Below are 72,089 nucleotides of genomic sequence, written 5' to 3'. Positions count from 1 at the left end.
TCCATCGTAGGCTTACTGAACGGTGATGGGTTGGATGACATTTATCATATAATCGAGTTAGTTTTGTTAGGGTTTGATCCCTAGTATCCATTATGTTCTAAGATTGATGTTGCTATGACTTTGCTATGCTTAATGCTTGTCACTAGGGCCCGAGTGCCATGATTTTAGATCTGAACCTATTATGTTTTCATGAATATATGTGAGTTCTTGATCCTATCTTGCAAGTCAATAGTCACCTACTATGTGTTATGATCTGGTAACCCCGAAGTGACAATAATCGGGACCACTCCCGGTGATGACCGTAGTTTGAGGAGTTCATGTATTCACTAAATGTTAATGCTTTGGTCCGGTACTCTATTAAAAGGAGGCCTTAATATCCCTTAGTTTCCAATAGGACCCCGCTACCACGGGAGGGTAGGACAAAGATGTCATGCAAGTTCTTTTTCATAAGCACGTATGACTATATTCGGAGTACATGCCTACATTACATTGATGAACTGGAGCTAGTTCTGTGTCATCCTATGTTATAACTGTTGCATGAGGAATCGCATCCTACATAATTATCCATCACTGATCCATTGATTACGAGCTTTTCACATATTGATCTTTGCTTAGTTACTTTTCAGTTGTCATTGTTACCATTACTACAAAAACCACTACTGTTACTTTTGCCACTGTTATCGTCACTTTCATACTACTTTGCTACTAAATACTTTGCTGTAGATATTAAGTTTTTCAGGTGTGGTTGAATTGACAACTCAACTGCTAATACTTGAGAATATTCTTTGACTCTCCTTGTGTTGAATCAAGAAAATTTGGATTGAATACTCCACCCTCGAAAACTGTTGCGATCCCCTATACTTGTGGGTTATCAGTCGCGACCTGGGTAGCCAATACTCACGTGCTCAGTACTGTTGTCGGGCAGACTCTCCCCTAGAAAAGGAAAGCACGAAGATCTTGTACCATCCATCCCCACATAGTTTTGAAATTTGAAATCATGATAGATGACTTAGATCCCATAAAAACCTTTTAACATCGTAGGCAACTTAGGTCCCTTATGGATAACTTCCAAAGTATTGTAGGAAATTGAGGACCACTCGTAGCGACGTAGGCAACTTGGCTGAAGTCATGCTAGAGAAGTTTATGAACCATGATAACCACCTCTTACACACGGTGCAATTCCTGTAACATCAAAGTTGCTGATATTTAGCACTAAAGTTGCCTCATATAGCATCAAAGTTGCTTTTGAAAAAGTTTACCAAAACATATTCATATGGGATCTAGTTTTGAGAAGCTCATCGCGAGGAACCGAACGATGAAAACGGTTCTTCATTCTGACACCCACTTCAAAAGTTGTAGCTTTTTGAAAAAAATTGTAAAGGAATAAATAGGTGACGTTAGCACATGCATGTGCATCTGCGGTAGCTATCCACATGCACGCTGACACAGTCCTCATACACTGGCCCCAATTGTCGTGTTAAATAGTCAAAGCGTCAGCACATGCATGCATCGAACCACTGATGTGCGTGCGCTCGCGACGTCCATATGGCGCAGTTGCATGATTTATTATTTAGGTATAATCATATCTGTGATTTTCTCTAAGAAATATTTCCAGTAGGCACCACTGCACAACATCGACATGCCACATATTACTCCGGGACCAGCCTCACGTGAGCCTCATGTCCTTGCATGACAACACCTCGGCACCATGGACAGAATGGGCAATCAAGACGTTGTATATCCCTTTTTACCTTTTTTTAGAATCTCACAAAGCTTTATTGCGTCACAATGTTTGTAGGGACGAATACAAGTTCTCCGGGCTGACCTAGCCAAACATTGCGGCCAAACCCTAAGGATAAAGCGTACTTTGCGAGATTATGGGCCTCCCCATTCGAGGTCCTATACTCATGACAAAAAATGCAGGAAGAAAAATTACTAGAGGTATCTTTAACTTCTATAATTATTGCACGAAAATTTGCAGAACTCCCCTCCTTTATCGCATCGATGGCCACCTTGTAGTCGGATGCTATAGACATCTTGTTGATATAGATATCTTGAGAAAGGGCAAGAGCTTCTCGTATTGCTATGGTTTCGAGAATCTGGGGATCACAGATGTTGCTGAGAACAAGTGTCGATGCCCCCCAAAAGCCTCCTGCTTCGTCCCTGCAAATAGCACTAGCAGCGCCAAACCTCCCTGTCATGGATACGGCTGTATCCACATTGATCTTCATGTGCTCAGGTGGTGGCGATATCCATGACTTTGGCCTTGCTTTTGGCATCGTATGTGGCATGTCCTTCTTTTGTTGAAACTCAATATTCGCGAGATAAGACTTGATGAATCTGTCAGTCGCGAATGGAGTTTGATAAATATCCTCATGTATCACCTTACGGCGAGCACTTCATATGGACCATAATGTTACCGTCATCAATAGAAACTACTCTGACAGGAGGGACTCGCTCATTGAAAAGAGCCAGAGCTTTGCATCTGTCATCGTAGTCATGGTCAAATGCTCAACCATTTCCTCGTTTGACTGTGCCCATACACAACGGGACGCGGTACACTCCAGCAAGGCATGGCGCCAATTGTCGGGCACTCCATAAAGAGGGCATAAGCAAGTTGTTGCCACGTTGCGGTGAAGAAGTACATCCCCCGTGGGGAGTGAATGTTGAGCTGAACGCCATGCAAAAACCCTCAACTTTGGTGGTACTATGATCTTCCAAAGTGATAGCCAACCCTTGGATTCAGCCTCTGAATTAGATGGGTCCTCTCTTTCTTCCAACCACGCCTCACGATTGATCTTTGTTTTGAGAACCATACGATACATAGATCAGATAGAGAAACGACCTTTAAGATCCTCTTGCCAAGCCCAAAAATCATCAACTTGCCGTGAGCAAAGTGGGATTTGTAAGATTGCCTCCACGTCAATAGGAAGGAACATCTGAAGAATTAAGTCCTCCCGCCATGAAGTCATGGAGTGGTCAATCAACTCTGAAACCACGCGTGGAGGTTTTGGTACAAGGGATGAGATTGGTTTCATCACCCCGGTCCTCGGTATCCAGTTTTGTGACCAGATGCTAGTAGAAGTTCCCTCCAATCCTTCTGATTGCTCCCTGCTTGACAATATCTCTCCCGTCTAGAATAGCACGCCAAACCTGGGAGGGTGAGCCCCCAACTCTTTTTCTAGAATAGAGCAGTTTGGAAAATATACAGCTTTTAGAATTCTGGCACTTAAAGCTGATGGTGCATTCATGATTCTCCATACATGTCTTGACAATAAGGCCAGATTAAACATCTCTATATCCCGAAATCCAAGGCCTCCCAAACTCTTTGGTCTTGTCATCAAATCCCATGCTACCCAAGCAGGTTTGCGTTTACCTCTTTTACTCCCCCACCAAAATTGTCGTATGAGTGAAGTCACACTTTCACATAGCCCTCTAGGCAACCGGAAGCAAGACATAGAGAACACTGGAATAGCTTGGGCCACTGATTTAATCAGTACCTCCTTGCCAGCTGCTGACAAAAGTTTCTCCATCCATCCTTTTATTTTCTCCCACACTCTGTCTCTCAGGTATTTGAAAGCCCCGTTCCTTGACTGCCCCACATCTATAGGCATGCCCAGGTACTTATCACTTAGAGATTCATTTTGAACATTAAGAATGTTTTTCATCTCAACTCTAAGGCTCTCAGGACATCCTCTGCTGAAAAAGATTGATGATTTTTCATGGTTGACTCTTTGCCATGAGGATGAACAATAAGTATCTAGTAGGTTTGAAACCTCATTTGCCCACTGAGTACTTGTCTTGAAAAGCAGCAGGCTGTCATCTGCAAACAAAAGGTGATTTACTGCTGGAGAAGTGGTAGCCACCTTTATCCCACCAAGCGATGATGACTGAGTACTGTGTTTTAAAAGGCACAAAAGGCCTTCCGCTGCAATCAAGAAAAGATAAGGGGAAATAGGATCTCCTTCTCGAATACCTCTTGTCGGCGTGAAACTTTCCAACTTCTTGTTGGGGAACGTAGTAATTTCAAAATTTTCCTACACACACGCAAGATCATGGTGATGCATAGCAACGAGAGGGGCGAGTGTTGTCCACGTACCCTCGTAGACCGAAAGCGGAAGCATTAGCACAACGCGGTTGATGTAGTCGTACGTCTTCACGATCCGACCGATCAAGTACCGAACGTACGGCACCTTCAAGTTTAGCACACGTTCAGCCCGATGACGTCCCTCGAACTCCAATCCAGCCGAGTGTTGAGGGGGAGTTTTGTCAGCATGACAGCGTGGTGACGATGTTGATGTTCTACCGATGCAGGGCTTCGCCTAAGCACCTCTATAGTATTATCGAGGTGGACTATGGTGGCCGGGGGCACCGCACACGGCTAAGAGACGATCAACTTGATCAACTTGTGTGTCTAGAGGTGCCCCCTGCCCCTGTATATAAAGGAGCAAGGGGGGTGCGGCCGGCCAAGGGGAGAGGCGCGCCGGAGGAGTCCTACTCCCACCAGAAGTAGGACTCCCCCCTTTTTCTAGTTGGGTTAGGACTTGGGAGGGGGGAGAAGGAAAGAGGGGGCCGACCCCCTTTGCCCTAAACCAATTCGGTTTGGGCCTTGGGGGGGGGGCGTGCCCCATACTTCCCTTGCTTCCCTCCTTTTCCACTAAGGCCCATGTAGGCCCATTAAGCCACCGGGGGGTTCCGGTAACCTCCCAGTACTCCGGTAAAATCCCGATTTCACCCGGAACACTTCCGATATCCAAACATAGGCTTCCATTATATCAATATTCATGTCTCGACCATTTCGAGACTCCTCGTCATGTCCGTGAACACATCCAGGACTCTGAACAACCTTGGGTACATCAAAACATATAAACTCATAATAAAACTGTCATCGTAACGTTAAGCGTGTGGACCCTACGGGTTCGAGAACAATGTAGACATGACCGAGACACGTCTCCGGTCAATAACCAATAGCGGAACCTGGATGATCATATTGGCTCCTACATATTCTACGAAGATCTTTATCGGTCAGACTGCATAACAACATACGTTGTTCCCTTTGTCATCGGTATGTTACTTGCCCGAGATTCGATCGTCGATATCTCAATACCTAGTTAAATCTCGTTACCGGCAAGTCTCTTTACTCGTTTTATAATACATCATCCCGCAACTAACTCATTAGTTGCAATGCTTGCAAGGCTTAAGTGATGTGTGTTGGGGAACGTAGCAGAATTTTAAAATTTTCATGGAGTCATCTAGCAACGAGGGAGAAAGGAGTGCATCTACATACCCTTGTAGATCGCGCGCGGAAGCGTTCAAGAGAACGGGGTTGATGGAGTCGTACTCGTCGTGATCCAAATCACCGATGACCTAGCGCCGAACGGACGGCACCTCCGTGTTCAACACACGTACGGTTGGGAAGACGTCTCCTCCAACTTGATCCAGCAAGGGGGAAGGAGAGCTTGATGAAGATCCAGCAGCACGATGGCGTGGTGGTGGAAGCAACGGTGATCTCGGCAGGGCTTCGCCAAGCACAGGGAGATGGAGGAGTGTCACGGGAGGGAGAGGGAGAGGCCAGGGGCTAGGGTGCGGCTGCCCTCCCTCCCCCCACTATTTATAGGACCCCTAGGGGGCGCCGGCCCTAGGAGATGCCATCTCCAAGGGGGGGGCGGCGGCCAAGGGGGTGGAGTGCCCCCCAAGCCAAGTGGGGCGCCCCCACCCCTAGGGTTTCCAACCCTAGGCGCAGGGGAGGCCCATGGGGGGCGCACCAGCCCACTAGGGGCTGGTTCCCCTCCCACTTCAGCCCATGGGGCCCTCCGGGATAGGTGGCCCCACCCGGTGGACCCTCGGGACCCTTCCGGTGGTCCTGGTACAATATCGATTACCCCCGAAACTTTCCCGATGGCCGAAACTTGACTTCCTATATATAAATCTTCACCTCCAGACCATTCCGGAACTCCTCGTGACATCCGGGATCTCATCCGGGACTCCGAACAACTTTCGGATTACTGTATACTAATACCTCAACAACCCTAGCGTCACTGAACCTTAAGTGTGTAGACCCTACGAGTTCGGGAGACACGCAGACATGACTGTGACGACTCTCCGGTCAATAACCAACAGCGGGATATGGAATCCCATGTTGGCTCCCACATGCTCCTCGATGATCTCATCAGATGAACCACGATGTCGAGGATTCAATCAATCCGTATACAATTCCCTTTGTCAATCGGTACGTTACTTGCCCGAGACTCGATCGTCGGTATCCCAATACCTCGTTCAATCTCGTTATCGGCAAGTTACTTTACTCGTACCGTAATGCATGATCCTGTGATCAAGCACTTGGTCAGATTGAGCTCATTATGATGATGCATTACCGAGTGGGCCCAGAGATACCTCTTTGTCATACGGAGTGACAAATCCCAGTCTTGATTCGTGCCAACGCAACAGACACTTTCGGAGATACCTGTAGTGTACCTTTATAGTCACCCAGTTACGTTGTGACGTTTGGCACACCCAAAGCACTCGTACGGTATCCGGGAGTTGCACAATCTCATGGTCTAAGGAAATGATACTTGACATTCGGAAAAGCCACAGCAAACGAACTACACGATCTTTGAGCTATGCTTAGGATTGGGTCTTGTCCATCACATCATTCTCCTAATGATGTGATCCCGTTATCAATGACATCCAATGTCCATAGTCAGGAAACCATGACTATATTTTGATCAACGAGCTAGTCAACTAGAGGCTCACTAGGGACGTGTTGTGGTCTATGTATTCACACATGTATTACGATTTCCGGATAACACAATTATAGCATGAACAATAGACAATTATCATGAACAAAGAAATATAATAATAACCATTTTATTATTGCCTCTAGGTCATATTTCCAACAATGTGCATTACCGAGATGGCCCAGAGATACCTCTCCGACAATCGGTAGTGACAAATCCTAATCTCGAAATACGCCAACCCAACAAGTACCTTTGGAGACACCTGTTAGAGCACCTTTATAATCACTCAGTTACATTGTGACATTCGGTAGCACACAAAGTGTTCCTCTGGTAAACGGGAGTTGCATAATCTCATAGTCATAGGAACATGTATAAGTCATGAAGAAAGCAATAGCAACAAACTAAACGATCAAGTGCTAAGCTAACGGAATGGGTCAAGTCAATCACATCATTCTCCTAATGATGTGATCCCGTTAATCAAATGACAACTCATGTCTATGGTTAGGAAACATAACCATCTTTGATCAACGAGCTAGTCAAGTAGAGGCATACTAGTGACATTCTATTTGTCTATGTATTCACACATGTATTATGTTTCCGGTTAATACAATTCTAGCATGAATAATAAACATTTATCATGATATAAGGAAATAAATAATAACTTTATTATTGCCTCTAGGGCATATTTCCTTCAGTCTCCCACTTGCACTAGAGTCAATAATCTAGTTCACATCGCCATGTGATTTAACATCAATAGTTCACATCACCATGTGATTAACACCCATAGTTCACATCATCATGTGACCAACAGCCAAAGGGTTTACTAGAGTCAATAATCTAGTTCACATTGCTATGTGCTTAATACCCAAAGAGTACTAAGGTGTGATCATGTTTTGCTTGTGAGGGAAGTTTAGTCAATGGGTCTGCCACATTCAGATCCGTATGTATTTTGCAAATTTCTATGTCAACAATGCTCTGCACGGAGCTACTCTAGCTAATTGCTCGCACTTTCAATATGTATCCAGATTGAGACTTTGAGTCATCTGGATCAGTGTCAAAACTTGCATCAACGTAACCCTTTATGACGAACCTTTTGTCATCTCCATAATCGAGAAACATATCCTTATTCCACTAAGGATAATTTTGACCAATGTCCAGTGATCTACTCCTAGATCATTATTGTACTCCCTTGCCAAACTCAGGGCAGGGTATACAATAGGTCTGGTACACAGCATGGCATACTTTATAGAACCTATGGCTGAGGCATAGGGAATGACTTTCATTCTCTCTCTATCTTCTGCCGTGGTCGGGTTTTGAGTCTTACTCAACTTCACACCTTGTAACATAGGCAAGAACTCCTTCTTTGACTATTCCATTTTGAAATACTTCAAAATCTTGTCAAGGTATGTACTCATTGAAAAACTTATCTAGCGTCTTGATCTATCTCTATAGATCTTGATGCTCAATATGTAAGCAGCTTCACCGAGGTCTTTCTTTGAAAAACTCCTTTCAAACTTTCCTTTATGCTTTGCAGAATAATTCTACATTATCTCCGATCAACAATATGTCATACATATACTTATCAGAAATGTTGTAGTGCTCCCACTCACTTTCTTGTAAATACAGGCTTCACCGCAAGTCTGTATAAAACTATATGCTTTGATCAACTTATCAAAGCATATATTCCAACTCCGAGATGTTTGCACCAGTCCATAGATGGATCGCTGGAGCTTGCATATTTTGTTAGTACCTTTAGGATTGACAAAACCTTCTGGTTGCATCATATACAACTCTTCTTTAATAAATCCATTAAGGAATGCAATTTTGTTTATCCATTTGCCAGATTTCATAAAATGCGGCAATTGCTAACATGATTCAGACAGACTTAAGCATAGATACGAGTGAGAAACTCTCATCGTAGTCAACACCTTGAACTTGTCGAAAACCTTTTTGCGACAATTCTAACTTTGTAGATAGTAACACTACTATCAACGTCCGTATTCCTCTTGAAGATCCATTTAATCTCAATGGCTCACCGATCAGTGGGCAAGTCAATCAAAGTCCATACTTTGTTCTCATACATGGATCTCATCTCAGATTTCATGACCTCAAGCCATTTCGCGGAATCTGGGCTCATCATTGCTTCCTCATAGTTCGTAGGCTCGTCATGGTCAAGTAACCTGACCTCCAGAACAGGATTACTGTACCACTCTTCTGTGGATCTTACTCTTGTTTACCTACGAGATTCAGTAGTAACTTGATCTGAAGTTACATGATCATCATCATTAGGGATGGGCGTTTGGGATAAACCGAAAATTCAGTTTCTACCATTCGTTTTTTTTTGAAAATTCGGTTAGACAAACTAGAAACCGAAAATGCTAGCTGAGATTAGCTAACCGAAAATTCAGTTAACCGAAATTTCGGTGCAGTTTTCGGTTTTATGCCGAATGACCACGCCTCAAGTATCCATGCTTCGATTGCACTAGCTGCACCCTCTTATATAGGCAAAAAATCTGGCTAATCTCCTCGGTTGGGCGAGGTGGGACTAAAGGAGCGAATGGCCTGGTCAACTATTCGCATACTCGTACGCGCATGCACACCGTTCACCAAAAAAAGCCCACGTGAGCTGGGCCTTATCCTTGTTGGCACTTTGGTCAGGCAGGCCCACTTTATGTGAGATGCGCGCACGTCAGGTGGGCGATCGTGGGAGGCTGGTCGCGTGACTCCCAGGAGACGACGCTGCGCGCGTACAATCAGCCACGTCTGTTCAGTTTTTGTTCGGTTAACCGAGATGAAAACCGAACCTACCGAATTCTATTCGGTTAGTGGACATAAAAACCGAATTTTTCTGTGACAGTAAAAAACCGAAAATTCGGTTTATTCGATTTCGGCATCGGTTCGGTTTTCGGTTTGTTGGTTTTTATGCCCACCCCTAATCATCATTAGCTTCCTCACTAATTGGTGTAGTAGTCACAAGAACAAATTTCTGTGATGAGCTACTTTCTAATAAGGGAGCAGGTACAGTTACCTCATCAAGTTCTTTTTTCCTCCCACTCACTTCTTTCAAGAGAAACTCCTTCTCTAGAAAGGATCCATTCTCAGCAATGAATATCTTGCCTTCGGATCTGTGATAGAAGGTGTACCCAACAGTTTCTTTTGGGTATCCTATGAAGATTTACTTCTCCTATTTGGGTTCGAGTTTATCATGTTGAAACTTTTTCACATAAGCATTGTAGTCCCAAACTTTAAGAAACGACAGCTTAGGTTTCTCGCCAAACCACAGTTCATACGGTGTCATCTCCACGGATTTAAATGGTGCCCTATTTAACGTGAATGTAGCTGTCTCTAATGCATAATCCCAAAACGATAGCGGTAAATCAGTACGAGACGTCATAGATTGCACCATATCTAATAAAGTACGGTTACGACGTTCGGACACACCATTACGCTGTGGTGTTCCAGGTGGCATGAGTAGTGAAACTATTTCACATTGTTTTAACTGAAGGCCAAACTCGTAACTCAAATATTTTACTTCTACGATCATATCATAGAAACTTTTATTTTTGTTACGATGATTCTCCACTTCACTCTGAAATTCTTTGAACTTTTCAAATGTTTCAGACTTGTGTTTCATCAAGTAGATATACTCATATCTGCTCAAATCATCTGTGAATATCAGAAAATAATGATACCTGCCGCGAGCCTCAATATTCATCGGACCGCATACATCAGTATGTATGATTTCCAACAAATCTTTTGCTCGCTCCATTGTTTCGGAGAATGGAGTCTTAGTCATCTTGCCCATGAGGCATGGTTCGCAAGCATCAACTGATTCATAATCAATTGATTCCAAAAGGCCATCAGCATGGATTTTCTTCATGCGCTTTACACCAATATGACCTAAACGGCAGTGCCACAAATAAGTTGCACTATCATTATTAACTTTGCATCTTTTGGCTTCAATATTATGAATATGTGTATCACTATGATCAAGATCCAATGAACCATTTTCATTCGGTGTGTAACCATATAAGGTTTTATTCATGTAAACAGAACAACAATTATTCTCTAACTTAAATGAATAACCGTATTGCAATAAACGTGATCATATCATATTCATGCTCAACGCAAACACCAAATAACATTTATTTAGGTTCAACACTAATCCCGAAAGTATAGGGAGTGTGCGATGATGATCATATCAATCTTGGAACTACTTCCAACACACATCGTCACTTCACCCTTAACTAGTTTCTGTCCATTCTGCAACTCCCGTTTTGAGTTACTACTCTTAGCAACTGAACCAGTATCAAATACCGAGGGGTTGCTATGAGCACTAGTAATATACACATCAATAATCTGTGTATCAAATATACCTTTGTTCACTTTGCCATCCTTCTTATCCTCCAAATACTTGGGGTAGTTCTGCTTTCAGTGACCAGTTCCTTTGCAGTGGAAGCACTTAGTCTCAGGCTTAGGTCCAGACTTGGGTTTCTTCACTTGAGCAGCAATTTGCTTGCCGTTCTTCTTGAAGTTCCCCTTCTTCCCTTTTCCTTTTCTTGAAACTAGTGGTCTTGTTAACCATCAACACTTGATGCTTTTCTTGATTTCTACCTTCGTCGATTTCAGCATCACGAAGAGCTTGGGAATCGTTTCCGTTATCCCTGGCATATTATAGTTCATCATGAAATTCTAGAAACTTGGTGATAGTGAATAGAGAACTCTGTCAATCACTATCTTATCTGGAAGATTAACTCCCACTTGATTCAAGTGATTGTAGTACTCAGACATTCTGAGCACATGCTCACTAGCTGAGCAATTCTCCTCAATCTTGTAGGCAAAGTACTGTCAGAGGTCTCATACCTCTCGACACGGGCATGAGTATGAAATACCAATTTCAACTCTTAGAACATCTTATATGCTCTATGGCGTTCAAAACATTTTTGAAGTCCCGGTTCTATGCCGTAAAGCATGGTGCACTAAACTATCAAGTAGTCATCATACCGGGCTTTTGTCAAATGTTCATAACATCTGCATCTGCTCCTGCAATAGGTTTGTCACCTAGCGGTGCATCAAGAACATAATACTTCTGTGCAGCAATAAGGTTAATCCTCATATCACAGATCCAATCATTGCTACTAACATTTTCAACATAGTTTTCTCTAGGAATATATAAAAAATTAAACGGGGAGCAACATCGCGAGCTATTGATCTACAACATAGATATGCTTATACTACCAGGACTAAATTCATGATAAATTAAAGTTCAATTAATCATATTACTTAAGAACTCTCACTTAGATAGACATCCCTCTAATCCTCTAAGTGATCACGTGATCCATATCAACTAAACCATGTCTGATCATCACGTGAGATGGAGTAGTTTCAATGGTGAACATCACTATGTTGATCATATCTACTATATGATTCATGTTCGACCTTTCGGTCTCCGTGTTCCGAGGCCATATCTGTTATATGCTAGGCTCGTCAAGTTTAACCCGAGTATTCCGCGTGTGCAACTGTTTTGCACCCGTTGTATTTGAACGTAGAGCCTATCACACCCGATCATCACGTGGTGTCTCAGCACGAAGAACTTTTGCAATGGTGCATACTCAGGGAGAACACTTATACTTTGATAATTTAGTGAGGGATCATCTTATAATGCTACCGTCAATCAAAGCAAGATAAGATGCATAAAAGATAAACATCACATGCAATCACTATAAGTGATATGATATGGCCATCATCATCTTGTGCTTGTGATCTCCATCTCCGAAGCACCGTCATGATCACCATCGTCACCGGCGCGACACCTTGATCTCGATCGTAGCATCGTTGTCGTCTCGCCAATCTTATGCTTCCACGACTATCTCTACCGCTTAGTGATAAAGTAAAGCATTACAGGGCGATTGCATTGCATACAATAAAGCGACAACCATATGGCTCCTGCCAGCTGCCGATAACTCGGTTACAAAATATGATCATCTCATACAATAAAATATAGCATCACGTCTTGACCATATCACATCACAACATGCCCTGCAAAAACAAGTTAGACGTTCTCTACCTTGTTGTTGCAAGTTTTACGTGGCTGCTACGGGCTTAGCAAGAATCGTTCTTACCTACGCATCAAAACCACAACGATAGTTTGTCAAGTTGGTGTTGTTTTAACCTTCGCAAGGACCGGGCGTAGCCACACTCGGTTCAACTAAAGTTGGAGAAACTGACACCCGCCAGCCACCTATGTGCAAAGCACGTCGGTAGAACCAGCCTCGCGTAAGCGTACACGTAATGTCGGTCCGGGCCGCTTCATCCAACAATACCGCCGAACCAAAGTATGACATGCTGGTAAGCAGTATGACTTATATCGCCCATAACTCACTTGTGTTCCACTCGTGCATATACCATCAACGCATAAAACCTGGCTCGGATACCACTATTGGGGAACGTAGTAATTTCAAAAATTTCCTACGCACACGAAAGATCATGGTGATGCATAGCAACGAGAGGGGAGAGTGTTGTCCACGTAACCTCGTAGAACGAAAGCGGAAGTGTTAGCACAACGCGGTTGATGTAGTCGTACGTCTTCACGATCCGACCGATCAAGTACCGAACGTACGGCACCTCCGAGCTCAGCACACGCTCAGCCCGATGACGTCCCTCGAACTCCGATCCAGCCGAGTGTTGAGGGAGAGTTTTGTCAGCACGACGGCGTGGTGACGATGTTGATGTTCTACCGATGCAGGGCTTCGCCTAAGCACCGCTATAGTGTTATCGAGGTGGACTATGGTGGAGGGGGGCACCACACACGGCTAAGAGACGATCAACTTGATCAACTTGTGTGTCTAGAGGTGCCCCCCTGCCCCTGTATATAAAGGAGCAAGGGGGGTGCGGCCGACCAAGGGGAGAGGCGCGCCGGAGGAGTCCTACTCCCACCGGGAGTAGGACTCCCCCCTTTTTCTAGTTGGATTAGGACTTGGGAGGGGGAGAAGGAAAGAGGGGGGCCGGCCCCCTTTGCCCTAAACCAATTCAGTTTGGGCCTTCGGGGGGCGCCCCATACTTCCTTGCTTCCCTCCTTTTCCACTAAGGCCCATGTAGGCCCATTAAGCCCCCAGGGGGTTCCGGTAACCTCCCGGTACTCCGGTAAAATCCCGATTTCACCCGAAACACTTCCGATATCCAAAAATAGGCTTCCAATATATCAATCTTCATGTCTCGACCATTTCGAGACTCCTCGTCATGTCCGTGATCACATCCGAGACTCTGAACAACCTTCGGTACATCAAAACATATAAACTCATAATAAAACTTCATCGTAGCGTTAAGCGTGCGGACCCTACGGGTTCGAGAACTATGTAGACATGACCGAGACACGTCTCCGGTTAACTAATAGCGGAACCTGGATGCTCATATTGGCTCCTACATATTCTACGAAGATCTTTATCGGTCAGACCGCATAACAACATACGTTGTTCCCTTTGTCATCGGTATGTTACTTGCCCGAGATTCGATCGTCGGTATCTCAATACCTAGTTCAATCTCGTTACCGACAAGTCTCTTTACTCGTTCTGTAATACATCATCCCGCAACTAACTCATTAGTTGCAATGCTTGCAAGGCTTAAGTGATGTGCATTACCGAGAGGGCCCAGAGATACCTCTCCGACAATCGGTAGTGACAGATCCTAATCTCGAAATACGCCAACCCAACAGGTACCTTTGAAGACACCTGTAGAGCACCTTTATAATCACCCAGTTACGTTGTGACGTTTGGTAGCACACAAAGTGTTCCTCCGGTAAACAGGAGTTGCATAATCTCATAGTCATAGGAACATGTATAAGTCATGAAGAAAGCAATAGCAACAAACTAAACGATTAAGTGCTAAGCTAACGGAATGGGTCAAGTCAATCACATCATTTTCCTAATGATGTGATCCCGTTAATCAAATGACAACTCATGTCTATGGTTAGGAAACATAACCATCTTTGATCAATGAGCTACTCAAGTAGAGGCATAGTAGTGACATTCTGTTTGTCTATGTATTCACACATGTATTATGTTTCCGGTTAATACAATTCTAGCATGAATAATAAACATTTATCATGATATAAGGAAATAAATAATAACTTTATTATTGCCTCTAGGGCATATTTCCTTCACTTCTCACCATTAAACAGGACTGAGAAAGAAACAGAAGTGATCAAGCTCATTACCATATCAATCCACTGTGTTGCAAAACCAAGTTTTCCCATAATTGCCTTTAGGTAAGGCCATTCTAGCCTATCATAGGCCTTCATCATATCCAGCTTCAGTGCACAAAAACTATTAGACTTGGATTTATTCCTCTTTATGAAATGTAAACATTCATAAGCATAGATGATATTATCAGTAATTAACCTTCCGGGGACAAAAGCCGACTGTTCATCCGGAATGATATCCGGTAGTATCAACTTTAACCTGTTGGTTACCACCTTCGACGCTATCTTATAAAGCACATTACAAAGACTGATAGGCCGAAACTGTGTTAAGAGAGTGGGATCTGGTACCTTTTTGGTATTAAGACCAAAATGGTGTCATTTATGCAGGTCGCACTCTCTTCACCTCTTATTATCCTAAGCACCGCATTGGTCACCTCAGCCCCACATATATCCCAGTGATGATGGTAAAAATGTGTTGGAAAGCCATCTGGCCCCGGGGCCTTCATGGGAAACATCCGAAATAGTGCATTCTTTACCTCTTCAGCAGTGTATGGAGCACATAGAGCAGAATTCATCTCGTGGGTAACTTTCTGTGGTACATGTTGTAGGACCTCGTCCACACCATGCACCCCTTCTGAGGAATATAGACGGCGGTAAAAATTGGTCACCATATGTTTCATCTCTACCGGATTATTGGTGCGTATTCCCAGCGCATTCGAGAGCGCCCTGATCATATTCTTCTTCCTCCTCATATTTGCTCTCATGTGAAAAAACTTAGTGTTCCTGTCACCCGCAGCTAAGCATGTTGTCCTTGATCTCTATCTCCACATAATCTCCTCTCTATGGTAAAGCTCAATGAGACGTTCGTTCAGCTTCAACTCCATATGATTATGAGAGGTCCGAGAAGGAGTGTTACGTAGCCTTTCCAATTCTGATTTTTGCTTTCTTGATTTCCTTCCTGCGAGTGGTAATATGGCTACCCCATTTGGCCCATCACAACGGTGGGGTAAGCCTCACTGATCAAATATGTACTCCCTCCGTCCGGAAATACTTATTTTAGAAATGGTTGAAAATGGATGTATCTATAACTAAAATAAATCTAGATACAACCATTTATAAGACAAGTATTTCCAGACGAAGGGAGTAGGTATTTTGATTTCCTGCAATTTATCTAGATTTTATTGTGTCTATTTTATGATCATGGTATTATATGAAAAATGTTCTTTAGAGGCTTCATTATTTTCTATATTATAGAATTTTTACTAATAAAATTTTATTGAAGTCAATATAATCTAAATTTGAACTGCAAGTACATTTATTTATGTTCAAATTTGTATTTAAAGATTGCAAGTAAATTTGAACTAAGATGTACCGAGGTAATTTTTTGCAGGGTTCAAAACGAGATAATTAACCAGGCACGCTCCATAAAAATGCTTGGAGAGGTGCTTAGGAAAATAACACAATATTTAAATTATGACTTATTTTCACGTTAGCGTGACTGCTCAAGATATAAGTAATGCAAATTTACATATATGAAACAGTCTAAGCATATCACGAATTATTAAAACACCAAAAGCGCGACTTGCGCACGTACGTGTAAGCATGTCATATCGTTCCCTACATGGTTACACGTGGCTCAATCAAGATTTAAAAGGAACCGTTTGGCAGTATCTTGTTGGCAAGATTGCCGGATTTGTGAACAGAACTTGTGAAACAAGCATCATAGACACGGACATGGACAGGTCTCTTCAAGGGTGGCTGCTGTGCCGCTGCGTCTCTGCCTGTCCGTCTCCGTCACCGAGGCCAAGCAGGCGCCGCGCGGCGGTGAGCCCAGCAGCGGCCTCCTTCAATGCACGCCCTGTGAGCCGGCGGCCGTGCTCCGCCGCCGTGGCGATACCCACGGACACCAACGCCGACGCCGTGGACTTGAGGTCCATCGTCGTGCTCCTGGCCTGCTCGATGATGTCGTCGTCCTCGGCGGCAGCATCGTAGAACTCGTCGTTGCAGAACTCGTCTTCTTCCACACCAGCGCCGTCGCCTTCGCCACCGGGAGGAGCGTCCACGACGACGTCCCCGCCATCCTTTGCCGTCGGCGTAGCCACCATAGGCGCCTCGTTTTGCTGCTCGTGCCCGCCATCCCTTGCCATCGGCGTAGCCACCACAGGCGCATCGTTTTGCTGCTCGTCCCCGCCATCCTTTGCCGTCGGCGTAGCCACCACAGGGGCCTCGTTTTGCTGCTCGGGGGCCATGGCGGCCGCAATAGTGTCGAACAGGTCGGGCGGCGCGTCCTCGTCCTCACCCGTTGTCAGCATCGGCACGATCGTGTAGCCATGGCCGGTGGACTCGATCACGGTCTCCGGGCCTGGCCGAGGGAACTTCTTGTAGTCCTCGCCGTAGTCGTCATAGACTTTCAGATCGTGCCTCGCAGTGGAGCCGCTCACCGCCGGAGGGGGTGGGTAGTCCTTACCGCTGTCGTGCCAATCGTACATGCACTGATCACGCCTCGTTGCCAGGCCGCTCACCGCCGGAGCGGGCGCGTATTCCTTGCCGTCGTCCAAACCGTACGCCACCGGGCGGTCGTACCAGGGCACAGGCGGAGGGGGCGCGTATTCCTTGCCGTCCTCGTAGCTGTACTCCTCCGGGCGGCCGTCCCTGTCAACCAGCGGAGGGGGTTCGTAGTCCTTGCCGTCGTCATACTCATCGCTGTACCCGTACGCCACCGTGCCGCCGTAGCAGCGCACTGCCTGCGGGCGGGCGGCAGCCGTCGGGGCCATCATGTCATAGACGTTCAGATTGGGCCTCGCTGCCACGCCGCTCACCGGCGGAGGGGGTGCGTTATCCTTGCCGTACTCGTACCCATCGTACTCGTACGGATCACGCCTCGACACCATGCCGCTCACCGGCGGAGAGGGCGCGTATTCCTTGTCATTGCCGTCGTCGTCATCGTACGCCACCGGGCGGTCGTACCAGTCAACCAGCGGAGAGGGTTCGTAATCCTTGCCGTCGTCATACTCATCGTCATACCCGTACGCCACCGTGCCGCCGTAGCAGCGCACCGCCTGCGGGCGGGCGGCACCATTGCCTGCCCCCGTCGGGGCCATCATGTCACTGGCCGATCTGCTTCGAAGATGGACGCTGCCAACAAAGCGCAGGGCGGAGCTACCTAGCTGATCTGGTCCTTGCTCCTGACGTACGGTCGTGGGCGAGAAGTCAATGCCTGAGCGGCGGCGGCTTACGATCGACGGCCTTTATATCCAGAGTCCCACGCGATGCTGCAAGCAGAGTCCCGAATCCTGATTCATACACGCCTACGTACGGCCGAGGTGGTTAAAAAAAGGACACCGGGTATAATTCGTTTATGAGATTATAAACGTAACTTAACTTAAAACGATTCCGTTTGAGCTTTGCTCGTTTAAAAAAAAGTTTTGAGTTTTGCTGGGTGATGTGGCATCTTTTGGTTGGTTCTTTGCGGTGCTGACAGCGAAAATCAGGGGATTAGTTAGCGATTAGGAGGAGTTTTCTCCGTAACCTGGAACCCGTACGTGGGGGGCTGCACGTATAGATCCTGAAACGTTTTTTATTTTGACGGACGGATTTTAGCGCGCGCGTCCACCTGGTTGATTGTCCCATCTCGCATCGCCGTGTGTCCACCTGGTCTACTCTCTGCCTGCCACTCTGACGACCGGTGGTCGGAAGGAGAATCTTGGTGTCTCCATGCAGGTGCGATACTTCTTCTTCGTGTTTGTCCTGCGGGGTTTGATCCTTTTTGAATTCGTTTATTGGACGTAGTCGAAGGAGCTCCGACGTAGATTTCTACTATCTCATTGGGACAGTGAGGTTATGTATTCTCGTCATGTGGCGAGATTTGGTATCTGGTGCTTCACATCTGTGGAAGGGTTCAACGGTGATGATAGCTGCTCAGGGGTGCTGGTTCAACAGTGATGCGCGTAGGGGTGGCGTAGGAGCCTGACTGGTACACACATACGTACAATAGAGGTGATTTGAAAAAGGAAGCCGGGTATACTACGTTCTCCAAATTAACCGTACAATAGAGGTGACGTGCAAGCTGTTTGAGAACCTGCATGTAGACAGAAAGTGAAGCCACGACTAGTTCGGCGCGTGTGTGTATCCAGATGAGTTTGTTAACATGGTAAACCAGTAACATCGAGAATAACTGTTGATCAGGCAGTATACTGTACTGCTGAAAGGGCCAACTGGATTATAGATCTGGTGATAAGATAAACAAGTGAGCATGTAGAAATAACAATAAAATCTCAACGGTGTACTACAATTGAGCATCAAAATAATAACCTGAATGATGCCGAACGTAGTATATACCATCACACTGCTGATTGCGACGGGGATGAAGAATTTCATTGGATATGACGACCTCAGCTGCGCCAAAAATGTAAAGAAGACCAGACTAACCGAAGCAGCAGTCGAGGCCGTCGAGCTGCAGAAATCCTGCTAAATCTCAAACACATGATTACCATCCACGCCACTAAGAAATTCCCACTTGGCCATCCGAACAAAATTTCTTCACAAGTTGGCTCAGAGCTTGGGGGTTAGAGGAGGGGGGCGTGCGCCCCCCACCCCCCTTCTTGAAACTATATATTATGCTATGATTACACATCTCTCCCTAATAATAAAGCATGGATTGACTCCGTGGGTTCACCGTCACAATACGCTTTTACGATTTATATAGACAAAATTGTAATATAAACGAGGTGGTACTAATTCTGAAAATTACCCACCGGCGAGCGCGTGGGCTTCCACATTGAGCGCTTGGTCAGCGCCGAGGTCGTCTGGCGTGATGCAGGGACCGACGGTGGTCGGCATCGAAGCGGGCGGTGCTGGAGATGGTGCTCGAACTCTCTTGAAGCTTCCATCCCTCTTTAATTTCTTCGAGGAGTCCAGGTAAAGGTGATCCTGTATGTCCTCCCCGACGTGGAATCAAACCCGGGATCAAATTCGTTTCTCAAATAGAGAGATCGGATTGAGAAAGAGGGTAAAATCGAGGTCAAACCGAGAGAGGCCACGAAGGAGCGCTGGCGGAGAGCCAAGATCATCGCCTTAGGCGGGCGAGCAGTCGGGAGCCAGGGCACGGGGATCCGCATCGAAGATGCCACGACCTGACGATGCGGCGGCGCCGAGCAAGGACTCGGCGGCAAATTCCTCCTCGACGGCTCGATCTTCTACCAGCTGCGCCCCAACTAGGCCCACGGCATCCGACACCAAGTTCAAGATCAAGGTCTCATCCTTTCCTCTGCTTTCCCTGCTTCTATTCTTCTCTTTTCTCGGCCTTTCTCTGTAATCTCCCTCCATGGATCTTCCCTCTCACCTACCAAGAGCAGCCAGCAACTCAACTCAATTTCAGATTGACAAAAACAATGGACTCAGAGCAGGTAGGGCAGCGGAGAGCCGTCGAGAGGAGACTCCATGCGCCGGCTAGGAGTGATCCCGATAGCCACCAAGTTCGCGCCGCTCGCCTTACGAATTTTTTTCCTGAGCTTCAGCGCACAGGCGCGCGAAGACATGGCTGACGAGGCGACAAGCCTTGCGGTCAGGCTCCTGATGGAGGATGGAAGGAGAAGACGGCAAGGTAGGGGTGCTCGCCGGGGACTAGGAGGAGCAGTGCTATCGGCGCAGCGGAGGTGGCATCTGGCGGGCGACAGCCAGTGCATGACGCGGCCGGCCAGAGGAGGCGTCAAGCAGCTGGGTGCATGCGCGATGGTGGGAGCCAACGCTTGCGACAGCAACAACCAGGTTACGTAGCAGCAGGGCAGCCAACGCGTGCGGTGGTCGTGATTTAGGCGGGCCGGCGGATTAGGTGTCGTGGTGATGTTGCCTGCATGTTATGCATAGGCTGGAACGGCCAGCCGGCACGCTCTATGTGTGTGATGCTGTCGACGGCTTCTAGCCAGCCAATCTTTGGTGGGTTTTGCTCATGAGCATGACCGTGATGATGCCAGTGCTTTTCTCCTACATTGGTTTCTGTTTCTGATGCATTTTTTTGCAGCTTTGATGATTGGTTTTCATACACTTACATAACTTGTAGTTGGTGCCTTCGTAATTCAAAGGGAAGCTAATGTAGTGTTTGGTTCATGCACATGCCAGAAGGCTTCACTATGGCTATAGATTTTTTTTTGAAAGACTGAATTTAGTGTTCAAGGCAAACGCAATACTATATATGGCTACGATACGTATCTCTCGAAATAGGCTTTTATCCTACTTTATAAATAAAGTAACCAGCTATTATATGTATACGTACGAAACATCAAGTAAACAAACTTCACTTATACATGTCACTAATTTTTCAGATACTAATTACTGAATTTCCCCTCTGATGTTATTGCACCCAATTTTTTTGTAGTATGTAAAATTTGTCACAACTTGCCGCTTAAGCACTTCTACCCATGGAGAATTGAGGATAAACAACATGTATGTGAACTCAAATTTATGTGTAAGCTTCAAGTCCGCGAAGACAAGGAGGCAAACATCCACACTTGAGATCTTTTATCGCTACCACATCTGCACAACGAGATTCAATCTTGTGTTCTACACATTGGGTTCATTTTGTAAAAGGGTTCAAGGATTTTTTTTTTCTCCCGTTGCAACGCACGGGCATTTGTGCTAGTAAAGATTATATATTGTATGTATATGATATATGTGCAGACACTGAAGATCGGTGGTGGGTAGCAAGGAGAACATTATGGGGATCACGGTGTTGTACCGGAGCCGAGACATCAAGAAGTGGGTTAAGGCGCACCACTCGTTGCACGCGGGCCGGGCTCACAGGGATATGTGAGTGCCCTGATTTCTACCCCTGGCGGTGGCCGAAGGCAGCCGTTGCCCCAGAGCGGCGTGGACATCTTGCATGACCGTGTTGTGGCCGAGGAGGTCAAGTACGTGGGTCGGTGGTGTATTCACAACAAGCTTGTGTAGGCTAAATAGAAGATCAATAAGTGACCGCGTAATCGCTGTAGGCTGGCATAGTGGTCAAGATGCGTCTAATAGCCTTGACAAGCTTGTGGTTGATTTGTCGATTTAAGTACACAGAGAGAAAGACCCATACTCTCATGCCATGTGAATGTAGGCACTGGTCACTGAACATCGCTAAGAAATATTGTCTCTGCATGTACTTCCCATAATAATCACGCAATTTCTAATAATAATACATGATTTGTTAGTGAATGCACATATACTGTAACCACTAGAACAACTCGATCAATTGTTCAATAGGGACTATGTTCAAAAAAAATTGTTCAATAGGGACCAAGGGTGTAAGAGAAATATAGAATTAATAGTACTAGGTTGAGCTTTCGCGAGCATTTTTCTTACTGTAAGTACGGTGGGCCTGAGACCAGGCTGAAGTGCTGAACATTAATGACAAACGGTTACAAGGCACAAAATATATAAGTGATAAGATGAGAGAAAAAGAGGTGAAAAAGAGTTCAAGTTTAATCAAAGGTATCGCACCAGGCTGCTACCAAGGTAGCCTTAATTATAGCAGATGAGCAACGAAAAGCACCATTAGTCGTTTGAGAACAACATCAATTTTTTCCACTTGTTCTTCGGGCGTCCTTGGCGCAGCTTTGAGAACAACATCGAGTTTCTCATTCGTGGAGTTGAAGACGAGGGAGTTTATTGTTTTTCAGATGTTACAGCATAATATTTAACTCACCAGTATTAGAAACTCATATATACTTCTGTGTGAAAAATAAAGGATAATTCAGTCTTCATTTTTTTTGGCGAACAAGGATGGATAATTCAGACTTCAACAAAAGTATGACACGTTGATTGGAACTAGCCTTTTTTTTACACAAGTACACTGCTGACGAACACTACAATAAACGTGGTTGCATCCATACTCTTCTTTTGAGAACACAAACCATCCATATTTATTTTTTTCAATTTTACTGTTCGCAAGGATCTAGAAAACGAAACGCCAAGTCCAATCTACCCCATTGGCAAAGTTAAAATGACTGTCGAAGGGGTCAGCAATTGGTAAGTCACTTGTATCCACGTAGGTCCCCAAGTGAGAATAACCAGTGCTGAATTTCAACTGAACGTCTTGAGAAGCTCTATTTTCGACCTCTAGCAGCGTGACTTGATTACTCATCCATTTCCTATCGTTGCCAATCTCATTAGACACTCCAAATTTGATTTCTTTTACGACTTTCGCATTTGAAACAAAGAACTTGGCAAAGCCAATATCTTCCTCGTCGTCTATGTAATTATTCAACACCAGTACTTTGAGGTGGCTCTCAAGGCATTTGATTGGATTCAGGGGTTCATACTGATGCATGTCGATCATCTCTACCTTTAAGGTGTCGTCCCACTGCGAAAGGGTACAACAGATATGCTAAAGTAGTTGCTAATTAGTTGACTTAGAATACAATGAGAATTAAGTATTCATTTATATCATTTAAAGCGAGCAAAATGGTCACTTACAATGACATGGAGCTTTTCCAAGCAGGGGAAGCACTGGAGGATATTGAGAACTGCATTCAAATCTGGGCCAGCAAACTTGAGAGCCAAAATATTCACAGTGCATATCGAATGGCTCAAGCTGGGTGGGATCGTTCCCTACAGAAAACAATGCATGGACATTAGAAACAATTCTGTATCGTCTAGGATTTGTTAAATGCAAGAGACAATAAGGGTGGTGCCGCTACCTGCAAGATTAGGTTTGCAATCTCGATTTTGGAAACGTGGGGTGACAAAGGCCCCAATATCTTCAGTTTAGGCGCCTTATGTACTCGAATAGTCTCACCATCTAAGGCTGGACAAAGTAGCCTTTCAAGGTGAGGGACGTCCTCGATAACCAATCCTTGTCTCCCCAAATGAGTAGGGATGAACCAGATGATCCTCAGAGTTGGAGAGCTAACAGGAAGGCAGTCGACGTCACGAATATCCTGCAGAAATAGGGTCTCCAAAACATGGCAGGCAGAGAGCAGCACATGCAAGGCTTCCTCCGACATGCTAAGACTCCACAGAGTGAGGTCCCGGAGGAGGGGAAAATTCAGAAAAGGTGCAATCTCACTTGGGAATCTGCACATGCCGATTCCGGCCACAACGAGAGTTGGTGCCAAGCGGAGCACCGACGATGGCAGCGGGTACCGGTTCCTGGACACATCTGCTTTACCCAACAGCGGGAAACTGATATCAAGCTCCTCGATGTTGTCGAGGCACCGGGAGTGGAACCAGCTCTCGATCCGGGCGTCGTCCTTGGCGTGCCCTTTTCTTGATTTGCGGAGGCAGATGTTTTCGAACGTGAATCGGCGGGCCGGGCCAAGGTGGTCGCGGAGGATGCCGGAGACGACGGATATGCGCTTATATTTGTTGGAGCAGATGTCGGTGCCGTCGAGGTCGAGAGGCATGGAGCGCCAGAGCGGACGCCATCCCCGGGCGACGGCCTGCGTGCGAACGCCGTCCTTGATGGGGAAGAGGGAGATGATGGCCTCAAGGATGTCATCGGGAAGGCTGCTGATGAGATCGCCCTGGGTGGGCTTCGGGATATCGCGTGCCCTTTTCTGTGCCCTGCGTCCGGCGGTCCCATCAGACCTACACCTCTTGGCTGCCCTCATCTTCTTGGCCGTGGGAGCTGCCTCGGCTTCCTTCTTATTGGTTGCCTAATTCTTCACGTCCGGCGGCTGGACAGATGAAGAATACGGGAGGGCCGGGGTGTCAAATTTGTGATGATTTTATAAAGCTATATATTTCACTTCCAACGCTACCATGGCTAACGTGAGTGTACGCCTCCCAAACGTACTCTGTCGCCGAATCCTACTAGTAACTAGTATTCGATCATAGCATATGGTCACGGATCGTGGATTTACGGATTCACTATTTTGTTTTAATTATACAGTATACTATTTAGTACCAGATCAGCCAAGCTTTTTTGAGGGTTAGGATCAGCCTACCTAGGATCATGGATTCACGGTACACATGTGCTATACGTGACGTAAAAGTCCAATGTCTACAAGATATGATTTCCTATCTCCTACTCACTACTGAAATTTCCATTTTTGCCAAGCGCCAAAGACATTCGAGAAAGCGCACTCGTCAGACACCGACTCGGCTTGATGTCTCCTGGCAAAATTAATTTGCCGAGGTTCTTTTCCACAGGCACTCGGCAAACATATATAAACAGCTTTGTCGAGTGCCGTGTAGAGTGAACTCGGCAAACACGACACGTTAATGGCGGTGCCAAGCGAAGAAACATCTGCTGAGTTGCTCGGCGCCTGAACAGGGCAACACCACGATGAATGAGGACATGCCATGTGGAAAAACATTTGTCGCGCGCCCTCAAAGCAAGCACTTGGCAAACACGACATGTTAATGGCGGTGGCAAGCGCATCAACATTTGTTGAGTTCCTCGGCGCTGGAACAGGGCAACACCATGATGGATGGGGATATGCCATGTGGCAAAACATTTGTCGCGCGCCCCCGAAGCAAGTAATCGGCAATGCCACGACGAATGGAACGCAACGGGTATCATGGCGTTTGCCAACATCATCGTGGCATGCTAGTAAACCTTTTTCGATTATGGGGGGCAGGGCGCGCCCAGGGGGTAGGGCACGCCCCCTACCTTGTGGTCCCACTGTTGATCTTCTTTGGTACTTTTTCCTTTTAGTATTTTTTATATATTGCAAAATAATTCTCCGTAAAATTTCAGGTCATTTGGAGCTCCGGAGAATAGCTATCTCTGTTATGGCTCTTTTATGTCCAGAATTCTAGCTGCTAGCAATTTCCCTCTTCATGTATATCTTGTATATTAAGAGAGAAAATGCATTAGAATTGCACCATAAAGTAAAATATTGATCCAAAACATGATGCAAAATTGACGTATCAGAAGGTACCTGGTCTGTCTGGTGCAGCCCTCCCGGCAACGGCGCCAGAAATTTTTCTGATACTTGAAATAGTATTGGGACTCCCCGATAAAACTCCCCTTGTTCTTACCTGTTGCAAGTATCAAATCTAGTAGCGATAGCTATAATAAAAAAACATATAAGTAAAAGAAAACGCCGAGGAATTATAAGATCTGTTATTTCTCATATTTGTAACTTATTATTTCAGTGAGATGTGTATTGAAATATATGAAATTACTTCCCTGAAATATTTTTCAATGTGGTGTTGCAAGTTGTTAAACTAATTTATGTGAAATTTATATTTCAATGTGGTGAAACTAGATTATTTTAGCCTATGGAAGTGTTATATAATTCTCAAAATAATTGCAATGTTTTTTGAAATTGCTTATGCCACTCTTTTGTAATACCAATTTTGACTTTTTAGTGAAATATGTTTTTGAAAGGATTAAAATATGTTTTTTAAGGAAACAAATCAGTTCTATGAAAGTTAATAAATAAATAAATAAAATAATTCAAATATGTGTTTTAAAAGATTTTAAATCCATTTAAAGTGAGAGAGGGTGATCGTTTAAAAAATGATGGCATTGCTATGTATATACTGTTTGTGTGTGAAATGAGACATGCCTCAGACGTACGTGTAAAGTGAGGGGTATGGTTGAAATCACGTGGATAGGCCCTGCTAGTCAAATCATGTGGGTTTACCCAATATGATGAAATACACTCACTTAAATAGAGAAAACAGTAAAATACATAAATACAACTTATGACAACTTTTGAGGTCGCAAGATTCCATTGGTTGGGGAACCACCGGTACCTACCGGATCCAACACCCTACGATGCTGCAAATTATGAAACACATGGGCTTTCCAACTCAATGGCTAAACTGGATGGAAAATACCTTCTCATCGGGAAAATCCTCGGTGCTTCTCAACGGGGTGCTAGGTCGACAATTTCTCTGTAAATGTGGAGTACGTCAGGGTGATCCAGTATCACCTCTGTTATTTGTGTTAGCTGCAGACCTGCTCCAAACCGCTCTAAATGAGGCACTCCAAAACCAGACCATCCAACACCCAATCCCGCCAAAAGTAAATGACCAGTATCCGGTGATTCAATACGCTGACGACACGATAATTGTCCTCCCTGCCTGCATCAATCAGGCCACCAAGATCAAACAGATTCTTGAGGATTATGCCACCTCTGTGAGACTCAAAATCAATTTTCATAAGTCAACTTTGGTGCCCATCAACACCCCTCGGGACAAATGTGATGAGCTGGCAGCGATCTTTGGCTGTGTTCAAGCAACCATGCCTTTCACTTACCTTGGGCTGCCCTTAGGCACCACTCGACCTTCGGTTTTGGACCTGACACCGTTTGTCTGCAAGGCAGAAAGAAAAGTTACTGTGACTATGTCGCTCATGTCCTATGCAGGTAGATTGGCACTCCTAAACTCCCTCGTCACATCGCTGGCTATCTACCCCATGGGCACATTAAGACTCCCTCCAAAAATCATTGAACAATTGGACAAAATCAGAAGATACTGCCTCTGGAATAAAAAAACGGACAATGGAGAAAAATGTAACTCACTGGCTACCTGGTCCATGGTTTGCCGCCCAAAAAAGTGCGGTGGACTAGGGGTCCTGGACCTTCATATTCAAAATGACGCTCTGCTACTCAAACTCCTACACAAGTTCTACAATCAGCAAGACACACCTTGGGTTAGCCTCATCTGTAATACATATTATACAGATTCTGTACCCCATGCAACAGAACCCTGCAGATCCTTTTGGTGGCGAGACCTCATCCGATTAATGCCAATTTATCGAGGAGTAACCCAAGTCAATGTGCACAATGGCAGCTCAACCCTGTTCTGGAAAGATGACTGGAATCATTCTATTTATGAGGAAAAATACCTAAGAGCATTTTCTTACTGCAAGAACGGTGACATTCCGGTTCAAGCCTTCCTCAACACAACTGATCTGGCCACAACCTTTCATCTCCCACTTTCTGTACAAGCCCACGATGAGTTGCGGCAGATTCAAAGGGAAGTTGCAAATGTGGAACTAACAAACAAGAATGATACATGGATCTGCTGTTGGGGCGCACACAGTTTCAAAACAACTTCATATTACAGCTACTACTTCAGAGACATAAAGGCGCATGTGGCTTTCAACTGGCTATGGAAAACTAAGTGCACGGCAAAAATAAAGGTTTTTGGGTGGCTACTCCTATCTGACCGTCTCAATACAAGGAACATGCTAAAGCGGAGGCATTATAACATAGGGACCAATCTGGATTGTTTGCTTTGTGGCCAACACATTGAAGAAACAGTGGAACACCTCTTCTTCCACTGCTCTTTTAGCCAGTCCTGCTGGAGGACACTGAACATCACATGGAGCAACCACCGACATCGCCTCCAGCTACTGGAAAGATTGAAAGGAAGACACCATCACAAAATGATCATGGAGATATTCCTCATGGCAGCTTGGAGCTTATGGAAAGAACGCAATAACAACCATTTCAGAAAAATACGGCCATGCATTGACTCATGGAAAGGGCGGTTCATCAATGACTTTCGAGATCTCCTGCACAGACTACCTGACCACAAAAAACAACTTGTGCACGACACTTTGACTACTATACAATGATCCTATACATAGGGAGACCTATAGAGGAATCCTTGCTAAGGATATTGCCTCCATATTGTAACTTAGCTATATAGTTGTTTCTCTAACTCCTTCCCCTTCCCCACCTTGTGCATATGTAACAAACTTTTACTTTGGTGGTAATACATAAGCAGTAGGAGCCTTTCCTACTGTCCTAACCTTCAAAAAAAAAACCTACCGGCTCCGGTAAAAAGGACTTTGCGCAGTAAGCATGCAGGTTTCCATGCGGCCCACCAACCGCCAACCTTATCTCCATTCCCTTCCCCGTGATCGTGAAGCTCCTTTCTTCCCAAACGACGTTTCCCTTTCTTCATCTCTAACCTATCGCTGAGCTCCCTCCGACATGAGCGCTACAGCCAAACACTGCTGCTCGTGTGCAGCACTCATTGACCTTCTGGGTGATGCGATGCAGCAGCCGCTGGTGCTGCAACGGCCGCCGGTTGCATCCGCTGTCGCTGCGAGAAGTGAGGCGCCCTCATCGGCGTTGGATGATGCAAAGAAACAGGGCACGTGCGAGCCGCTGCAAGGTGGCCGGTGCTGCGAGGGACCGGCGACCGCCCGTGTTGTGGACCGGTGCTCGATGCGCCATCAACTACTACAAGATATATTGCGACGGCGGTCCGGTGATGGCCTGAGGGCGGTGCTGTAATGGAGCATCGCCGGGGAGCCGTCGGCTGCGTGCGAGCTTTGTCGCGTCACATGGTCTGCCACTAAGTTGCAATGGAGCATAGTCGGGATTTGTCAGTGCTACATTGGAGCTTTTGCGGTGTCCCGTGGTGCTGCCATGGCGCTCCGATGGAGCTCGCCGGGAGTCGTCATGCTACATGCGGTGGCTGGCGTGGTGCTTCCTGCAAACATGAACGTTGCTGCATATTGTGACCGGTATCGCCCTCCATCTTTTGCAGCAGACGTTTGTTGTGTGGGAGAGGGATGCAACAGATAGTGGCCGGCGGTTTGCTCGTCAGGGGCTTGCAGCATGGCCGCTGTTGTTTGGTCGCTGACACGGGTGCCACGGCTGGTACTCCGGTGCTGCAGTCGCCGGTTTTCACATCACTGTCGTTGGTAGTACAGAGGAGGTAGGCGTCACATTGATTGCCTGTGGTGGATGCGAGACAAAGAAGCAAGAAGACGACTGCGTTTTGCTGTGATGGACGTGCCCCTAATCAGAGGTCAGCCGGTTTAGTTTTGGCTAGTATCAGCCGGTTGACGGGTAGCAGCCGCCTAAGACTAGCCACAATGGATAGTAACATACACTAGTAACATACACATATCCCTAGAGTATGTTACTACCTTCATAGTGGGTAGTAACTTAAAGATGGTAACATGCAAAGATTCATTTATTAGGTTATAGACTCATATTGCATTGGGACATGTGATGTTACAGTAACTAGCTAAATTACTACTACTACCTCTCTTCTCATTAACTCATTGCCACTGTGGCTAGTCTAAATCACGTCTACTATAGCAACTTCAGTTTCTCACACTTGCATCAAAGTGTGACGTCCTTTGTCCAGAAAAAATAATGACAAAAGGAGCCGAACATTTTTACCAAAACTGACAAAGTGACTACAAATTATGGATCTCATGACAAGCTATAGAAAGTACAGTACTAGTTTTGATGATCCATCGACCACTCAAAGTAATACCCTGTACGTACAAAAATGTTAACATAACACGAAATAAATTGCATCACTACATCTTTTCATGTAGCTCTAATTAAGTAGCTTTAGAGATTCTAGACATGACGGCCGCGAGCCTTGCAATACACTTGAACAGATCATCGTAGACCGGCGGCACCGCACCATTGCCGTCGCAGGTAGTCTCCATTGGCACGATCGTGTAGCCATGGCCGGTGGACTCGATCACAGCGCCCGGACCGGGCGCAGGAAACACCTTGTAGTCCTCGTCGTACTCACTGTAGACGTACTGATTGGGCCTCACGTACTGATCATCGGCACGATCATCGTAGACCGGCGGCACCACACTATTGCCGTCACACGTAGTCTCCATTGGCACGATCATGTAGCCATGGCAGGTGGACTCGATCACAGTGCCCGGACCAGGCGCAGGAAACACCTTGTAGTCCTCGTCGTACTCACCGTACAGGTACTGATCGGGCCTTGCCGCCACGCTCGCCGGCGGCGGGGGTGCGTAATCCGTGCCGTGGTCGTACTCGTCGTCGTACCCGTACGCCACCACGCCACTGTAGCAGCGCACCACCTGCGGGCGGGCGGCAGCATTGCCTGCCTCCATTGCTGACATGCTACTGACAGGGCGCAGCTAGCTCTGGTTCTTCTTCTTGTTCACGGATCGACGTCGGCGAGCAGTGAAACTGAGCAGCGGCGACCTTGACTTTTTGTGGATCCCAGCAGCCTTCCCGATTCACACATATATATCCAGTCGTGAGCATGTTGCATGCAGGGTCGGTGTAGGAGTCCGATTGGGAGTTGGGGCACGTATGCGAGGTGGCTTGAAAAAGGAAGCCGGGTATACTTCGTTCTCGAGATCAACCGGAACTCAAAACGACGATTAGCACACGGACATGAAGGCTATGCAGACGAAACCCTCGGCGCCGAGAGAGACGTCATGCACCTGACCCTGACCATCCATCTGGTCGTAGGTACGTAGGTCGGTCGACCCGATCGATCCCAAATTAGTTCAACTTGGCCTCTCCATTTCTTTTTTCATCCGGGTGTACGTGGCTCGATCACAGTAAAAAAACTATCAATGTGTTTGGTTGTTTGCATTAGGCCCAGCCAAACCGGCTCAGAAAGAAAAACTATTGTTTGGTTGTCTGGGCTACATCTCATCTTGGGCTGCACGGAACAGCCATGCTCGGCCATGCATCGGAGAGCACAGGAGACAGACGGGATGTCTCAATAACTTCCCTCTTTCTTATGTCACCGCCCATGCTACCGTGTATGTTGTAACTATCGTGCATGTGTGATACGCCTCTTCAGGAGGTATATCTATATATGTGTACAATATCATTGTCAATAAAAAGCGATTATTACTGTTCATCACGTTGTTTCTTTACATGTTATCACACGCGTATCTCCCACGAGAGTGACTACGCCACACAGGCACTCGCCGGAGAAGGATTTGGATCGGTGAGGATGCCATCCCTCGCCTCCCTTCTCCTTGGTCTTCTCTGGAAAGAAGGTCGCCATCACTTTGTTGCCCAACAACACCGTCAGTTCGTTCACTATCGATGGGGGGCACCACCACGACTTTCTGGCCTCGGCATTAACCGCCACCAGAACTTCGCTAGTAAACATGCCATCACGCGGTCGCTGGACTACGCCGTCATGCCATGCCGGTGAACCGGCGCCTGGCCACGCCGTTGGACAACCGCCAGGGTTTGGACGTCGCCGGACCGAGTGCATCGCCGCCACTGAACGCCGAGATGGGCTTGCCAGAGCCTGCACCCGTCGCTCCATCCGCACCACGGAGGTGCCGTGTGCGCGGATATGGCCCATGCCCCGCTCGCACCACTGGCACACACCTGTCGTCACCCACGCCGGCAGAGGAAGAATGAGAGATCTTCGTAGACGTACCTGCACGTGGCTACAGCCTGGCTCCAACGCATGTCACCAGCACCGGGGGCGACGACCTCATCTTCATCCCGACTCTAGGACACGCCATGACCACCGCGGGCACGGTCACCACTACCGGAGCAAGTGGCAGCGTCGGGCCGGGACTTGGAGTGGACGCTGCGGGGACAAGCAGCGTCCCTTGGGTGTTCGGCCGCTCCCCTGCTCCTCCAGGCGAACAGAGACTCTTCCTCTTCGGGACAGGAGGACTCCCATGGGGCAGGGGAGCGGATATCCGGATGAAAAAACAATATAGTCATTTACACAAATTACTAAATAACTACACACAACTTAATTCATTTTTTCATCAAAATGTAAGTGACTCCATCACAGAAAAAAATGTTAGGATTAATTAATTAGTTTAATTAAATGTGATCTTTGCCTCTGGAACCGACATGCGGTTTCTCTCCCGAACGATCACATCCTAATGCAACGGACGCGTTGTTCTCATCGTGCCTATTGTAACCATCCCGCATGCATGATGCGCCTGTTCAGGAGAGTGGAGAGATATATATGTACAATATCATAGTCAATAAACAGCGAGCATTACTGTTCATCACACTGTTTCTTTACAAAAAAAGGCTAAGTAGCTGTGCTAGTGCACGTACACATCTAGCAGCTTGAACAACACAAAACCTGGATTCACATAGCAAACAAAAAACCAATAATAATCATAAAAAAAACGATGGAGGGAGGGGGCACATAAATTCACGCGAGCGCCCGTGCTATACATGCAATGCTCTCTATGTCATTGTGTGTTCCTATTATTTTAAAATAATGCAAATCTCCCGTTTTATGTTGATCTCTTCTTCTATCACAACAGCGTCGGACTAAACGTTTCATCATTTCTAAACCAGCTTCCTTGTTCCGTGCAAGCCCAAAACAACTCATAGTTAGTGGGCTGCATGCAAGAGAGGATATGTGGTGCGGGGGCACGAGTCCCTCACGCCTGTTTTTCTTTGGGCATTACAAACGTTCATATCTTTTGAATTAGAAAAAAGAATCAAATTAAGTGATGTCATCATATTCGTGTTTCTCGTAATGAGGGCTTTCAAATAACATACATTTTAAATATGTTTGGAAGATCTTTTTTTTAAGTTAAGTTTCAACTCCTGAAACTTAGTACGAAATGGTAAGTTTCGATGGTTAAAACTTAAATCTTGCCCTGACCTCGAGGGGGATCCAACTACTTCGTGAATCACAAGGCAATCGAGCAGCCGGGCACGGCTGAGTAGATGTGTGCCCGTGAGTTTTGGGGTTGCATGCCACATATATAGACAACACAAAGGGCTGGTTGAGCAAGCGCCCGCCTCCTACTAGATAGGCCTGCAATTAGGGTGCCTTGCAAGTTGGTTCTTTGTTGTACTACTACTTAAATGAAGGTCGGTCAGACACTCATATTTGTAATCATCATAAATATAAACCAATCCACCAAATGTAAGTGACCGGACTTGTAATCGTCAAACATATAAATCAATTGCATAAGTGTGACTGGTCGGACTTGTACTCGTCAACAATATAAATCAATTGCGCAAATGCGAGAGTGCACGGCTCACGCCACCTGATGGGCTGTCATCCATCATGCCTCATTGTGCCCCTGGCGCCACTTCTTGTTGCTATCACACCCTTCACCTTGCCATTCCAAACATTTCATTTGGTCGACTTGCCCGTCTAGTGATGCTTCTCGTCGCCATCTCACCCTCCGCCTTGCCATTCCAAACATTTCATAACAGAGAGTTGGAAGAAGTTTATGTGAACCAATCACCGATATTCATCAAAGAGGAAGAAGAACACAAGATATTGAAGCTACACAAAGTCTTGTACGAGCTACGGCAATGCCCTCCGGCGTGGAGCATAACTTGACCGGACATTGATTTCTCTTGGATTTGAGAAAGACCCACTAGGACATGCAATGTACAAGAGATGTAAAGGAAGCCATCGTCTACTAGTCGGCATTTACATCGACATCCTATTGATTACTGGAGCAGATGAAGATGTGATTGCAAAGTTCAAGCCGCAAATGAAGGAGTTTCTCAAGATGGATGATCTATGGCTATTGAGTTACTACCTCAGGATCAAGGTACAACAAAAGCCGGAGAGAGTCACGCTATGTCATAATACATATTCAAGGAAGGTACTTGAAAGTTGTGGCATGGAAGGTTACAATCGAATTGATGTTTCAATGTACTCTCATGTTGAGCAATAAGAGCAAAGCACCTGTGGTTGATGCCGCGGAATATAGAAGTGTCGTCAGAAGTTTGAGGTGTCTCATGAACACAAGATCGGACTTAGCCTATTATGTTGGTATTGTGAGTCGCTTCATAGAAACATCCATTATGGAACATTGCACAAATATTGAGAATATACTTAGATGTGTCAAAGGGACGACGACTTCGGTTGTGTCTATGTGACAGATGAGAAGAAGGAGATGGTGAAGCTGCTCGGCTACAATGATAGCAACACGACATGAGTTGTTGACGACCATAAAAGTACCTAGGGCGTGAAATACTTTCTCGATGGAAGCATAGTAAGTTGGCCATCACAAAAACAGAAAGTTATGAAATGAATTGAGATCCCGAACAAGTGGTGCTCAACATTGAGAACGAGTTTACAACTTTTCTACGCGAGGATCCAGTGCGGCGCAAAAGGATCAAGCACATTGATACGATGTATCACTATACAAAGGACTGCGTGGAAGATGGTAAGATGAATGTCAACCACGTTTATACCGATGATCAGCTAGCAGACATCCTAACCAAAGCTTTGGATCGAGAAAAGTTTTTGGAGATGCGAAAAAGGATTTGCGTCCAAGTTGCGACATGATGATGTCATGTTTATGAGAGTAATTGTTGGAATTAAACATGACTTGATTCCCCTATTGGCTGATGTGTACTACATTGCAAAAAAAATGTCAGAGTAGAAAAAGAATTGTGTACCAAATAGGTTTGGTGCTTGCCTTGTACACGTGTATATAAGTGCAGCCCTATCCCTCCCTCGTAATCAACCAACGGCGAAGCAATAAAGTACTCCCTCTGATTTCTTTACGGAGGGAGTATTCAACAGGAGCTTCACGTTCCTGTGGCAATCAGCAAGTTTCGTGTGCGTGCGTGCGTGCGTTGTGTTCCTTTGGTTGCAATATCCAAGGGTAGATTGATAGGAGCAGACTAGCTAGAGGAAGCTAGCCTTGCACTGCGTGGGTGGATCGATCAGAGTCAGCCTCGCTCGTTCGACGTCGTGTCGTCGCCGTCGGAAGTACTCGATCGACATTGGGACTGGGTCAACAATCATTTTATCTATCGATACATATTGTCTGCTGGACAAACCGTGTGATTGAGGCCCACAAGGACCTCAGATAAACCACATGTGCAATGAGGGCCAAATGAGTTAACGATCCTCAGATCAAAATGTACTCAAGCAAACCCAAACCGGTTCCGATTTGCACTTTGCAGACCTAACACGGCGTGCTGGTTCCTTAAAATAAGAAGTACGACCCACTGGTGTTCGTGGATATGAATGCATGTTTATAGAGTTTGGAATCATGTTCTTGTTCCTTTGCTTGCCACAAGTACTGTCATATTTTGAGAACAAAAAATTAAAATACCTGGAGCAAGTTGCAAATCTCACAATCAAATTTCATATGTACAATTCGTGGGTAGACGTACGGGTAACAACAACTAGCATTTGATTGAGAACAGAATTGGGACATCAATCCTCCGGTCGATCATCTGAAAGATCTTTTAGTTGAAACTTCTGGCCCCCTATTTGTGCATCATTCTGCTGGCAGTCAAAGACTGTTGCATGCATTGAACAGGAGAGGTTGCTCTCTATGTTAGCTTCTGTGTTTACTTTGTCTTAGAAAGTTAATATGCAAAGACAAATTAAAGAACATAAATTTCACCATACCACAATGTTGGTGATTCTGGTTCCTCATACCTTTCTGCATGATGAGGTTGGCTGAGTTCCAAATGAACTAGATTTGCACCATCTCGAGCAGCAATGCTGCGCCGACTAGAAGAACTTGTAATCACCTCATTTGCTTCTGGCTTCCCATTTAGCTGAAAAATTGAATTGAACATGCATGACAGCTAACAGACATGCAAGATATGTTCGTGGAGTACTCTTATATACTCCCTTTATTTATTTTATTTTTGCGTGGGTGGTACTCTTATACCTACGCACCTTATTTTGCAAATATATATTCTCTTGATGAATGATATTTAGTTTCTTGTGCAGCTCCACATTTTCTTGGTGTACGAGGTGTCCCTGCATTAAAAAAAGGTTATGCTAAATAGAAATAAAACGGGCCACCCTCTGTGATATGGTGGTAGTAGTGTTGCAATGGTTGAATCAAAAATTAACCTTCTTATTGAACTCTTCAATTTCATCAATCATAAGTTGATCCAGGAAAGAACAATAGGGTCAGTGGCACTACAAAGATGCACGATCATTTTCATCATCATAAGTTTATCCTGGAAAGAACAATATGGTTAGTGGCCACCACAAAGATGCACGATCATGGGAACGTTAAGCATTACCTTTGCTAGTCGAATGTTATGCAGGCTCGTTTCCAGTTGCTTCTCTAAACCACTCAAGTCTTCCAAACCTAAGCCACATAGATGTTGTCCCAACAACTGCCTGAAGTGGTTTAGCAATTTAGTGCAAATGTGTTAAAATTGTTTTCTGAGTATGAATATTACATCTATTAATGATTTCAGTTTATGCTATTTCAAAGTATTGCACATGCCAAATCAGTAGCCATTTCGTTCTTAATTAATTTTAGTACATCACTCACATAAATTTACTTGGCATACCTATGATTTTCTTGCAAGTTATGTAGTTGCTGCCTCAGACGTTCTCCCTCTGCTTGCCAAAACTATAAATGGACAGTCACATACATATAGCAATACTTAATGTCCTAGAATAATGTATTTATGCTCTAGAACTTAAAATAAAACAACCGAACGGAGACAAACTATATTGTTGTGGTTTTGTACAATTATAGGTGAAATAATGAAATAGCTACTCAGTAGAATTACAAGAGCAACATGAACCAATCTTTAAAATATGCATATATGTATCACTAACCGATCAAGTGGGTGCGTTAGATATCATTACCATATTATTTTCCTTTGTGAAAGATGTTGGTAATGTGATCTCCTTAAATTTTGGGATAGAGAATATTTATCCATTTTCTATGTCATCCAAGCTTCCGTTCACTACAATGAAAATCTAAGGCACCGAGAATTAAACACCACTAAGCTAACATATATAACAGTTAGTACGTATACAAAGAACATTGGTTTCTAGAGCAACACATGAGATGTTATTTGCTTTATTTATAATTGGTTTTACATCCCACTTTCATCACAAAGCCTATAGCGTTGCTTTGTTCAATATTTGGCCAATATAGATAACTTCCTACACCACCCCCGCCCCACCCGTGCATGGCTTATAAGACAATCTTTTAACAACAAGAGTGTTGCCTCCCTTAACTCTGATGTGCCCTAACATCATAATGTTCTAGTAATCAAATCAAAATTTGTTTTTTCCCTGTTAATTCATATTTGCAATCCATGAAGTTTGATTTCTACCGGTATTGTAAATTCATTAGCTAATAGTGCACTTTGAGGTAAAAAATAATACTACACATTATATGGGTGCATCAAAACAATACAAAAATCTTAATTATTGGTTATTGTGGAACAAAGTTATAACATAGTAGATTGAAATTAGTCTAGCAACCTTGGGCAGCAGCGCGTTACTGCGGTGCCCAGGACAATGTGTTGGCAATGGATAATCAAATTAAGGCAAGACATCAAGGATAAGGTGGTTGACGGCCCATTCCGTCATGATTCTTGGTATTAATTTCCATCTTTGTTGCCATATGAGAAGGTACATTTCTAAAGTTATGATGGCATAATTGGATAGCTATGCCATGCATGGTATCCGCATGGCATGAAGGTGGGATAGTAGAAGATATGAAGGATAGACTCAGTGATCATTGAAGTAAACATAAACAACATGAGTCATACCTTAGCTTCTGTGCTTGCACTCATGAGCTGTTGACCCTCCTTAACATGTTGGTATCTTTCCAATAGCGATTTCATCCTGTAAACAAGAGATAATTTATTATAATATTAAATAAAAACTAAATCTCTTATCTTACAAATGAGGAAGATATAATTATGCACACTTTGTGAAGTTTTTTGTCGAAGAGAGGTACACGTGTGCCAGTGCATGCTGGCATGATTCTACGGCCATAGTTTCCATGGTTATACAATGTGTATGGGACATGGTTTTGAATGAATGTGTTGGCATAGTATGTGCATATATTATTTTTCTAAAATCAAAGGGTAACATTTTGATATATATTTCCACATAATTCGTTGTTTTCATATTATCAACCTAAATATTATTAAACATATTTATATATCCGTATCTTACATTTCAACACTGATTACCAGAGTATATACAAAAGGGTGTTTTTGTTTTGATGGAACCATACAAGAGGGTGTTAAATGTTGGAAACATCCAATAGAAAGGAAAGATGTATGCATTAGTGTCTTGAGTTTATTTGTCTAATGATCCCTACATAAAAAGGTAGTCAAAAGTACTTGTCAATCTCTCGTAAAAATGCACTTGTCAATATTATTTGGGGATAAAATGGAGGAAAGGTTGGAGGTCAAGAATTTGAGAGAGCATAAAAATAAGCACAGAGGTATTTCACAAAGTTAGTAGTGGAAAATAAGTTGGACAGAGAAAATAATGTGACTCGTGTGAATAGTATGTAGATTAATATAGTTGGAGCGGGGAACTGGAAATATCATCATGTGTTGTTTACTTTTTTATGTCCAGTTTAAAATATACTTCAAAGGAAGATAACATGGTGTCATTAATTATTTTTGTAGGGGCGCATGCACACTGTGAAGTTGAAGTGTGTAAAATGCAATGTTTTCTTCAATATGTGATGCTTTGGTTCCTAGATGAATGAGAACTTCAGAATGCATCACCAAATAACACTGTTAAACCACAAGCTTAACTAAGGTTACACATATCAAGAAATAACCACCAGACCTGCTCATATCTCATACAAGTGAGGCAAGCAAAATTCCAGCTCATCCTTTTACTATGGTGACATCTCTCGATCGTCAATAGAGAGAAAGGAGACGAGTGGACTTCGCTATGCTCTGCGAAGTAGGAAAGTAAAATATCGCCAATAAACTAATTAGGAGCAGTAAGGTGTAACAAAGTTGAGATTGAGAAAAATACTGATCAAGAATTCAAGATTCAGAAAAAGCATCAAGTCTTTTAATTTCATATTCTCTCCTTGAAAACCAACGTTCTTGGGTGGAATGAAGAAATGGATTAATTTGGCTCGAAGCATTGGCTGGTGGAGACCTAAATTAATATGTATTACTATTTAACTGTCGCTAGAGATGAGTTTGCAAAATCAGTCTATCTGGCATGTTTGTGCTCTTTAGCGAAATTTATTACCAAGCATCCTCCGAAAAAGGAGATAAATACAGTGGGTATTTGGATCTTGTATTTTAGGAAGACACATCCAGCCCCATATAGGTCACACAATCGTGAGTAGCAAAGGTTCGAAATTAACTAAGAGGCAATATATAGATCAATAGAACATATCAACTAAAACATCCATACATCTAGCTGAATAGCCCGCAAAGTACTGAAAGTATAGATAGATAGATCTATAAACAGTGGTGTACCCGGAGTTGGAACTGGAGTAGTCGTAGAGGCGTCCGGTGTTGGAGAAGAGGAGGACGGCTACCTGCGCATCGCAGAGGACGCCCAGCTCCCTGGCTTTCTTGAACAGCCCGCTCTTCCTCTTGGAGAAGGTCACCTGCCGGCTCGTCGTGTTTTCGATCCTCTCGATGACCGCCTTTCCCCGGACCATCACGTACAACCGGAGATTCAGAAGGTTAACTAAGCAGAGAGTAGCCACGCTGGCCGGCTAGCCGGAGATTTCTTACTAGCTGAGAGAAGAAGAGAGCAATGTGTGTGTCTGTGTGGGGAGTTGGTCACCTGAGGTTCGTTTGGAAAGAAGCATTGCAATATATGCTGTAAATGGACCCCATTATGCCTCATATCTCGTCATCTCAGCTAATCGTGAAATGGCACGTCGTCTCATGCGCGGACCAAGGGCCATAGATGGTGCATGTGATCCTGGAATATTGTACGAAGCCTAGCCTTTCTTGGTTCAATTTCCTGAAAAAGGCTAGACAAAGTTTAGTTATGGTGCGGAGAACCTATCTGGTGCAGTTCATATCTGCTACTGATTAAGATATTGCATACTCCCTTCGGTCCTTTTTATTCCACGTATTAGATTTGTGTTGAGTCAAGTTTTGTAAATTTTGTTTAAATTTATATTAAAAAATATTAACATATACAATGCCAAATATTTATACTATGAAACTAAATTTCATAATGAATATAACAATATTGATTCAGCATTGTGAATATTGATACTTTTTCTATAAATTTGGTTAATGTAGAGATATTTTGACGTCGGACAAAAATTATATGCAGACTAAAAAGAACTAGAGAGAGTACTAGATCTACCAGGGCGATTGATACAGGAGAAAATGTCGACTGTTAGGTGTACGGCAGCTTATCTTCCACTCATGTAATTTATTTCATTTTCCTCCGTACATAGATAAGTGCCGGCCGGCGATGTTCCGTACCGAGACAGACTTGTAAAATTAACAACTAGCTGGTCCATTCCACCAACCGCTTGCCTTTGGTTCCGTGTTCTTTGCACGGAAAAATACGTGCTGCTCTGCCAAAGCATCTAAGCATGTGCACCGTTTACTCTGCTAAAATCATGTGCATGGGAGGATGGATCGCGTTTTCCATTTACAGCTTATTACTGCGGCAAAATACCCAAAAAGAGCAAATGCAGGACGGGCTCCACGGTGGACTTTAAAAGAATAAACATTTTATAAGTTTCCTTTGATGTAGAAATATGTTTTTTAAACTTAATCCACGGTGGACGGGCTCCACGCGAATATGTATAAGTTTCCTTTGATTTTTTTTAACTTGGAAATATCATTTCTGAATCATTTAAAATAAAGTCCACCAATGTACCCGTCCACCAAGACTTCGCACTCCAAAGGGAGTGAGTGGGCCAGCCCGTTTAGCTATTCCAGCTTTTCTGATTTTTGGATCCTTCAAGCAGGTTCCGGTTTTGCTATATCTGTTATTTATTATTATTTTTCTGCTGTTTCTTTTTACTTTTATATTTTTTCCTTTTTATAAAATTTCGCTTTTAAAAATGTCTTAATTTCAAAAAATATTCCTGATTTTCAAATTTGTACCGAACTTCAAAATAAAATCCTGGTTTAAAAGTTTGTTTACAAATTTAAAACAACTCGTGTTGTCAATATATTTTTGGGATTTTTCAAAAAATATTCATGTTTTTAAATATTGTTAGGAACTTCAGAAAATATTTATATTTACAATTTTTTTCATAATTTCCCAAAAATGTTCTGATTTAAAAAATGATTTATGAAAAAAAATGTTCACATTTTCCAAAAATATTCATGGTCTACAAAAATGTTACCAATTTTTTTAAATGGAATTTCAATAAAAGTTCATAAAATATGAAAACTGTTTGCATTGCAAAATGGGTTCTCAAATTTATTTAAACGGTAGTTACAATAACAACGCCCTACAGTGGCGAGCCGCTACAGTACCGGCTCGCTTCAGTTGGTCCCCTATAGTGTCGGTTCACTATATTACTTCGACCTGCTACAGTGCTATGTTCTCCCCCGCTCACTACACCCTCAAGCTCCCTTCGCTGGAATTGCTAATGGGCCGGCCCGGTCCCGTGCGCCCTATACCATGGAGCAGCATCTTGACACATAATTGTCATATAGGAGGTCTCGGGATAGATATGCTCTCAGTTTGCATGTGTGTGAGTATGGGCATGTTTGGATGCTTGCATCGAGCCTAACCAGGCCTGGGATGCAATTTCTGTGAGTTTGTTTGTCTATCTGGGCTGCACGAACTTGGAACACTCATGGGCTTGGCTGAGAGGGAACGGTTGAATCGGATGTTTTTCCATAGTCATGCTTTGCTGCCGAGAGAGACGGATGGGACGTCTCGAATATGGCTTAACTCACACCCCTCTCTCCCTTCACCGGCAAATGCATTCACACCTCACTCTCTCACCACTCCTTTGGTGTCTCTGATAGCCTCTCCACATCCACACTGCCTCAATCCCATTTGCATCGACCCACAAAACCACAACCACCAGGTCGAAGTCTCAATGGAGGGCAACATTGACCATGATCGGTTGTTTAGTGCAATGAGATCCCCGTTAGCATGCAACAGACGAGCCGGGCCAACATTGACCATGATGGACTAGACTCGTATTTCTTCTTCGAAGCTTTGGTTTAGTTAGGACAACTAGATCGATTTTTCTTGCAATGGGAAGAGGTGCTTTATGATGGGCTCGATCTTGCAGTGTTCTTTCCCAGTGACAGAAGGGGCAGCAAGCCACGCGTGTATCATTGCTATTAAGGATAACAAGATGGGGGCTATTCCTACATGAACTCGTCTACATCATGTCATCGTTCTTATTGCACTACTATGTTTCTTCATGAACTTAATACACTAGATGCGTGCTGGATAGCAATCGATGTGTGGAGTAATAGTAGTAGATGCAGGCAGGAGTTGGTCTACTAATCATGGACGTGATGCCTATATAATGATCATTGCCTTGGGTATCATCATAACTATTCGATTTTCTACAATTTCCCAATAGTAATTTGTTTACCCACCGTTTGCTATTTCTCGAGTGAAGCCACTAGTGAAATCTACGGCCCCTGGGTCTATTCTTTATCGTATTTTCTTTGAGTATTTTTATTCGCTTTTATTTTCAGATCTATATTTCCAAAAACCCAAAAAATACCTTGCTGCACTTTTTATTTGCTTATTTTATTTTACATTTTATCGAGATCTATTTATCTAATCTATCACAAATATTTCTACCGTCAACTTGACGATTTCTAGCGCCGTTAACGAGTAGGGATTGACAACTCCTCATACGTGTCGGGTTGCCAATATTTGTTCTTTGTGTGCAGGTATCATTTACATAGTGTTGCTTGGTTCTCCTACTGAATTGATACCTTGATTTCATAACTGAGGGAAATACCTATCAAGTTGTACTGCATCATCCCTTCTTCTTTGCAGAAATACCGACGCAGTTTCAAGCGACATCAGCTGGCGGCCACCCTTGGGGTGCACCCTGGCTGCCTCCCCTCCCCCACCTATATATATACATGAGAGGGAGGGGCACCACACACCCCACCACAATCCCCAAGCCGTGTGCAGCGCCCCTCTCCCCGGTTTGATCCTCCGTCAAGTTTTCCGCAGTGCATGGCGAAGCCCTGCAGGAACAAGTTCACCACCACCGTCATCACGCCATCGTGTTGCCGGAACTCATACACTACTTCACCTCTCTTGCTAGATCGAGTAGGCAAGGACATCATCGAGCTGAACGTGTGCTGAACGCGGAGGTGCCGAACGTTTGGTACTTGATCGAGATGGATCGCGAAGCTGTACGACTACATCAACCGCGTTGATAAACGCTTCCGCTTAACGGCCTACAAGGGTACGTACACATACTCTTCCCTCTCGTAGCTATGCATCTCCATGGATAGATCTTGCATGTGCGTACAATTTTTTTATTTTCCGTGCAACGTTCCCCAAAAGATTAAACAATGACTAGTTATGTTAAGTTAATATGTGGCCTTGGAACAATATAACTAGCCTTGGGAATGTATATTTTGGGAATCCTTGTTTATATTATGTAATGAGTATCTGCAAAACTATCCCCAGTTATGTTATGTAAGGACCTGCTTGATACATCTCCAACGTATCTATAATTTTTGATTGCTCCATGCTATATTATCTACTGTTTTGGGCAATATTGGGCTTTATTTTCCACTTTTATATTTTTTTTCGGGACTAACCTATTAACCGGAGGCCTAGCCCAGATTTGCTGTTTTATGCCTATTTCAGTGTTTTGAAGAAAAGGAATATCAGACGGAGTCGAAACGGAACTCCAGAAAGCAACATAGATCGGGAGTTCTGCCGCCAGAAGCCTCCGTAGCCACCAAAAGTCAATCGGGACCCTGTTCCGACACCCTGCCGGAGGGGGGGAACCCTCACCGGTGGCCATCTTCATCATCCCGGCGCTCTCCATGACGAGGAGGGAGTAGTTCTCCCTCGGGGCTGAGGGTATGTATCAGTAGCTATGTGTTTGATCTCTCTCTCTCTCTCTCGTGTTCTTGAGATGATACGATCTTGATGTATCGCGAGCTTTGCTATTATAGTTGGATCTTATGTTTCTCCTCCCCCTCTTCTCTCTTGTAATGAATTGAGTTTCCCCTTTGAAGTAATCGTATCGGATTGAGTCTTTAAAGATTTGAGAACACTTGATGTATGTCTTGCGTGGGATACCCGTGGTGACAATGGGGTATTCTATTTATCCACTTGATGTATGTTGACGTGACCAACTTGCGGGTTTCGTGACATTGGGAACCTATGCATAGGGGTTGGCACACGTTTTCGTCGTGATTCTCCGGTAGAACTTTGGGGAACTCTTTGAGGTGCTTTGTGTTGGTTGAATAGATGAATCCGAGATTGTGTGATGCATATCGTATAATCATACCCACAGATACTTGAGGTGACATTGGAGTATCTAGGTGACATTATGGTTTTGGTTGATTTGTATCTTAAGGTGTTATTCTAGTACGAACTCTAGGGCTGTTTGTGACACTTATAGGAATATCCCAACAGATTGATTGGAAAGAATAACTTTGAGGTGGTTTCGTACCCTACCATAATCTCTTCGTTCGTTCTCCGCTATTAGTGACTTTGGAGTGACTCTTTGTTGCATGTTGAGGGATAGTTATGTGATCCAATTATGTTAGTATTGTTGAGAGGACTTACACTAGTGAAAGTATGAACCCTAGGCCTTGTTTCCTAGCATTGCAATACCGTTTACGCTCACTTTTATCACTTGCTACCTTGCTGTTTTTATAATTTCAGATTACAAATACCTTTATATACTATCCATATACCACTTGTATCACTATATCTTCGCCGAACTAGTGCACCTATACAATTTACCATTGTATTGGGTGTGTTGGGGACACAAGAGACTCTTTGTTATTTGGTTGCAGGGTTGCTTGAGAGAGACCATCTTCATCCTACGCCTCCTACGGATTGATAAACCTTAGGTCATCCACTTGAGGGAAATTTGCTACTGTCCTACAAACCTCTGCACTTGGAGGCCCAACAACGTCTACAAGAAGAAGGTAGTGTAGTAGACATCAAGCTCTTTTCTGGCACCGTTGCTGGGGAGGCAAGGAAAGCGGCACTAACACACCCCGTCAACTAAGCTCTTTTCTGGCGCCGTTGCCGGGGAGGTTAGCGCTTGAAGGTATATCTTTAGATCTTGCAATCGAGTCTTTTAGTTTCTTGTTTTATCACTAGTTTAGTTTATAAAATAAAACTATACAAAATGGAATTGAGTTTGTCTCATACGCTTCACCTTTTTAATATCTTTCGTGAGTATGATGGAAAGGAAAATTGTGCCAAAGTGTTAGAAGAAGAATGCATTAAATTGTTTGGCACTAAATATTTGAATGATGAGCATGATTGCAATGTTGTTAGTATGAATTCCTTGAATATCCATGATGCTAATGATATGCAAAGCCACAAGCTTGGGGAAGCTATGTTTGATGAAGATGATATTTTTTGTCCCCCAAGTTTTGATGAGCAAATTTATTATGGTGAAAGCATGCCTCCTATCTATGATGATTATTGTGATGACACGTATGCTTTAAAGAATAATGATAACCATGAAACTTGTCATCTTGATCTTAATTTTCAATCACATGATAGTTATTTTGTTGAGTTTGCTCCCACTATTATTCATGAGAAGAAATTTGCTTATGTGGAGAGTAGTAAATTTTCTATGCTTGTAGATCATGAAAAGAATGATTTAGGTGCTGGTTATATTGTTGAATTAATTCATGATGCTACTGAAAATTATTATGAGGGAGGAACATATGCTTGTAGGAATTCCAATAATATCAAGTTTCCTCTCTATGTGCATAAAATTTTGAAGTTATGCTTGTTTTACCTTCCTATGCAAGTTGATTCTTGTTTCCACTAGTTGTTTGCTCACAAAATCCCGATGCATAGGAAGTATGTTAGAATTAAATGTTCTAGTCATATTCTTCATGATGCTCTCTTTATGTTTCAATTCTTATCTTTTATGTGAGCATCATTGAAATCATCATGCCTAGCTAGGGGCGTTAAACGATAGCGCTTGTTGGGAGGCAACCCAATTTTATTTTAGTTCCTTGCTTTTTGTTCCTGTTTAGTAATAAATAATTCATATAGCCTCTGTTTAGATGTGGTTTTATGCTTTTAATTAGTGTTTGTGCCAAGTAGAACCTTTGGGAAGACTTGGGGAAAGTCTTGTTGATCTTGCTGTAAAAAAAAACAGAAACTTTAGCGCTCACGAGAATTGCTGTCATTTTTATTTGGAGAGTGCTATTTAGTTAATTATTTTTGCAGATGATTAATAGATACATTCCTCAGGTCCAGAAATTTATTTAAGAATTTTATGAGTTCCATAAGTATACGTTTGATCCAGATTACTACAGACTGTTCTGTTTTTGACAGATTCTGTTTTTCATGTGTTGTTTACTTATTTTGATGAATCTATGGCTAGTAAAATAGTTTATAAACCATAGAGAAGTTGGAATACAGTAATTTTAACACCAATATAAATAAAGAATGAGTTCATTACATTACCTTGAAGTGGTGATTTACTTTCTTATACTAACGGAGCTTACGAGTTTTCTGTTAAGTTTTGTGTTGTGAAGTTTTCAAGTTTGGGGTAAGGATTCGATGGACTATGGAATAAGGAGTGGCAAGAGCCTAAGCTTGGGGATGACCAAGGCACCCCAAGGTAATATTCAAGGATAGACAAGAGCCTAAGCTTGGGGATTCCCCGGAAGGCATCCCCTCTTTCATCTTCGTTCATCGGTAACTTTACTTGGAGCTATATTTTTATTCGCCACATGATATGTGTTTTGCTTGGAGCATCATGTCATTTTCTTTTCCTTTGCTTGCTGTTTGAATAAAATACCAAGATCTGAAATTCTTAAATGTTAGAGAGTCTTCACATAGTTGCATAATTATTCAACTACTCATTGATCTTCACTTACATCTTTCGGAGTAGTTTGTCATTTGCTCTAGTGCTTCACTTATACCTTTTAGAGCATGGTGGTAGTTTTATTTTGAAGAAATAGATGAACTCTCATGCTTCACTTATATTATTTTGAGAGTCTTAAATAGCATGGTAATTTGCTTAAAATCCTAATATGCTGGGTATACAAGATTAATAATAAAATTCTCTTATGAGTGTGTTGAATACTATGAGAAGTTCGATACTTGATAATTGTTTTGAGATATGAGGATGGTAATATTAGAGTCATGCTAGTTGAGTGGTTATGAATTTAAGAAATACTTGTGTTGAAGTTTGTGATTCCCGTAGTATGCACGTATGGTGAACCGTTATGTGATGAAGTCGTAGCATGATTTATTTATTGATTGTCTTCCTTATGAGTGGCGGTCGGGGACGAGCGATGGTCTTTTCCTACCAATCTATCCCCCTAGGAGCATGCGCGTAGTACTTTGTTTCGATAACTAATAGATTTTTGCAATAAGTATGTGAGTTCTTTATGACTAATGTTGAGTCCATGGATTATATGCACTCTCACCCTTCCACCATTGCTAGCCTCTCTAGTACCGCGCACCTTTTGCCGGTATCATACACCCACCATATACCTTCCTCAAAACAGCCACCATACCTACCTATTATGGCATTTCCATAGCCATTCCGAGATATATTGCCATGCAACTTTCCACTGTTCCGTTATTATGACACGCTTCATCATTGTCATATTGCTTAGCATGATCATGTAGTTGACATTGTATTTGTGGCAAAGCCACTGTTCATAATTCTTTCATACATGTCACTCTTGATTCATTGCATATTCAGGTACACCGCCGGAGGCATTCATATAGAGTCATATTTTGTTCTAAGTATCGAGTTGTAATTGTTGAGTTGTAAGAAAAATAAAAGTGTGATGATCATCATTATTAGAGCATTGTCCCGGTGAGGAAAGAATGATGGATACTATGATTCCCCCACAAGTCGGGATGAGACTCCGGACGAAAAACAACGAGGCCAAAGAAGCCCCAAAAAAAGAAAGGCCACAATATATATATAAAAAAATGAGAGAAAAAGAGAGAAGGGACAATGCTACTATCCTTTTACCACACTTGTGCTTCAAAGTAGTACCATGATCTTCATGATAGAGAGTCTCCTATGTTGTCACTTTTATATACTTGTGGGAATCTTTCATTATAGAACTTGGCTTGTATATTCCAATGATGGGCTTCCTCAAAATGCCCTAGGTCTTCGTGAGCAAGCGAGTTCGATGCACACCCACTAGTTTCTTTTGTTGAGCTTTCATATACTTATAGCTCTAGTGCATCCGCTGCATGGCAATCCCTACTCACTCACATTGATATCTATTGATGGGCATCTCCATAGCCCATTGATATGCCTAGTTGATGTGAGACTATCTTCTCCTTTTTGTCTTCTCCACAACCACCATTCTATTCCACCTATAGTGCTATGACCATGGCTCACACTCATGTATTGCGTGAAGATTGAAAAGGTTTTGAAAAAGTTAGAGTATGAAACAATTGCTTGGCTTGTCATCGGGGTTGTGCATGATTTAAATATTTTGTGTGGTGAAGATAGAGCATAGCCAGACTATATGATTTTGTAGGGATAACTTTCTTTGGCCATGTTATTTTGAGAAGACATAATTGCTTTGTTAGTATGCTTGAAGTATTATTATTTTTATGTCAATATGAACTTTTGTCTTGAATCTTATGGATCTGAATATTCATATCACAATTAAGAAGAATTACATTGAAATTATGCCAACTAGCATTCCACATCAAAAATTATCTTTTTATCATTTACCTACTCGAGGACGAGCAGGAATTAAGCTTGGGGATGCTTGATACGTCTCCAACGTATCTATAATTTTTGATTGCTCCATGCTATATTATCTACTATTTTGGGCAATATTGGGCTTTATTTTCCAATTTTATATTAATTTTGGGACTAACCTATTAACTGGAGGCCCAGCCCAGATTTGTTGTTTTATGCCTATTTCAGTGTTTTGAAGAAAAGGAATAGCAGACGGAGTCGAAACGGAACGAAATCAACTGGAGAAGTTATTTTTGGAAGGAAACACAACCGATGGACTTGGACCCCACATCAAGGAAGGAACGAGGTGCTCACGAGGGTGGGGGCGCCCCCCCTAGGGCGCGCCCCCTGCCTCGTGGGGCCCCCGTGGCTCTCCTGACGTGCTTCTTCCGCCTATATAACTACATATACCCTAAAACTTCCAGAAAGCAACATAGATAGGGAGTTCCGCCGCCAGAAGCCTCCGTAGCCACCAAAAGTCAATCGGGACCATGTTCCGGCACCCTGCCGGAGGGGGGGGAACCCTCACCGGTGGCCATCTTCATCATCCCGGCGCTCTCCATGACGAGGAGGGAGTAGTTCTCCCTCGGGGCTGAGGGTATGTATCAGTAGCTATGTGTTTGATCTCTCTCTCTCTCGTGTTCTTGAGATGATACGATCTTGATGTATCGCGAGCTTTGCTATTATAGTTGGATCTTATGTTTCTCCTCCCCCTCTTCTCTCTTGTAATGAATTGAGTTTCCCCTTTGAAGTAATCGTATCGGATTGAGTCTTTAAAGATTTGAGAACACTTGATGTATGTCTTGCGTGGGATACCCGTGGTGACAATGGGGTATTCTATTTATCCACTTGATGTATGTTGACGTGACCAACTTGCGGGTTTCGTGACATTGGGAACCTATGCATAGGGGTTGGCACACGTTTTCGTCGTGATTCTCCGGTAGAACTTTGGGGAACTCTTTGAGGTGCTTTGTGTTGGTTGAATAGATGAATCCGAGATTGTGTGATGCATATCGTATAATCATACCCACAGATACTTGAGGTGACATTGGAGTATCTAGGTGACATTATGGTTTTGGTTGATTTGTATCTTAAGGTGTTATTCTAGTACGAACTCTAGGGCTGTTTGTGACACTTATAGGAATATCCCAACAGATTGATTGGAAAGAATAACTTTGAGGTGGTTTCGTACCCTACCATAATCTCTTCGTTCGTTCTCCGCTATTAGTGACTTTGGAGTGACTCTTTGTTGCATGTTGAGGGATAGTTATGTGATCCAATTATGTTAATATTGTTGAGAGGACTTACACTAGTGAAAGTATGAACCCTAGGCGTTGTTTCCTAGCATTGCAATACCGTTTACACTCACTTTTATCACTTGCTACCTTGCTGTTTTTATAATTTCAGATTACAAATACCTTTATATACTATCCATATACCACTTGTATCACTATCTCTTCGCCGAACTAGTGCACCTATACAATTTACCATTGTATTGGGTGTGTTGGGGACACAAGAGGCTCTTTGTTATTTGGTTGCAGGGTTGCTTGAGAGAGACCATCTTCATCCTACGCCTCCTACGGATTGATAAACCTTAGGTCATCCACTTGAGGGAAATTTGCTACTGTCCTACAAACCTCTGCACTTGGAGGCCCAACAACGTCTACAAGAAGAAGGTTGTGTAGTAGACATCACAGCTGCAAAATTATCCCCCAGTTATGTAATGACAAGTTGCTGATCAAATAAGAAATAATCGTGCATACAAGAGATCAAAAAAGACTCAAATAATATTCATGGATATAGACCTGATCATAAACTCAAAGTTCATCGGATCCCAACAAACACACCACAAAAGAGTTACATCAAATAGATCTCCAAGAGACCATTGTATTGAGAATCAAAAGAGAAAGATGAAGCCATCGCTACTGCCTAGGGGCCCGTAGGTCTATGGTGGACTACTCACGCATCATTAGAGAGGCACCAACGAGGATGATGAACCCCTCTGTGATGGTGTTAGATTGGATCACGTGGTTCTGGAACTTGCAGCGGCTGGAATTGTGTTTCATCGACTCCCCTAAGATTTTGAAATCTTTGGGAATTTATAGGGCGAAGAGGCGGTGCAGGGGGGCTCCGTGGGGGGCACAACCCCCTTGGGCGCGCCCTAGTGGGTTGTGATCCCCACGGGCCTCCCTCTGGCACTTCTTTGGCCCACTGGGTGTCTTCTGGTCCAGAAAAAATCTCCAAAAAGTTTCGCTGCGTTTGAACTCCGTTTGGTACTGATATCGGTATCAGGTGACAATACATGTCTATGGTTAGGAAACCTTAACCATCTTTGATCAACGAGCTAGTCTAGTAGAGGCTCACTAGGGACACGGTATTTGTTTATGTATCCACACATGTATTTATGTTTCTGGTTAATGCAATTCTAGCATGAATAATAAACCTTTATCATGATTAAGGAAATATATTTGAGGAGTGAACAATGATTATGATGGAAATAAGACCACCAGTTTCAAGAAAAAGGGCAAAGGGAAGAAGAAGGGAAACTTCAAGAAGAACGGCAAACAAGTTGCTGCTCAAGAGAAGAAACCCAAGTCTGGACCTAAGCATGAGACTGAGTGCTTCTACTGCAAGCAGACTGGTCACTGGAAGCGGAACTGCCCCAAGTATTTGGCGGATAAGAAGGATGGCAAGGTGAACAAAGGTATATGTGATATACATGTTATTGATGTGTACCTTACTAATGCTCGCAGTAGCACCTGGGTATTTGATACTGGTTCTTTTGCTAATATTTGCAACTCGAAACAGGGGCGAGGATTAAGCGAAGATTGGCTAAGGACGAGGTGACGATGCGCATGGGAAATGGTTCCAAAGTCGATGTTATCGCAGTCGGCACGCTACCTCTACATCTACCTTCGGGATTAGTTTTAGACCTGAATAATTGTTATTTGGTGCCAGCGTTGAGCATGAACATTATATATGGATCTTGTTTGATGCGAGACGGTTATTCATTTAAATTAGAGAATAATGGTTGTTCTATTTATATGAGTAATATCTTTTATGGTCATGCACCCTTGAAGAGTGGTCTATTCTTATTGACTCTCGATAGTAGTGATACACACATTCATAATATTGAAGCCAAAATATGCAGAGTTGATAATGATAGTGCAACTTATTTGTGGCACTGCCGTTTATGTCATACCGGTATAAAGCGCATGAAGAAACTCCATACTAATGGACTTTTGGAACCACTTGATTATGAATCACTTGGTACTTGCGAACCATGCCTCATGGGCAAGATGACTAAAACGACGTTCTTCGGAACTATGGAGCGAGCAACAGATTTGTTGGAAATCATACATACAGATGTGTGTGGTCCGATGAATACTGAGGCTCGCGGTGGGTATCATTATTTTCAGACCTTCACAGATGATTTAAGCATATATGGGTATATCTACTTAATGAAACATAAGTTTGAAACATTTGAAAAGTTCAAAGAATTTTAGAGTGAAGTTGAAAATCATCGTAACAAGAAAATAAAGTTTCTATGATCTGATCGTGGAGGAGAATATTTGAGTTACGAGTTTGGTCTTTATTTGAAACAATGCAGAATAGTTTCGCAACTCACGTCACCCGGAACACCACAGCGTAATGGTGTGTCCGAACGTTGTAATCGTACTTTACTAGATATGGTGCGATCTATGATATCTCGTACTGATATACCGCTATCATTTTGGGGTTATGCTCTAGAGACGGCTGCATTCATGTTAAATAGGGCACCATCAAAATCCGTTGAGACGACACCTTATGAACTATGGTTTGGCAAGAAACCAAAGTTGTCGTTTCTTAAAGTTTGGGGCTGCGATGCTTATGTGAAAAAGCTTCAACCTGATAAGCTCGAACCCAAATCGGAGAAATGTGTCTTCATAGGATACCCAAAAGAGATTATTGGGTACACCTTCTATCACAGATCTGAAGGCAAGACTTTTGTTGCTAAATTTGGAATCTTTCTAGAGAAGGAGTTTCTCTCGAAAGAAGTGAGTGGGAGGAAACTAGAACTTGATGAGGTAACTGTACCTTCTCCCTTATTGGAAAGTAGTTCATCACATAAACCGGTTTCTGTGACTCCTACACCAATTAGTGAGGAAGCTAATGATGCTGATCATGTAACTTCAGATCAAGTTACTACCGAAACTCGTAGGTCAACTAGAGTGAGATCCGCCCCAGAGTGGTATGGTAATCCTGTTCTGGAAGTTATGTTGCTAGGCCATGACGAACCTACGAACTATGAAGAAGCGATGGTGAGCCCATATTTCGCAAAATGGCTTGAGGCCATGAAATATGAGATGGGATCCATGTATGAGAACAAAGTGTGGACTTTGGTTGACTTGCCCGATGATCGGCAAGCCATTGAGAATAAATGGATCTTCAAGAAGAAGACTGACGCTGACGATAATGTTACTATTTATAAAGCTCGACTTGTTGCAAAAGGTTTTCGACAAGTTCAAGGGGTTGACTATGATGAGACCTTCTCACCCGTAGCGATGCTTAAGTCTATCTGAATCATGTTAGAAATTGCCGCATTTTATGATTATGAAATTTGGCAAATGGATGTCAAAACTGCATTCCTGAATGGATTTCTAGAAGAAGAGTTGTATATGATGCAACCGGAAGGTTTTTTCGATCCAAAGGGAGCTCACAAAGTGTGCAGCTCCAGCGATCCATTTATGGACTGGTGCAAGCCTCTCGGAGTTGGAATAAGCGCTTTGATAGTGTGATCAAAGCATTTGGTTTTATACAAACTTTTGGAGAAGCCTGTATATACAAGAAAGTGAGTGGGACCTCTGTAGCTTTTCTGATATTATATGTGGATGACATATTGCTGATTGGAAATGATATAGAATTTCTGGATAGCATAAAGGGATACTTGAATAAGAGTTTTTCAATGAAAGACCTCGATGAAGCTGCTTATATATTGGGCATCAAGATCTATAGAGATAGATCAAGACGCTTAATTGGACTTTCACAAAGCACATACCTTGACAAAGTTTTGAAGAAGTTCCAAATGGATCAAGCAAAGAAAGGGTTCTTGCTTGTGTTACAAGGTGTGAAGTTGAGTAAGACTCAATGCCCGACCACTGCAGAAGATAGAGAGAAGATGAAAGATGTTCCCTATGCTTCAGCCATAGGCTCTATCATGTATGCAATGCTGTGTACCAGACCTGATGTGTGCCTTGCTATTAGTTTAGCAGGGAGGTACCAAAGTAATCCAGGAGTGGATCACTGGACGGCGGTCAAGAACATCCTGAAATACCTGAAAAGGATGAAGGATATGTTTCTCGTTTATGGAGGTGACAAATAGCTCGTCGTAAATGGTTACGTTGATGCAAGCTTTGACACTGATCTGGACGATTCTAAATCACAAACTGTATACGTGTTTACATTGAACGGTGGAGCTGTCAGTTGGTGCAGTTCTAAACAAAGCATCATGGCGGGATCTACGTGTGAAGCGGAGTACATAGCTGCTTCGGAAGCAGCAAATGAAGGAGTCTGGATGAAGGAGTTCATATCCGATCTAGGTGTCATACCTAGTGCATCGGGTCTAATGAAAATCTTTTGTGACAATACTGGTGCAATTGCCTTGGCGAAGGAATCCAGATTTCACAAGAGAACCAAGCACATCAAGAGACGCTTCAATTCCATCCGGGATTTAGTCCAGGTGGGAGACATAGAAATTTGCAAGATACATACGGATCTGAATGTTGCAGACCCGTTGACTAAGCCTCTTCCACGAGAAAAACATGATCAGCACCAAGGCTCCATGGGTGTTAGAATCATTACTATGTAATCTAGATTATTGACTCTAGTGCAAGTGGGGGACTGAAGGAAATATGCCCTAGAGGCAATAATAAAGTTATTGTTTATTTCCTTGTATCATGATAAATGTTTATTATTCATGCTAGAATTGTATTAACCGGAAACATAATACTTGTGTGAATACATAGACAAACAGAGTGTCAGTAGTATGCCCCTACTTGACTAGCTCGTTGATCAAAGATGGTTATGTTTCCTAGCCATAGACATGAGTTGTCATTTGATTAACGGGATCACATCATTAGGAGAATGATGTGATTGACTTGACCCATTCCGTTAGCTTAGCACACAATCGTTTAGTATTCTGCTATTGCTTTCTTCATGACTCATACATGTTCCTATAACTATGAGATTATGCAACTCCCATTTACCGGAGGAACACTTTGTGTGCTACCAAACGTCACAAGTAACTGGGTGATTATAAATGTGCTCTACAGGTGTCTCCAAAGGTACTTGTTGGGTTGGCGTATTTCAAGATTAGGATTTTTCACTCCGATTGTCGGAGAGGTATCTCTGGGCCCACTCGGTAATGCACATCACTTAAGCCTTGCAAGCATGGCAACTAATGAGATAGTTGCGGGATGATGTATTAGGGAACGAGTAAAGAGACTTGCCGGTAACGAGATTAAACTAGGTATTGAGATACCGACGATTGAATCTCGGGCAAGTAACATATCGATAACAAAGGGAACAACGTATGTTGTTATGCGGTTTGACCGATAAAGATATTCGTAGAATATGTGGGAACTAATATGAGCATCTAGGTTCCGCTATTGGTTATTGACCGGAGACGTGTCTCGGTCATGTCTACATAGTTCTCAAACCCGTAGGGTCCGCACGCTTAAAGTTTCGATGACAGTTATATTATGAGTTTATATGTTTTGATCTACCGAAGATTGTTCGGAGTCCTGGACTAGGGGGTACTCATCACATCGTCTCCCGATTAGTTGGATTGGGCCGAGGACCCCCCATGTCCGCATACTCATGGGCCAGTTCGGACAGCTGGCGCATACAAGGAAGATTCCACAAGACTTGGCGATCAAGACAAGGACTCCACCCCACCGGCGTATTCGGCTAGGACTCTTGTTATCCTAGGCCTCTGGTGCATTATATAAACCGAGGCCAGGCTAGTCGATAGAACATACAGATACATAACAACAATCATACCATAGGCTAGCTTCTAGGGTTTAGCCTCTCTGATCTCGTGGTAGATCTACTCTTATACTACCCATATCATCAATATTAATCGAGCAGGATGTAGGGTTTTACCTCCATCAAGAGGGCCCGAACCTGGGTAAAACTTCGTGTCCCTTGCCTCCTGTTACCATCCGGCCTAGACGCACAGTTCGGGACCCCCTACCCGAGATCCGCTGGTTTTGACACCGACACTCTACGTTCAAATACAACGGGTGCAAAACAGTTGCACACGCGGAATACACAGGTTAAACTTGACGAGCCTAGCATACAACAGATATGTCCTTGGAACACAGAGACCGAAAGGTCGAGCGTGAATCATATAGTAGATATGATCAACATAGTGATGTTCACCATTGAAACTACTCCATCTCACGTGATGATCGGACATGGTTTAGTTGATTTGGATCACGTGATCACTTAGAGGATTAGAGGGATGTCTATCTAAGTGGGAGTTCTTAAGTAATATGATTAATTGAACTTAAATTTATCATGAATTTAGTACCTGATAGTATCTTGCTTGTCTATGTTGATTGTAGATAGATGGCCCGTGTTGTTGTTCCATTGAATTTTAATGCGTTCCTTGAGAAAGCAAAGTTGAAAGATGATGGTAGCAATTACACAGACTGGGTCCGTAACTTGAGGATTATCCTCATTGCTGCACAAAAGAATTACGTCCTGGAAGCACCGCTGGGTGCCAGGCCTGCTACAGATGCTGCTGACAATGTTAAGAACGTTTGGCAGAGTAAAGTTGATGACTACTCGATAGTTCAGTGTGCCATGCTTTACGGCTTAGAACCAGGACTTCAACGACATTTTGAATATCATGGAGCATATGAGATGTTCGAGGAGTTGAAGTTAATATTTCAAGCAAATGCCCGGATTGAGAGATATGAAGTCTCCAATAAGTTCTACAACTGCAAGATGAAGGAGAATAGTTTTGTCAGTGAACATATACTCAAAATTTCTGGGTATCATATTCACTTGACTCAACTGGGAGTTAATCTTCCCGTTGATAGTGTCATTGACAGAATTCTTCAATCACTGCCACCAAGCTACAAGAGCTTTGTGATGAACTATAACATGCAAGGGATGGATAAGACGATTCCCGAGCTCTTCGCAATGCTAAAGGCTGCGGAGGTAGAAATCAATAAGGAGCATCAAGTGTTGATGGTCAATAAGACCACCAGTTTCAAGAAAAAGGGCAAAGGGAAGAAGAAGGGAAACTTCAAGAAGAACAGCAAACAAGTTGCTGCTCAAGAGAAGAAACCCAAGTCTGGACCTAAGCCTGAGACTAAGTGCTTCTACTGCAAGCAGACTGGTCACTGGAAGCGAAACTGCCCCAAGTATTTGACGGATAAGAAGGATGGCAAGGTGAACAAAGGTATATGTGATATACATGTTATTGATGTGTACCTTACTAATGCTCGCAGTAGCACCTGGGTATTTGATACTGGTTCTGTTGCTAATATTTGCAACTCGAAACAGGGGCTATGGATTAAGCGAAGATTGGCTAAGGACGAGGTGACGATGCGCGTGGGAAATGGTTCCAAAGTCGATGTGATCGCAATCGGCACGCTACCTCTACATCTACCTTCGGGATTAGTTTTAGACCTGAATAATTGTTATTTGGTGCCAGCGTTGAGCATGAACATTATATCTGGATCTTGTTTGATGCGAGACGGTTATTCATTTAAATCAAAGAATAATGGTTGTTCTATTTATATGAGTAATATCTTTTATGGTCATGCACCCTTGAAGAGTGGTCTATTCTTATTGAATCTCGATAGTAGTGATACACATATTCATAATATTGAAGCCAAAAGATGCGGAGTTGATAATGATAGTGCAACTTATTTGTGGCACTGTCATTTAGGTCATATCGGTATAAAGTGCATGAAGAAACTCCATACTAATGGACTTTTGGAACCACTTGATGATGAATCACTTGGTACTTGCGAACCATGCCTCATGGTCAAGATGGCTAAGACGCTGTTCTCCAGAACTATGGAGCGAGCAACAGATTTGTTGGAAATCATACATACAGATGTGTGTGGTCCGATGAATATTGAGGCTCGCGGCGGGTATCGTTATTTTCTGACCTTCACAGATGATTTAAGCAGATATGGGTATATCTACTTAATGAAACATAAGTCTGAAACATTTGAAAAGTTCAAAGAATTTCAGAGTGAAGTTGAAAATCATCGTAACAAGAAAATAAAGTTTCTACGATCTGATCATGGAGGAGAATATTTGAGGTACGAGTTTGGTCGTCATTTGAAACAATGCAGAATAGTTTCACAACTCACGCCACCCGGAACACCACAGCGTAATGGTGTGTCCGAACGCCGTAATCGTACATTACTAGATATGGTGCGATCTATGAAGTCTCTTACTGATTTACCGCTATCATTTTGGGGTTATGCTCTAGAGACAGCTGCATTCACGCTAAATAGGGCACCATCAAAATCCGTTGAGACGACACCTTATGAACTATGGTTTGGCAAGAAACCAAAGTTGTCGTTTCTTAAAGTTTGGGGTTGTGATGCTTATGTGAAAAAGTATCAACCTGATAAGCTCGAACCCAAATCGGAGAAATGTGTCTTCATAGGATACCCAAAAGAGAGTGTCGGGTACACCTTCTATCACAGATCTGAAGGCAAGACTTCTGTTGCTAAATTTGGAATCTTTCTAGAGAAGGAGTTTCTCTCGAAAGAAGTGAGTGGGAGGAAAGTAGAACTTGATGAGTTAACTGTACCTGCTCCCTTATTGGAAAGTAGTTCATCACAGAAACCGGTTTCTATGACTCCTACACCAATTAGTGAGGAAGCTAATGATGATGATCATGTAACTTCAGATTAAGTTACTACCGAACCTCGTAGGTCAACCAGAGTGAGATCCGCACCAGAGTGGTACGGTAATCCTGTTCTGGAAGTTATGTTGCTAGACCATGACGAACCTACGAACTATGAAGAAGCGATGGTGAGCCCAGATTCCGCAAAATGGCTTGAGGCCATGAAATCTGAGATGGGATCCATGTATGAGAACAAAGTGTGGACTTTGGTTGACTTGCCCGATGATCGGCAAGCCATTGAGAATAAATGGATCTTCAAGAAGAAGACTGACGCTGACGGTAATGTTACCATTTATAAAGCTCGACTTGTTGCAAAAGGTTTTTGACAAGTTCAAGGGGTTGACTACGATGAGTCCTTCTCACCCGTAGCGATGCTTAAGTCTGTCCGAATCATGTTAGCAATTGCCGCATTTTATGATTATGAAATTTGGCAAATGGATGTCAAAACTGCATTCCTGAATGGATTTCTGGAAGAAGAGTTGTATATGATGCAACCGGAAGGTTTTGTCGATCCAAAGGGAGCTCACAAAGTGTGCAAGCTCCAGCGATCCATTTATGGACTGGTGCAAGCCTCTCGGAGTTGGAATAAGCGCTTTGATAGTGTGATCAAAGCATTTGGTTTTATACAGATGTTTGGAGAAGCCTGTATTTACAAGAAAGTGAGTGGGTGCTCTGTAGCTTTTCTGATATTATATGTGGATGACATATTGTTGATTGGAAATGATATAGAATTTCTGGATAGCATAAAAGGGATACTTGAATAAGAGTTTTTCAATGAAAGGCCTCGGTGAAGCTGCTTATATATTGGGCATCAAGATCTATAGAGATAGATCAAGACGCTTAATTGGAGTTTCACAAAGCACATACCTTGACAAAGTTTTGAAGAAGTTCAAAATGGATCAAGCAAAGAAAGGGTTCTTGCTTGTGTTACAAGGTGTGAAGTTGAGTAAGACTCAATGCCCGACCACTGCAGATGATAGAGAGAAGATGAAAGATGTTCCCTATGCTTCAGCCATAGGCTCTATCATGTATGCAATGCTGTGTACCAGACCTGATGTGTGCCTTGCTATTAGTTTAGCAGGGAGGTACCAAAGTAATCCAGGAGTGGATCACTGGACAGCGGTCAAGAACATCCTGAAATACCTGAAAAGGACGAAGGATATGTTTCTCGTTTATGGAGGTGACAAATAGCTCGTCGTAAATGGTTACGTTGATGCAAGCTTTGACACTGAGCTGGACGATTCTAAATCACAAACTGTATACGTGTTTACATTGAACGGTGGAGCTGTCAGTTGGTGCAGTTCTAAACAAAGAATCATGGCGGGATCTACGTGTGAAGCGGAGTACATAGCTGCTTCGGAAGCAGCAAATGAAGGAGTCTGGATGAAGGAGTTCATATCCGATCTAGGTGTCATTCCTAGTGCATCGGGTCTAATGAAAATCTTTTGTGACAATACTGGTGCAATTGCCTTGGCGAAGGAATCCAGATTTCACAAGAGAACCAAGCACATCAAGAGACGCTTCAATTCCATCCGGGATTTAGTCCAGGTGGGAGACATAGAAATTTGCAAGATACATACGGATCTGAATGTTGCAGACCCGTTGACTAAGCCTCTTCCACGAGAAAAACATGATCAGCACCAAGGCTCCAAGGGTGTTAGAATCATTACTATGTAATCTAGATTATTGACTCTAGTGCAAGTGGGGGACTGAAGGAAATATGCCCTAGAGGCAATAATAAAGTTATTATTTATTTCCTTGTATCATGATAAATGTTTATTATTCGTGCTAGAATTGTATTAACCGGAAACATAATACTTGTGTGAATACATAGACAAACAGAGTGTCAGTAGTATGCCCCTACTTGACTAGCTCATTGATCAAAGATGGTTATGTTTCCTAGCCATAGACATGAGTTGTCATTTAATTAACGGGATCACATCATTAGGAGAATGATGTGATTGACTTAACCCATTCTGTTAGCTTAGCACACGATCGTTTAGTATTCTGCTATTGCTTTCTTCATGACTCATACATGTTCCTATAACTAGGAGATTATGCAACTCCCGTTTACCAGAGGAACACTTTGTGTGCTACCAAATGTCACAACATAACTCGGTGATTATAAAGGTGCTCTACAGGTGTCTCCAAAGGTACTTGTTGGGTTGGCGTATTTCAAGAGTAGGATTTGTCACTCCGATTGTCGGAGAGGTATCTCTGGGCCAACTCGGTAATGCACATCACTTAAGCCTTGCAAGCATTGCAACTAATGAGTTAGTTGTGGGATGATGTATTAGGGAACGAGTAAAGAGACTTGATACGTCCATTTTGCATCATGCTTTTATATCGATATTTATTGCATTATGGGCTGTTATTTCACATTATGTCACAATACTTATGGCTATTCTCTCTTATTTTACAAGGTTTACATAAGGAGGAAGAATGTCGGCAGCTGGAATTCTGGGCTGGAAAAGGAGCAAATATTATATACCTATTCTGCACAACTCCAAAAGTCCTGAAACTCCACGGAATACCTTATAATAAATAAAGAAAAATCCTCGCCAAAGATGAAGACCAGTGGGCCCACACCCTTCTCGCGAGGGTGGGGGGAGCCCCCTAGGGCGCGCCCCCTACCTCGTGGGCCCCCTGGTGGCTCTCCGATGAGCATCTTCTCCTATATGAAGTCTTTCGTCGAGAAAAAAATAGGAAGCAACCTTTCGGGAGGAAACTTCGTCGCCACGAGGCGGAACCTTGGCGGATCCAATCTAAAGCTCCGGCAGAGCTGTTCTGCCGGGGAAACTTCCCTCCCGGAGGGGGATATCATCGCCATCGTCATCACCAACGCTCCTCTCATCGGGAGAGGGCAATCTCCATCAACATCTTCATCAGCACCATCTCATCTCAAAACCCTAGTTCATCTCTTGTATCCAATTCTTGTCTCCAAGTCCGGGATTGGTTCTAGTAGGTTGCTAGTAGTGTTAATTACTCCTTGTAGTTGATGCTAGTTGGTTTAATTGGTGGAAGATCATATGTTCAGATCCTTTATGCATATTAATACCCCTCTGATTATGAACATGAATATGCTTTGTGAGTAGTTACGTTTGTTCCTGAGGACAAGGGAGAAGTCTTGCTATTAGTAGTCATGTGAATTTGGTATTCGTTCGATATTTTGATGAGATATATGTTGTCTAGCCTCTAGTGGTGTTATGTGAATGTTGACTACATAACACTTCACCATTATTTCGTCCTAGAGGAAGGCATTGGGAAGTAATAAGTAGATGATGGGTTGCTAGAGTGACAGAAGCTTAAACCCTAGTTCATGCGTTGCTTCGTAAGTGGCTGATTTGGATCCATATGTTTCTTGCTATGGTTAGGTTTACCTTAATACTTTTGTTGTAGTTGCGGATGCTTGCGATAGAGGTTAATCATAAGTGGGATGCTTGTTCAAGTAAGAACATCACCCAAGCACCCACTACTAGGAAAAGGCCTACTAATGGCGCACTACTGGTGCGCCATTAGTAGCACGCCACTAGTATTTTTTACTAATGGTGCACCACTGGTGCGCCATTAGTATACCACATACTAATGGCGCACCAGTAGTGCGCCATTACCATTAGTATGCCTAGAGGTGCGCCATTACTATCTGACTTAGTAATGGCGCACCACATAGAAGTGCGCCATTAGTAATAAAAAATTCAAATTTTTTTCATTTTTTTTAAATTCAAATTTTTTTTCTTAATCTAGGGTCACTATGGCTTAATCTCGAGTCAATATGCTTAATCTCAGGTCAAATCGCACTCTGTGGTCAAACTTCCCGAAAGGTCACCCATCCTCACACTACTCCAGCCCAAGCACGCTTAACTTCATAATTCTATCCAACCCAGCACCACCTCACTTCACAGGCACTTGTTGATAGATCTATCATATCAATCATATTAAACCTTGCTGATGTCTAGAACTTTGTTCATGTTCATGAGTATGATGAAATTTTGAAAAAATATTTCAAACTTCCCGATCATATTACGTATCATATTTTGAAAAATAATTCAATTTTTTTTCAAAACCAATTTTTTTTTTCTGTTACTAGTGGCGCACCACTAGTAAGTTTGAAATTTTTTGAATTTTTTTGCCTCTGGATCTTAGAAGCCCCGTAACTTTTTCTCTGTTAGGTTTTTGGTGATTTTGAAAATGTTTAACGGGGATCCCCCTATTAAATTTGTATGTAACTTTTCGAGTAGATGATTTTTCATATAAAAAACTTTTTCATCTGAGTTCGTACGCAAAAGTTATGCCCATTTTTACAAATTCTCGAGAGATTTTGCAAAAAAGTTGAAAATTCATGTTTGTAAATTTTGCTAACAACTAGACCACATATCACATGGGAATCTTATTTTCTTTTATTTTTTGACATTTCTATCATTTTCTTTAAAAAAATTTTGAAACTGAAAAGGCGGTCTATGGGGGGGTGCATTCGGGCGAATGTTTGGGCCAAGTTACTAATGGCGCACCGTGGGAGTGGTGCGCCATTACTAGTTCAACTAGTAATGGCGCACCACCCCCACGGTGCGCCATTAGTAGTTTTGAAAAAAAATTAATTTTTTTTACTAATGGCGCATCGTGGGAGCGGTGCGCCATTACTAGTTCAACAACTAATGGCGCACCACTCCCACGATGCGCCATTAGTAGTTTTGAAAAAAATAAAAAAAGATTTGTTACTAATGGCGCACCGTGGATGTGGTGCGCCATTAGTATTTGGACACTAATGGCGCACCAACACATGGTGCGCCATTAGTATATACTAATGGCGCACCACATGTCTGGTGCGCCATTAGTGTCATTTCCATCTATAGCCCTTTTCCTAGTAGTGACCGGTCCACCCACATGTCAAATTATCAAAATACCGAACGCGAATCATATGAACATGATGAAAACTAGCTTGATGATATTCCCATGTGCCTCGGGAGTGCTTTTCCTTATATAAGAGTTTGTACAGGCTTGTCCTTTGCTACAAAAAGGATTGGGCCACCTTGCTGCACTTTATTTACTTTTGTTACTTGTTGCTCGTTACAAATTATCTCATCACAAAACTATTTGTTACCATTTATTTCAGTACTTGCAGAGAATACCTTGCTGAAAATCATTTATCATTTCCTTCTGCTCCTCGTTGGGTTTGACACTCTTACTTATAGAAAGGACTATGATAGATCCCCTATACTTGTGGGTCATCAAGACTCTTTTCTGGTGTCGTTGCCGGGGAGTGAAGCGCCTTTGGTAGGTGGAATTTTGTAAGGAAAAAATTTATATAGTGTGCTGAAATTTACTGTCACTTGTTACTATGGAAAGTAATCCTCTGAGGGGCTTGTTCGGGGTATCTTCACCCCGACCAGTAGAGCAAAGATTTGCTCCTCAACCTAGTGAACCTATTGAAAATGAAATTCCTTATGAGTATCCTTCGAGTATAATAGAAAAACTACTAGCTAATCCTTTTACATGAGATGGAACAAAGCATCCTGATGAACACCTAATATATGTGGATGAAGTTTGTGGATTATTTAAGCTTGCAGGTATTCCCGATGATGTTGCTAAGAAGAAGGTCTTCCCTTTATCTTTGAAGGGAGACGCATTGACATGGTATAGGCTATGTGATGATATGGGATCATGGAACTATAGAAGATTGAAATTGGAATTTCATCAAAAGTACTACCCTATGCATCTTGTTCATCGTGATCGCAATTATATATATAATTTTTGGCCTCGCGAAGGAGAAAGCATCGCTCAAGCTTGGGGGAGTCTTAAATCAATGTTATATTCATGCCCCAATCATGAGCTCCCAAGATAAACAATTATTCAAAAAAAATTATGCTCGGCATTCTGATAACAATCGCACCATGCTTGATACTTCTTGTGCTGGCTCTTTTATGATGAAGACTATTGAATTCAAATGGGATTTATTGGATAGAATTAAATGCAACTCTGAAGATTGGGACCTCGACAATGGTAAGGAGTCAGGTATGACACCTAAGTTTGATTATGTTAAATCTTTTATGGATACCGATATTTTCCGTAAGTTTAGCACTAAATATGGACTTGATTCTGAGATAGTAGCTTCTTTCTGTGAATCTTTTGCTACTTATGTTGATCTCCTTAAGGAGAAGTGGTTTAAATATCATCCTCCCATAGAAGTAAAAGTAGCTGCACCTATTAAAGTTGAAGAAAAGACTATCACTTATAATGATCCTATTGTTCCTACTTCTTATGTTGAGAAACCACATTTCCCTGTTAGAATAAAGGATCATGCTAAAGCTTCAACTGTGGTTCGTAAAAGCAATATTAAAACATATACACCTCCTGAGCATGTTAAAGTTGAACCTAATATTTCTATTGTTAAAGATCTCTTGTCTGATAATATAGATGGGCATGTTATTTACTTCTGTAATGAAACTGCTAGAATTGCTAAACCTCATGATACAGATAAACCTAGACCTGTGGTAGGCATGCCTGTTATTTCTGTTAAAATAGGAGATCAGTGTTATCATGGCTTATGTGATATGGGTGCTAGTTCTAGTGCAATACATATTGACTTATACAACAAAATTATGCATGATATTGCACCTATTGAGTTAGAAGATATTGATGTCACAATTAAACTTGCTAATAGAGATACTATTTCACCGATGGGAATTGTTAGATATGTTGAAGTCTTGTGTGGGAAAACTAAATATCCTGCTGATTTTCTTATTCTTGGTTCCCCACAAGATAGCTTTTGTCCCATTATATTTGGTAGACCCTTCTTAAATACTGTTAATGCTACCATAGATTGCACAAGGGATGTTGTTACTGTCGGCTTGGATGATATGACTCATGAATTTAATTTCTCTAAATTTAGTAAACAACACCGTGAAGAAGAATTGCCTAGTAAGGATAAAATTATTGGTCTTGCTTCTATTGTCGTACCTCCTAGGGATCCTTTAGAACAATATTTGCTAGACCATGAGAATGATATGTTTATGAATGAAAGAAGGGAATAGATGAAGTATTCTTTAAACAGGAACCTATGCTGAAACACAATTTACCTGTTGAAATACTAGGGGATCCTCCTCCACCTAAGGGTGATCCCATGTTTGAGCTTAAACCGTTGCCTGATAATCTTAAATATGCTTATCTTGATGAAAAGAAGATATATCCTATTTTTATTAGTGCTAACCTTTCAGAGCATGAAGAAGAAAGATTATTGAAAACTTTGAAGAAGCACCGTGCTGCTATTGGATATACTCTTGATGATCTTAAGGGCATTAGTCCCACTCTTGTCAACATAAAATAAATTTGGAAGCAGATGCCAAACCAGTTCGTGATCCTCAATGACGTCTGAATCCTAAAATGAAAGAAGTGGTAAGAAAAGAAATACTAAAGTTGCTGGATGCAGGTATAATTTATCCCGTTGCTGATAGTCAGTGGGTAAGTCCTGTTCATTGTGTCCCTAAGAAGGGAGGTATTACTGTTGTTCCTAATGATAAAGATGAATTGATTCCACAAAGAATTATTACACGCTATAGGATGGTAATTGATTTCCGCAAATTAAATAAGGCTACTAAGAAAGATCATTACCCCTTACCTTTTATTGATCAAATGCTAGAAAGATTATGCAAACATACACATTACTGCTTTCTAGATGGTTATTCTGGTTTCTCTCAAATACCTGTGTCGGCTAAAGATCAATCAAAGACTACTTTTACATGCCCTTTTGGTACTTTTGCTTATAGACATATGCCTTTTAGTTTATGTAATGCACCTGCTACCTTTCAAAGATGCATGATCGCTATATTCTCTGACTTTTGTGAAAAGATTTGTGAGGTTTTCATGGACGACTTTTCCTTCTATGGATCTACTTTTGATGATTGCTTGAGCAATCTTGATCGATTTTTACACAGATGTGAAGAAACTAATCTTGTCCTGAATTGGGAAAAGTGCCACTTTATGGTTAATGAAGGTTTGTCTTGGGGCACAAAGTTTCTGAAAGAGGTATTGAAGTTGATAAATCCAAGGTTGATGCTATTGAAAAGATGCCATGTCCCAAGGACATCAAAGGTATCAGAAGTTTCCTTGGTCACGCCAGATTTTATAGGAGGTTCATTAAGGACTTCTCAAAAATTTCTCGGCCTCTGACTAATTTATTACAAAAAGATATACCATTTGTCTTTGATGATGATTGTGTAGAAGCATTTGAACTTAAGAAAGCATTAGTCTCTGCACCTATTGTTCAGCCACCTGATTGGAATTTACACTTTGAAATTATGTGTGATGCTAGTGATTATGCTGTAGGTGATGTTCTAGGGCAAAGATTTGATAAGAAATTAAATGTTATCCATTATGCTAGTAAGACTCTAGACAATGCTCAAAGAAATTATGCTACTACTGAAAAAGAACTTTTACCAGTTGTATTTGCTTGTGATAAGTTTAGACCTTATATTGTCGATTCTAAAGTAACTATCCACATTGATCATGCTGCTATTAAATATCTTATGGAGAAGAAAGATGCTAAACCTAGACTTATTAGATGGGCTCTCTTGCTACAAGAATTTGATTTGCATATTGTTGATAGAAAAGGAGTTGAGAACCCCGTTGCAGACAACTTATCTAGGTTAGAGAATGTTCTTGATGACCCACTACCTATTGATGATAGCTTTCCTGATGAACAATTAAATGTCATAAGTACTTCTCGTAGTATCCCTTAGTATGCTGATTATGCTAATTACATAGTTGCTAAATTTATACCACCTAGCTTCACATACCAATAAAAGAAAAAGTTCTTCTATGATTTGAGACATTACTTTTGGGATGACCCACATCTTTATAAAGAAGGAGTAGATGGTGTCATTAGACGTTGTGTACGTGAGCATGAACAGGAACAGATCCTACGCAAGTGTCACTCTGAAACTTATGGAGGACACCACGCGGGAGATAGAACTGCACATAAGGTATTGCAATCCGGTTTTTATTGGCCTACTCTCTTTAATGATGCCCGTAAGTTTGTCCTATCTTGTGATGAATGTCAAAGAATTGGTAATATTAGTAGACGTCAAGAAATTCCTATGAATTATTCACTTGTTATTGAACCGTTTGATGTTTGGGGCTTTGATTATATGGGACCTTTTCCTGCATCTAATGGATATACACATATTTTAGTTGTTGTTGATTACGTTACTAAGTGGGTAGAAGCTATTCCAACTAGTAGTGCTGATCATAACACTTCTATTAAAATGCTTAAAGAAGTTATTTTCCCTAGGTTTGGAGTCCCTAGATATTTAATGACTGATTGTGGTTCACATTTTATTCATGGTGCTTTCCGTAAAATTCTTGCTAAATATGACGTCAATCACAGAATTGCATCTCCATATCACCCACAGTCTAGTGGTCAAGTAGAATTGAGTAATAGAGAACTCAAATTAATTTTACAAAAGACTGTCAATAGGTCTAGAAAGAATTGGTCCAAGAAACTTAATGATGCATTATGGGCCTATAGAACTGCATATAAAAATCCTATGGGTATGTCTCCATATAAAATGGTCTATGGAAAAGCATGTCACTTACCTCTCGAACTAGAACATAAGGCATGGCTATTAAAGAGCTCAACTATGATTTCAAACTTGCCGGTGAAAAGAGGTTATTTGATATTATCTCACTTGATGAATGGAGAACCCAAGCTTATGAAAATGCCAAGTTGTTTAAAGAAAAAGTTAAAAGATGGCATGACAAAAGGATACAAAAGCATGAGTTTAATGTAGGTGATTATGTATTGCTATACAACTCTCGTTTAAGATTTTTTGTAGGGAAACTTCTCTCTAAATGGGAAGGCCCCTATGTTATCGAGGAGGTCTATCGTTCCGGTGCCATAAAAATCAATAACTTTGAAGGCACAAATCCGAAGGTGGTAAATAGTCAAAGAATCAAACATTATATCTCAGGTAATCCCATAAATGTTGAAACCAATATTATTGACACCGTAACCCCGGAGGAATACATAAGGGACACTTTCCAAAACGTTTCAGACTCCGAAAAGGAATAGGTATGTGGTACGGTAAGTAAACCGACTCCAAAACAATTTTTAAGGCAATATTTCTCCGTTTTGGAATATTTAGAAAAATAGAAAATTAAGTAGCAGTCTGGGAAGGACACGAGGGCCTCACGAGGGTGGAGGGCGCGCCCTACCCCCTGGGCGCGCCCCCCTACCTCGTGAGCACCTCGTGTGCCTTCCGGACTCTGTTTTCTTGCACGATACGTATTTTGGTCGGTAAAAATTCACTATATAATCTCCCGGGGGTTTTGACTCCCGCATCACGCAAAAATCTCCTTTTTTTTGTTTCGAGCTGTTTTTCTGACAGATCTAGATTATCATGACGTCCCCAAGTGTTTCCAAGGATAAGTTCTTCAAGAAGGTCATCAACCCTTACCTCACGGAGGTGCTGCGACACCCTCAAACCATTGAGATGCGTGATGGGTTGCTGCACATCCGCGATGCTAAGGGACCAAAGGGAATCAGAAGCGTGGAGACGAGGCTCGAAGCAATGGAGCAACAAGTTTTCAAGTGCCAGGGGATGGTGGAGCGTGGAATCAATGCTAGCCACATGATGCTCACAGAGTTCACTAACAACTACAAGCCGGATGCCAAGAACACCAAGGAGGCCATCTTCAAGCTACATGAGAAGATCGAGCACCTCCAAGCCCAAATCTATGACCTGCAAAACCAAAACTGTGAGTATGAATATAGATTCAAAAGAATGAGTTTGGCTGCAGATTCGAGGATTCCGGAGACTCGATCATCTTTCTATAATGGTGAACCTATGCCTTGGAAGATGGATGACAAGCCCGCATCATCAACAACACCTCCACCGTCTCCTCCAACAAAGAAGAATTGAGTATCTGGGTATGGGCACTCCACTTGGCAACTGCCAAGCTTGGGGGAGTGCCCCGGTATCGTATCACCATCACTTTTATCTTTACCGTTTTCCTTACTTCGATCTTATTAGTAGTATCTTGATCTAGTAGAATAAAAGTTCTTAGTGTGATCCTGTTGTGAGTTTTGCTTTATTATCCTTCTATGTAATCGAGTCCGTGAGCTATATAATAAAGATTAGTGTTGAGTCAAGGGCTTGATTATTTTGCCATGATCCTAAGTAAATATAAGTAAAGAGAAAGAAATAAAAAGAAACAAAGAGATCATATGGATCTCATGGAGAGTAATGAGCTCACATAGAAAAAGTATGATGAATAAAAGTTGTTGAGAGTTGACAAGCATAGTTTTGGTCATCGTTGCAATTAATAGGAAGTAATAAATAAAGAGAGGTCTTCACATATAGATATACTATCTTGGACATCTTTTATGATTGTGAGCACTAATTAAAATATGACATGCTAAAGAGTTGACATTGGACAAGGAAGACAACGTAATGGGTTATGTTTTCTTACATCTGAGATAAATTATATTGTCTTGGATCCTCCAACATGTTGAGCTTGCCTTTCCCCCTCATGCTAGCCAAATTCATTGCACCAAGTAGAGATAGTACTTGTGCTTCCAAATACCCTTAAACCAGTTTTGCCATGAGAGTCCACCATACCTACCTATGGATTGAGTAAGATCCTTCAAGTAAGTTGTCATCGGTGCAAAGAAATAAAAATTGCTCTCTAAATATGTATGATTGATTGGTGTGGGAGAAATAAGCTTTATACGATCTTGTGATGTGGAAGTAATAAAAGCGACGGACTGCATAATAAAGGTTCATATCACAAGGGGCAATATAAAGTGACGTTCTTTCGCATTAAGATTTTCTGCATCCAACCATAAAAGCGCATGACAACCTCTGCTTCCCTCTACGAAGGGCCTATCTTTTACTTTTATCTCCTACCTTGCATAAGAGTCATGGTGATTTTCACCCTTCCTTTTTACACTTTATCCTTTGGCAAGCACAGTATGTTGGAAAGATCCTGGTATATATGGCTAATTGGATGTGAGTTTTCATGAACTATTACTGTTGACATTACCCTTGAGGTAAAACGTTGGGAGGCAAAAGTATAAGCCCCTATCTTTCTCTGTGTCCGATTAAAACTCAATACCCATAAGTATTGCATGAGTGTCAGCAATTGTGAAAGATTATATGATAGTTGAGTATGTGGACTTGCTGAAAAGCTCTTATACATTGACTCTTTCCTATGTTATGATAAATTGCAATTGCTTCAATGACCGAGATTATAGTTTGTTAGTTTTCAATGAAGTTTACGATTCATGCTTGATATTGTAATTGAATTATTACTCTAGCATAAGATATCATATGACAAGAATTATATAAGTTGCTGCTCTAAGAATGATCATGATGCCCTCATGTCCGTATTTTATTTTTATCGACATCTTCATCTCTAAACATGGGGACATATTTTTCGATTTCGGCTTTTCGCTTGAGGACAAGCGAGGTCTAAGCTTGGGGGAGTTGATACGTCCATTTTGCATCATGCTTTTATACCGATATTTATTGCATTATGGGCTGTATTTCACATTATGTCACAATACTTATGGCTATTCTCTCTTATTTTACAAGGTTTACATAAGGAGGGAGAATGCCGGCAGCTGGAATTCTGGGCTGGAAAAGGAGCAAATATTAGAGACCTATTCTGCACAACTCCAAAAGTCCTGAAACTCCATGGAACACCTTATAATAAATAATGAAAAATCCTCGCCAAAGATGAAGACCAGGGGGCCCACACCCTTCTCACGAGGGTGGGGGCACCCCCTCCCCCTAGGGCGCGCCCCCTACCTCGTGGGCCCCCTGGTGGCTCTCCGATGAGCATCTTCTCCTATATGAAGTCTTTCATCGAGAAAAAAATAGGAAGCAACCTTTCGGGAGGAAACTCCGCCGCCATGAGGCGGAACCTTGGCGGATCCAATCTAGAGCTCCGGCAGAGCTGTTCTGCCGGGGAAACTTCCCTCCCGGAGGGGGA

The 72,089-nt window shown here is 42.8% G+C and overlaps 1 pseudogene; it reads right to left on the bottom strand.

Moving 5' to 3' along the window:
* Positions 1 to 35,942: 35,942 nt before the first annotated feature.
* On the bottom strand, positions 35,943 to 40,030 carry LOC119355854 (annotated as a pseudogene).
* Positions 40,031 to 72,089: the final 32,059 nt, after the last annotated feature.

Source organism: Triticum dicoccoides, chromosome 1A, assembly GCF_002162155.2.
Source record: "Triticum dicoccoides isolate Atlit2015 ecotype Zavitan chromosome 1A, WEW_v2.0, whole genome shotgun sequence".
In the NCBI taxonomy this organism is placed as follows: domain Eukaryota; kingdom Viridiplantae; phylum Streptophyta; class Magnoliopsida; order Poales; family Poaceae; genus Triticum; species Triticum dicoccoides.
The sequence above is the reverse complement of the archived record's forward strand: the minus strand, read 5'-3'. Positions and strand labels throughout refer to the sequence as shown.